This window comes from Triturus cristatus, chromosome 5_2, assembly GCF_964204655.1.
Source record: "Triturus cristatus chromosome 5_2, aTriCri1.1, whole genome shotgun sequence".
Lineage (NCBI taxonomy): Eukaryota > Metazoa > Chordata > Amphibia > Caudata > Salamandridae > Triturus > Triturus cristatus.
In genome coordinates, this window is record NC_140588.1 from 1,111,396,986 (window position 1) to 1,111,469,074 (window position 72,089).

Here is a 72,089-nt window from a genome sequence, read left to right on the forward strand (position 1 = left end):
AGATGAAAGAACGCCTGCCACGGACCCACCTTGAGTCACCAGCATGTAGGAATACATGTTACAGGGAATTCTATCACTGATGATGCAGCAAAAGCAAGTGTGGAAACTTCTGCTGTTGCTGCTATTGCTCTTTCCAGTATGAGGATCGATAGAGACACTATGATGTTTCTCAACACTGCTTATCATGACACCAGCAAAGTACTTCTAATAGTAAAGTCCACACAACATACCATTTTGTAGTATTCCCAGAGTGGGAGATATACTATACCAAATTCAGATTGCAGGCCAGGTTTAATCACAGCAACCACAATTTTGCTATTCCAGCAACACTAATGATGGGCAGGTCTTTGCACACAGATTAGGGACTTTGGGCTACATATTTCAAAATTGTATATTGCAAATACCTATTTGTGAATTTCTGAGAATTGCAATTAGGTAATCACACTTTACAATAGCGAGTTCTAGGGGTCAAAAATCACTCTACCTCATTAATTTTAATGAGGTAGATCGCAATGTGTGACCCCCTAGGAAACGCTAAAATCACGGAAATGGTGGCCTGCTGGGGTCAACACACCACCATGTACATGATTACTTTTAAATAAATAAATCTTTTTTTTAAAATACAGCCCGTTTTCCTTGAAAGGAAAATGGGAGGCGTTTCAAAAACAAAACTTAAGAGTTTTCTTTTCATTTTTTAAGAGTAGGCAGTGGTCCTTGGGATCACTGCCTGCTCCTAAAAAATGTTGTAGCAAACATTGGGGCCCCTTCCCATTTGTGAAAAGTTTACCACCTACCTGAAGTAAAATGCAAATGTTTTGTGACCACATTTCAGTCACAAAACATTCCTACAAACTGATGCAATACGATATTAGGAAGGGATGCCCTAAACACACCCCTTTCTCATTGCGAATCGCAAACCCATTTTGCAATTTGGTAACAGGTTAGCAAATCGCAAAATGTGTTTTGATACATGTAAAAGGCCTTTTTTGCATTCACAAATGGGCCGTTTCTGCAAATCGGCCTGTTTGAGAACGCAAAATAGCTTGATACATGTAGCCCTCAAATGCAACATCTGCTCGCAGATGAAGGGTTCCACCGTAACACACCCACCAGGAGACACCTTTCTTGATCGCAAACACACCATTAACTTGTGTTTATTTGGACCACTAAGGCCCCTTACAATCAGATGTGTCTTATGAATACATCTTGGTTGCAGTTGTTTCGTGCTTTCCATTCCTACGGTTCTGGCCACAGTGATCGGCTGATGCCCGAACTGTTATGAGGGATCTGCAAGTCTTTATCGGGACATAAACAGACACAGATGCTGTTGGCACATTCCATTTGGACTAGGGGCTGCCATTCGCCACTATGGCTTACAAACACACCATGGGAACACTAAGTGTAACCGTGATGTACTCTTCCCCGATCATTCTGAGGAAAAATGGAAGTGGAAAGGACAAACGTAAATTTAAAGCGGTCTTTAAGAGCAATGGTATTAGGCTCAGGTCACAGTTAGATCCCTTAACAATCTGCCTAGAAAATCCCTGGATGCTTGGACTCCCTATGAGACCCTGTTTGGGGCTAAGATATTGGTACCGGACCTCAACAATATCAGAACAGGGCAGCAGAAGGTCCTTTTGACTTTAATGAATGTTTGGCTGTTTTACAGGAACTGAACAGCTTCCGATATGCACAGAACAATGTCCAAGTAAAACGCATTGCCAGAGGAAAATTGAAAGAAGAAACAGTAACTCCTGGCTGGATCCCCACGTTTGGTGAACTGATCTGGGAGAAAATAGTGGACAAGTAACAATGTGGGCCAAATAACAGAGAACCTGTAACTGTCCTAGCAGTTGAAGGTAACAAAACAGCACTTTGACCACCCTTGCTGGTTGCAAAAACAAGAGATTGTGTGAATAGATCTTATTAAACTGTGTCATGCGGCCGGTTCAACACAGTAGGCCACATAGGATCCTGAGTAGTTACCTGTCTCCTCTCACTACTCGACAGGAGGTCCCATTGGAAGCTTTGACAGTGATGAGCCTTCTATATTCGGCTGGGAAAAGCTTGTAATGAAGTATGTCTTCTACCTGCTACAAAAAACACTATGCAAGCAATTTGTACAGAAACACAGGGCGGGTCAAAATCAATGGGAACACCCACCACAACACCCATTGCCTACCCCTTTCACCCTAAATACAGAGTGAAAGGGGCCTTATTTAAAAGGCAGCATTAAGCCACTTTAAGTGGCTTAATGCTGCCTTGTAAATAAGGCGATGCCCCTATCACCATCACAACATCACTGAATGTGACATTGTGGTGGCGATAGGGGCTTATAAATATACCCTAAAGTCCAAAGAAACCTTTACCTGGTGAACATTGTTTGACACATACTGGAAGCACAGCTGCTCTCAAATTGAAGGCGCACCATTTAATTACAGACATATGTTGATTCATTTCAAATTCATTCATCGACAGTATTATACTCCTTAGCACCTAGATATATTTTTTGCAGAGTGTGTGTTGCAATGTGGAAAATGTAGAACAACACATGTAGCTTTTGTTCATATGGCATGATCCTGTACTCCAAGCTATATCTCTTGGAACATGTATTTAACTCCCTGAAGGTTTGTGGAAATATTATCATTATTAATATTGTTATAATTATTTTATCAGTTCTCTTGAGCTTGTTGGCCTCCTTTCTAAAATAAATGTGTTGTTTTGATTTTATGGCACTTCGCGTGGCCAAAAGGCATGTGGTGATGCATTGGATACACACTGGGCCTCCTAAAAAGAATTGACCTTTTGCAATGAGCGGATGTGTTAATACATTGAAGTATTGTATCTCAAGGCCCACCCAAAGGATTGCTGGGAATCGTTCACAACGAGTGACAGTTCCTGAGTCATAAGCCAGTAATGGACATATATTACATTTTTAAACAAAGAAATATTGAAAATGAGTAGGAAAGAATTGCCATTTGTGATAACATTTTCATCTGTAACTTATTTTAATGATGGCCGATTTAAAAAATCCATATGCCATAATCTCCACTAGACCCTTCTGGTTAAAAGTATATATAGGGTTTGTAGGTTTCCTATGTACCCAGGACCAACAACTCAGTTGCACTGTACAATGGTTTTTCATTGTGTACCAAGTATCGGCCAATTCATATGGTAAAATATTAAGAGGGAAATATGGGTATCAGGAAACCTATGTATTTCTGAAATGGGCACAAGGTATGGAGTTAGCTGTATAGCTCTGAAGTTGTGGGTACCCACACTAACTTATGATTCAGAGAGTATTTTTCAAAATGCCTTCTTTCTTACACACTGGGTTACATTTGGAAGCAAATGTTCTAGCATTCTATGGTCCAAAGTGTTTCATGATAGAAGTGGTGGCTCCCTTGTTGGGGTAGACCTGGCGCCTGTTACTGGATATGGCCCAAAACACATCATGGATGCATCACATTTTTCAACTGAAAACTGACCCTTTCTTTGCAACATCATTAGCTGTAGATTTTGTGCCCTAGCTCAGCAGGCATCAAACTAATCTAGCAAACTTGCACATTTTTTTAAACTAGGTACTTGAGGGAATCCAGGGTGGGGTGACTTGTGTGGCTCTCACCAGGGTTTTCTTATCCCAAAATCCCTTGCAAAGCACAAACATTTTAAACATTTGTAATCATTGCCAAAACAACAGATTTTCCTAACATTCCTGTAATAGAAAGTTATGGAATCTGCAGGGAGTGAAACATATTTTCCCATGCAGCATTCCCCCAAGTCTCCAGATACAAATGGTACCACAACTGTGTGGGTATGCCTTGTACCAGTGACAGGAAATGGCCCAAAGTGCAACTTGGATACATCAAATTGTCCACTCAAAATGCGCCCCTTTTTTGCAAAGTGGGCCGCTGTGGACTCAAAGGTGGGCTAACTTGCATGGCTCTCACCAGGTGATTCTACCCAGAAGCCTTAGTAAACATCAATTTTGGGTAAAAATCACACATTTCTCCAATCCACCCCGAGGGGGACAGAAAGTCTGTCTGGCATTTGGAGGGCAGCCCCCTCCATTATTCTTTATATAGATATATATATATGCCCTGGAGTCTACTGGGGTTTCTTTTCCCATTCAGGGGGGCATATTGGGGATAATAACCGCATATGCCCTCCAGTGGGGCAGAAAGAATATCACTGTAGGTTTGGTGGTGTGTGCGTATGGCCATGCGCATTGTGGGCATCCCACACCCCATATTTATGTTAAAAATAGACCCCACTATCTAGTGGGCCCTCTGCTACCCCCAGGGGGGGAGATCAGGGGTAAATACCTGAATTTGCTACCCAAGAGGAGCATAAAGACTGTTCTTATATGGAGTGGGGGAGCACAAGTCCTTTCCAAAGGGACCACCCCCTAAAATCCATGGTGTCTAGTAGTTAGATCCCTAATGGGGATTGCTCTCCCATGGAAATTCCCAAGCAGGGATCCACTGGGCAAAGATAATATTGGAAAGGGGAGATTATCCACTTTCCAACAATGCCTCTCCCACTCCAATCAATGCTTGGATGGCAAAGATATGAACCTCGAGCACTGATGTAGTTGAAGTAAAGTACACCCACTGGCTATTTTTTTTTCACTTTAGTGTAATGACGTCAGTGCGATCTGCACGCTGATCTTCATTACAGTAACTTAAAACAAAAGAGCCAGGCTGCCTGGGAATCCTTTAATTACCTTCCCAGTGTTGGCCAATGGCCGACAGATGCACTGGAGAGGTAGTGCACCCACCCTAAAGGGGTTAAGAATGAATTTGTTTTTCTGGTGTCTGTTTTGCATGCTGTTATCAACCCCTTCGCCGCGGCACGAATTCCGCCGCGGTGCTGGGGGGGTTCGGGGTCAGCGCGGCACCGCCATGCTCGTGAAGGAACCACTCCGTGATGAGCCACGGGCGCGCTGTGCTCATGACGGAGTGGTTCCGTCACGACTCCGCCCACTTGTATTGTTTGCCTGCACAGGCGGGGAGTCAGTGCCGCATGGGATGAGCGGCCGCCAACGGCTGCAGCATGACGGAACCACTCCGTCATGAGCACACGGTACCCGTGGCTCATGACGGAGTGGTTCCGTCATGAGCAGGCAAAGGGTTAAATAAAAAATCTAAGTAAAATGCTAATAAAAACTGAAAATATTGAAGATGGAATACCTACTGATCCCACCCCCCGCAGTTCCATTTAAGTTCAATTAAGGTTAACATCGTCAACTCCCAACCTGTGATCTGCTCAAAGTAACTGTCAAATTATGTTATGTCATATAATGTTAAGTTATCTTACGTTACATTACATTATGTTATGTCATGCAGATTTGTTCTATCTCCAGGGTTGGCATTGTGCACTGTGGCACTGAGCAGGTGTGAGTCTAGCCGCACGTAAGGTCTAGTGGGACTACTACTAAAAATCCAGATCTTCAGCTTTTTGTGGAATTCAAAAGTGAGCATAAGGTTCTTATGTGTAGTGGCAGGTCATTCCAGACCTTGTTTTCCATATGGGATTTGTGCAAGTAGAAGTCTGAACAAATAGTGGTGTCTGGAAGGTTTGGAAATGCAGGTGTGCTGGGCCTTCAAAGTGTGGGTGAGGAGTTTGAATTGCGCTCATTTGTGAATGTTGAGCCATAGAAGCTACTTCAACTGTGGTGTGTTGTGCATGTGCATGTGATAGTGAGAGTGGTTTTCACTTTGACAAAAACCTGCTTCTCCAAGCACACAAAAACAACCTAGCAAGAGGAATGCATATTCACATTAAACTATTTGGAGGGATGAAAAATTTCCTACACCTCACAATTTCAAACAGGTGGTCAGTGGTGTCCCCTCCTCTGTGGTGGAGGAGCGTCACCCCATTACAATCAGCATCAGAACTAAATGAAAAATAAAATGATAACTGGTTGTTATTATCACTTTATATGTTCCTGCTGCAGCTTGGCAGGTGGGGTGGGTCTGCTCTGCTCTCGGGAGGAGTAGTGGCCCTCTTGGGCCAGCCAAACAGTCATGCGCACTTTACATGTTCTCCATGCAGGCTGCATTTACAGCCCATGCCCCCATTCCCTTGCTGAGTGCTGAACCTCAGCGCTCAGATCAATCACAATTCTGCATTGCAGTGTTGTGATTTTTCTGGGGAACCTCAGTGATTACCAATCATAATGCTGAATTTCAGCATTGTGATTGGTCAGGGAGCTTGGATGTGGTTCCTGTGGAAAAGAGAGTTCATGTGGAGCGGCAATGAGGTAAGATTACTTTTATTTTATTTCTTTACTTTACCCCATCCCCTCCTTGCCAGTCGCCCTACGCCCTGCCACTTCTGATCCATGACAGCTACCACTGCAGCCCTCCACAACCACAAACCTCAACTTTCACCAACCCACCAGGCTAATGCGCTCATCCACACTCCACCCCATTCAAATACCAGTCATCCAAAGGAGCAAATCAGGAGGGCGCTCATTCTCCTACATCGTTACCAGATCCTCTCCACATCTGACAACATCCCTACTTGAGTCCCGCTAAAAACATAAGACCTGGGTATTCAATTAGGAGCTTGATCAGCCAACTCATCTATTGTAGTGCCCAGATACCCCTTGGGTGATAAGTGTGCTATACAAATCTTGATAACATAACATAAACTTTATGTGGAGTCTGTTTAATCATAAGGCCTTCAGAGTGAATGTGATTGGTCAAAATATTGGGGCAATGGCACCATACATCAGTGCCACTGCTTGCCTTCCCACACCCCAGTTAAAATCCTGATCAGGTCCTAAGATCTGGAGAGTTCCTGATTCTTTTTCCCCCATGGCAATTGTGCTGCCTGCATCAGCGTTTTATATGCCAGGAATAGGCGTGGAGGTAGTGTACTCTTAAAGTAATCTTACATTTTAAAAAAATGCTCAGAACATGCTCCCCGATAAAAATCTCTGGAACACAGTAACCCATCCTCCTTTCGGGGTCACAATTCAAAGGAACAAGTTATCTTCTCTGAACTGAGCAAAACAGTGTGGGCAACTCCAGGATGTATAGGATGTTACTTCCCTGGAAGAGTCTCCTTAGTCCCTTTCCCCACCAGGTTCAATCTATTTTGTGGGCCAATGTAGCTGTTTTTTTCCAGAATATACCACAATGTTTTGGGTACCTAAGCCACCCCAAACAATTAGACACATAGCTATATCAATAAACAACCATCGTTCGGAAGAGCCCCAGATTAGTCCTAATAGCAGACTATTGCGGTACTCAAAGAATTAATGCCTAATCACTGCTGGGACAGCCACAAACAAGAACCTTTGAGGGATTACGATTTTGGCTATCACCACTCTGTGCAATGGAAAAAGGGACAGTATACTCCAGAAGGGGATCATCTGCCTTAATGAAGTGATTGTATCAATATTTATAGCTATTACGTTTGCCTCATTGAGAAGCCCTCAAGCACTGTTATATATTTTGGGGATAATTTTGCGTTATAGGTAAGATAAAACTCAGGTAAGTGACCATTCATTCCCAGGGTTTTCCCAATTGTTCAAAAGCCACTCGACCTCCCTTTCTGTGAAATAAACCTCCAGTGCTGGCACTTGTTCCCCATCAAAGCTATTGAACAGGATTTCCATTCAATAACTCTCAACACCTATAATATAAAGCCCCTTAGCATTCCGATAAAGCCCGCTTAATCTTCCTAGTGTGAGTACGAGTTCCTCTGGATCGGCACGAGGAGCATAGATGCCCTGTCACATTTGATGTGCTGGTTCATTATCTATTCCTTATAACGTACTCACTCAGGGGAACCAATCTGCCCTTATTGATCTAAATCTATTGTGACCCAAGAAAGCAGTTAAAAGAAAAATGAAGACTCTGACCTTGTTGAATTCCACTGAAAGTAAGGTAGGACTCCAGCCCAAATGAGTAACTGAAATCAAACAAAGTCTATGAACATTTTGCTCCTGAATGAAAGTAAAGTAGGACTCTTATCCAGCTCCACCAGGGAGCTGCCATCTTAGAAGGGTGTCTCTACTATACACAAGCTAGTCCTACCCAAAGCTTCATAAGCCCACTTGACTACCACACTTATCATACACTGTTTTAACTCGCTCCTTGGTCTCCCACTCACCATGTTGCTAAAGATCACCAGCCCTTTCAAAGTCCTACTCACTCTGGTGGGTCTCAAGACCTTTCAGATTATTTACTCTCCTAACCTTTCGAAAAATGCCTTGAAGAACTTCAATCATAACCTTCTCAAGAGGCACCCGGAAACACATATATCTGATACCAACATAAGCGCATCTAATGGCGTTGTCATTAATGATCTAATGTTTTTTTACGAACAGAAGAGCACAATGGAGGAAAGTTTCTACATCCATGCTTAGTGCCAAATCTATAAAGAAAATTCATTGTGGCTTTAAACTATCCATTATTCCCTCTCCAACCTTCAAAGGTGACCTCTCCATCTCCTCATACAACAATGGGATCAGTCTTATTCATCATTGGATCAAAACCTGTTACAATTTGACAATATCTTTGAGAGAATTAAAAACTGGATGTCTAACATTATAACACCCCTGACACAAGATCAATCGCTATCAACTTCAGAGAAACACCAAGGCGCTGCCACATTCACTACCTCTTATGTGATATCTTCCTCCCCCACCAGGTATCAGGCTGACCTCACACAATGCACTAGTGGGGCATCCTCTGGGTTTCTCTAAGCCCACACTCAGCCCCTAATTTATGCTCATTTCACAACTCACTGAACTGCCCTGAACCCTCAAAACAGGTGACTGGGAAACACCACTCTATAGTTTGCAATAACAGCAATCTGGTCAACCTTAGGGATGCTTCCCTCCCTCGCTCTAATATAATATCAAAGTCAGGCAAATCCCCCTCTCCTTCCTATATAAAAGCACCCACAGACAAAGCCCTCACTGGCAATTCTATCTATATCCCACATGTCTCTTCAGTGGCACAACCCAAGTCATCCAGGGAAGGTAGCAGTTTGACACCTCCATCTACCAATCTCTAAATGCTAATCCCAAATTCTAGGTCCAGGTTAAATCTATTACAGGACAACAACACCATTTCTTCCTCACTCTTCTATGTGGACCCCTCGATTACCTCTTCTTCTTTTCCTTCCAATGGATCTCTTCCTCAACCTATCACCATACCTACCTCACACTTGATAAACCCTCCACTCAGTGAGGATAGGCTGTAAGACATCAAGAACGATATAAAACTAATTAAAGAAACCATACAGATCTTATTTCACATATTTCTAAAAACAGAAAATCCAGGGGACCTCAATTTTACCTCGGGGACCAATCATCAGAACCTCTCCTCTATGCTAAATTACTTCAGAAGGAAAATCTTAGCAAGGGACAACCTAGGAAATTCTCAAGGGAAATCTTGGCCCTACGCTAACAATCGCTCCAGCCCCAATAGAGTCACCGATCACCTGACGGATACCGACATTCAGTCCCTTCTACAATCCTACAGTGCAGTCCATTCTATTTCTGCTCCCTTTACTTTCAATATACAAACTATTAATTCCAATCCTTTTGGAGAACCCAGTGTCAACCTCAGATCTAAGAACATGGATAACTTACTTCCGGTCCAAACCTCACACCTCAACAGCGTTGTCACCAATCGCACATTAAATTGATGCCATCTATTTGCAGACATGATCCTCTCACGTGATGTAGACCTCCAGACCCTAATGGAAACTTGGCTCTAGGAAACCTCTACACCAATCCTGGACATTCTAGTCTCCTAGAATACAACATAATTAGATTGGACAGACAAACTAAAACTGGAGGGGGAGTTGCTTGCATCTATCGATCTAGTCTCTGCATGAGACATATTGTCTCGGCTCCGATGTCCTCATTCGAACAACTGGAACTAGAAACCTGGAACAATGACAACATAATTTGTACACTCTACTCTGTCTACCACCCCCCTGGAAATATACTCGTGTTCACTGAACAACTGATGGAGTATATTTCTATAAACTCCGACCAATCTCACAATCATATCTTCCTTGAGAACTTCAACTTGCATTGGAACAATGAACATGATCTATTAGTAAACACCTTTAGGACCTTCCTACACAACTCAAATATTACTCAATTCAGCAACAAGCCCACGCATATCGAAGGTTCCACCCTAGACCTTATCATAGCTAAAGATAAGATCATTCAACTTGATGATATAGCACCTAGTGACTGGTCAGATCACCTCCTAATCTCATTTCTCATCATGGTAAAAATATTGATCAGAAAAGGTCAACCAAAAAAAAAAAAATGGTCCAGAGATCTAAGAATCATCAATGCAAATGATCATACCACTATGAGCAATATTCTCATTCAACCGCCCCACAGTGTGACAAACCTGGATGATCTCACTGACCGCTACACTCATTCCATGACGGATGTCTTTAATGCACTCACACCACTTCATCTCAAAAGAATCCCTAACAATCATTCTCAACCTTGGTTGAACAGCTCCCTTAACCAGGAATGACACAATCTTAGACTCGCTGAAAGATGTTCGAGAACCTCTTCTTCTCTTGCTAACCTCAAACAACTAAGGAAGTCTCGAAATGCATATAACAAACATATCTGCCTCTCTAAAGCTGATCACTTTAGATCACAACTTGACATGGACAAAAATAGACCAACATTTTTGGGGGAAATCATCAAACAACAATGGAACCAACTCTCTATTCAACTCTTGACACTTAACGGCTCAATCCCAAGCAGTGAGGAATTCTCAGTCCATTTCAATCAAAAAACAAGAGAGATTGAATGAGGTCTGCAACTCTCCTTACCAAACATACCGAATAAAGCTCTCCACTCCCTGTTCTCTGGTTCACCATGGTTGAGCTATGCTATGATCGCTCTAGTGGCCTTTACTCCAAAAAATGATGCTTTATGAAATACTTTCAGACTTCTGTATGATCTTGAGCTGCTTAACATGTTGACAACTTTAAAACCATCAAATCACCTCAACAATCCTCTGCCCCCAAACTCTTTAAAGAGCTTACCTCATACATTTTTCAGCTGTGGTCAAAGATCGTACATGAATCCCTCATGCAAGGCCGCATTCTAGATTGCCCCAAGATTGGCAAGTCATCCCCATACCTAAGAAATCTAAGGCAAATATATCTGATTCCAACAACTATAGACCTATTTCTACTATCACAACTCTATCCAAACTTCTCGAGAAATATGTTCATACCGAACTCTGTAATCACATTGATCATTTTCAACTCCTCGACCAATTCCAGTATGGCTTCAGATAAGGTCACAGTACAGCAACTGCCTTAACTCACATTGTAGATGATGCACTCAGACTTCAACACCTGAACGAACCATGCCTACTTATACTATTGGATCCTTCCTCAGCATTTGATATGGTCAAACACAATAAACTAATTTACCTACTTGAAACAAGGATGGGGTTATCAGGTACAGTATTAAATTGGTTTATCTCATTCCTTCAAGGTAGAACTCAAAGATTCAAAGTAAACAATGACCTTTCCAACAATACTCCCATCTCAATTGGAGTCCCACAAGGATCTGCTCTCTCTCCCACTCTCTTCAACTTTATATCTGGAGCCCCCCATTAAAATTCTGAAACAATCTAACATTCATTACCATACGTATGCTGATGATACCAAACTGTATCTGAAATTTTCTTCTCCTGAAGACATTGCTACTCTCAACCTTGCTCTCTTTAAAACTCAACAATGGGTATTGCTCAATCACCATCTGCTAAATTCTCTCAAAACAGAATTCCTCTTGCTCGCCCCACACAATCATACAGCGCCCATTGAGGACTGGCTCACACAGCTGTCAGCCCTTAACTTCACCCCTCATGTAATTAACTCTACTAGATCACTAGGCCTATTTCTGGACAAATGCCTAAATATGCAAGAGGGGTGCAGAAAGAAACAAGTGAGGTGCAGAAAGAGGCAACAGAGGTGCAGAAAGACACAAGCAAAGTGCAGAAACAAGTAAGAGAAGTGCATAAAGATACAAGAGAATTGCTGATAAAAGCAACAGAGGTGTGGATTGAAGCAAGAGAAGAGCAGAAAGAGGCAAGTGAGGTGCAGAAAGAGGCAAGAGATATGCAGAAAATCGCAAGAGAACAGCATAAAGGGGGCACAAGGGGACACATGAGGGATGTAAAAAAGGGAAGATTGGTGCATACAGAAGCAAGAGAGGTACAGAAAGAAGCAAGAAAAGTACAGAAAGAAGCAACAGAGGTGCAGAAAGAGGGATGACGAGTGTAGAGAGAGACAACAGGGGTGCAGATAGAGACTGCAGAGGTACAGACAGGAGCAAGAGAGGTGCAGGAAGAGCCAATATAAGTGCAGAAAGAAGTAGGAGGGGTGCAGAAAGAGGCAAGAGGTGTGCAGGAAGAGGAGAGAGTAGTACAGAAAGAAACAAAAGAGGGCCAGAAAGAGGCAAGTGGGGTGCAGAAAAAGGCAAGAGCAGTGCAGAAAGAACCAAGAGATGTGAGGAATGTGGCAAGAGAGGTGGAGCAAGAGAAAAGAGATGTGCAGAAAAAGGAAGAAGGGTGCAGAAAGAAGCAAGAGAACTGCATAATAATGCAAGTGAGGTGCAGAAGGAGGCAAGAGAGCGACAGAAAGAGGCAATAGAGTTTCAGAAACAGGTAAATGGGTTGCAGAAAGAGAAAACACGTGTGCAGACAGAGGTAAGAGAGGTGAAGGAAGAGGGGTGCAGAAAGAGGCAAGAGGGGTGCAGAAATTTTCAGCAGAGGTACAAAAAGAAGCAAGAGCAGTGTAGAAAGAACCAACAGAGGTGCACAAAGTGGTAAGAGGGGTACAGAAAGAGGCAAGAGGGGTACAGAAAGAGGCAAGAAAAGTGCAGAAAAAAGCAAAAGAGGTGCAGAAAGAGGCAAGAGAACTACAGAAAGAAACAACAGAGCTGTAGGAAGAAGCAAGGGAAGTTCAGAAAGAGGCATGAGGGATGCAGATATTTGCAACAGAGGTGCAAGAAGCACTCAGGCTACATAGTGGTTGGAGTGCAGTTACCACGTGTTCGTTTCAATCACCGGCAGCAGTGAGTGAAGCTGGAAGGACTTCAAACTCCTGCAGCTGAGCTCACAAATCTGGCTTCCTGATGGCTTTGGCTTTAGTTTCCTTACTGGGTGTCCAACTAAATGACACCTAGCTGGGATTAGGGGCCGCATCCAGCACCCAGCATCATCCAGCTCCATGCCAACTTTGGCTCTAACCAAACGCCATCAAGCCAGAGGCACATCCGGCCGCATCCAGCGATATCAAGCCTTGGCCTCGGCCCTCCCTCTCTAGTGCTCAAGCTGGCCTAATTATGTGAAAGACAAGTGTGTAGGTGCTTAGAGGACTGCATGCACAGTGGATAGGTAGTGAATGGATTAGTACATGGTGCTAAAGGGGTCACTAGAGGAGGGCAAGTGGAATAAGAGGGTATTTGCTGGAAGTGTATGTATACTGACTAGGGAATTGAAGGTGTGAAAGACCAGTGTGTAGGTGGTTAGAGGACTGCATGCATAGTGGATAGGCGTTTGAAGCAGTCCATGTGCTAAGGCCTGGCTCAGTGCATGAGTACTTGGGTACTGACTGAATGATTAGAGTACTGGAAGGAGAGTGCATGGGTGAATTTATAAGTGGTTGGCATTTGGCACAGTGGATGGATTAGTACATGGTGCTGAATGGGTCACTAGAGGAGTGCAAGTGGAATGAGAGGATATTTGCTGGAAGTGTATGTATACTGACTGGGGAATTGAAGGTGTGAAAGACAAATGTGTAGGTGGCTAGAGGACTACATGCATTGTGGATAGGCGTTTGAAGCAGTCCATGTGCTAAGGCCTGGCTCAGTGGATGAGTACTTGGGTACTGACTGAATGATTAGAGTAGTGCAAGGAGAGTGCCTGTCCCTGGGTGGATTTATAAGTGGATGGGTTTTGGTGCTGTGAATGGATTAGTAGATGGTGCTGAATGGGTCACTGGAGGAGCACAAAGGGAGTGACAGGGTGTTTGTTGGAGTGCATAGATACTGACTGGGGAATTGAAGGGGTGAAAGACAAGTGTGTAGGTGGTTAGAGGACTGCATGCATAGTTGATAGGATTTTGAAGCAGTCCATGTGCTAAGGCCTGGGTCACTGGATGAGTACTTGGGTACTGACTGAATGATTGGAATATTGCAAGGAGAGTGCCTGGGTGAATTTATAAGTGTTTGGGTTTTTCGCAGTGAATGGATTAGTAGATGGTGCTGAATGGGTCACTAGGGAAGTGCAAGGGGATTGACAGGGTGTTTGCTGGAAGTGCATGTATATTGACTGGGCAATTGAAGGTGTGAAAGACAAGTGTGTAGGTGCTTAGAGGACTGCATGCACAGTGGATAGGCAGTGAATGGATTAGTACATGGTGCTAAAGGGGTCACTAGAGGAGGGCAAGTGGAATAAGAGGGTATTTGCTGGAAGTGTATGTATACTGACTAGGGAATTGAAGGTGTGAAAGACCAGTGTGTAGGTGGTTAGAGGACTGCATGCATAGTGAATAGGCGTTTGAAGCAGTCCATGTGCTAAGGCCTGGCTCAGTGCATGAGTACTTGGGTACTGACTGAATGATTAGAGTACTGGAAGGAGAGTGCATGGGTGAATTTATAAGTGGTTGGCATTTTGCACAGTGGATGGATTAGTACATGGTGCTGAATGGGTCACTAGAGGAGTGCAAGTGGAATGAGAGGGTATTTGCTGGAAGTGTATGTATACTGACTGGGGAATTGAAGGTGTGAAAGACAAATGTGTAGGTGGTTAGAGGACTACATGCATTGTGGATAGGCGTTTGAAGCAGTCCATGTGCTAAGGCCTGGCTCAGTGCATGCGTACTTGGGTACTGACTGAATGATTAGAGTAGTGCAAGGAGAGTGCCTGTCCCTGGGTGGATTTATAAGTGGATGGGTTTTGGTGCTGTGAATGGATTAGTAGATGGTGCTGAATGGGTCACTAGAGGAGTACAAAGGGAGTGACAGGGTGTTTGTTGGAGTGCATAGATACTGACTGGAGAATTGAAGGGGTGAAAGACAAGTGTGTAGGTGGTTAGAGGACTGCATGCATAGTTGATAGGATTTTGAAGCAGTCCATGTGCTAAGGCCTGGGTCACTGGATGAGTACTTGGGTACTGACTGAATGATTGGAATATTGCAAGGAGAGTGCCTGGGTGAATTTATAAGGGTTTTGGTTTTTCGCAGTGAATGGATTAGTAGATGGTGCTGAATGGGTCACTAGAGAAGTGCAAGGGGATTGACAGGGTGTTTGCTGGAAGTGCATGTATATTGACTGGGCAATTGAAGGTGTGAAAGACAAGTGTGTAGGTGCTTAGAGGACTGCATGCACAGTGGATAGGCAGTGAATGGATTAGTACATGGTGCTAAAGGGGTCACTAGAGGAGGGCAAGTGGAATAAGAGGGTATTTGCTGGAAGTGTATGTATACTGACTAGGGAATTGAAGGTGTGAAAGACCAGTGTGTAGGTGGTTAGAGGACTGCATGCATAGTGGATAGGCGTTTGAAGCAGTCCATGTGCTAAGGCCTGGCTCAGTGCATGAGTACTTGGGTACTGACTGAATGATTAGAGTACTGGAAGGAGAGTGCATGGGTGAATTTATAAGTGGTTGGCATTTGGCACAGTGGATGGATTAGTACATGGTGCTGAATGGGTCACTAGAGGAGGGCAAGTGGAATGAGAGGGTATTTGCTGGAAGTGTATGTATACTGACTGGGGAATTGAAGGTGTGAAAGACAAATATGTAGGTGGTTAGAGGACTACATGCATTGTGGATAGGCGTTTGAAGCAGTCCATGTGCTAAGGCCTGTCTCAGTGCATGAGTACTTGGGTACTGACTGAATGATTAGAGTAGTGCAAGGAGAGTGCCTGTCCCTGGATGGATTTATAAGTGGATGGGTTTTGGTGCTGTGAATGGATTAGTAGATGGTGCTGAATGGGTCACTAGAGGAGTACAAAGGGAGTGACAGGGTGTTTGTTGGAGTGCACAGATACTGACTGGGGAATTGAAGGGGTGAAAGACAAGTGTGTAGGTGCTTAGAGGACTGCATGCACAGTGGATAGGCAGTGAATGGATTAGTACAGGGTGCTAAAGGGGTCCTAGAGGAGGGCAAGTGGAATAAGAGGGTATTTGCTGGAAGTGTATGTATACTGACTTTGGAATTGAAGGTGTGAAAGACAAATGTGTAGGTGGTTAGAGGACTGCATGCATAGTGATAGCTGTTTTAAGCAGTCCATATGCTAAGGCCTGGCTCAGAGCATGAGTACTTGGGTACTAACAGAATGGTGTGAAAGACAAATGTGTAGGTGGTTAGAGGACTGCATGCATAGTGGATTAAGGGTTTGAAGCAGTCAATGTGCTAAGGTCTTGGTCACTGGATGAGTACTTGGGTACTGACTGAATGATTAGAGTACTGCAAGTAGAGTGCCTGGGTGAATTCATAAGTGTTTGGGTTTTGGTGCAGTGAATGGATTAGTAGATGGTCCTGAATGGGTCACTAGAGGAGTGCAAGGGGATTGACAGGGTATGTGCTGGAAGTGTATGGATACTGACTGGGGAACTGAAGGTGTGAAAGACAAGTGTGTATGTGGTTAGAGGACTGCATGCATAGTGGACAGGCGTTTGAAGTAGTCCATGTGCTAAGGACTGGCTCACTGCATGAGTACTTGGGTACTGACTGAATGGGTGAACAACCTTTACAACGCAACTGTTACAACGCACTACACGTACAACAAAATGTTTACAACGCAACATCCACTACAACGCATTCCATTACATAGCATGACACTGCAACGCATGTTTAAAAACTACCTTTACAACGCATTCCATTACATCGCATACTACCTTTACAATGCATACCATTACAACGCAATCCAACACTTACCCTACTGTTGCACCCCCTGGAGTTAGAATCGTAATTTTTACCCCTATACTATGCGTTGTAATGGCATGCGCCAAGGAGGAGAACGTTGCTATATGCTCAATTTGTCGGCAAGGTGTTCGGCGTTTTTAAGCTTGGTACAAACTATGGTACCGGAGGACAAGCAAGTCATCTCAGAATACACCACACTATCATCTGGGAGAATCACCTACTTCAGTTAAAAGAAAGTAGAAAAACTCAACCCCTTGAAGTTGGTCAGGAAGAATCAGGGAGCGATATTATTGTGGTGGAAGGTGAAGAAGAGGGAGGCATTTCTAGCCCTGTCCCCAGTAGTGCAGTGGTACCGCCCACATCCTCCTCAGTAACATCAGAGTTGCACCGCAGTAAGAGCCATACTCAGAGTCAGGCTGAGACACCAAGGCGACCGAGTACCGCAATGAGACAAAACTGTGTCGTTGAGCCTAAGTGGGTTAATGAAAACAGCACCACAAAGGAAAGTAATCCAGCCTGCCATTGAGAGCATGTTTAGGTTGGATTGGCAGTTCCAACGCAACCACCCAACGGCACGGTTGTACAATGCGAAGCTGGCTAAAATGTTAGCGCTGCACTTTCTTCCTTTTTCATTTGTGGAAGGGGTGGGTGTCCTTGAATTTGTGTCAGCCATCTGCCCTAAATGGAAGGTTCCCAGCCGGTCCTTTTTCGCAATAATTTCTGTTCCGGCACTACATCATGATGTGCTGGAATTGGTTGGACATGCTTTGCAGCAGAGTGCTGTTCAAAATATCCACCTGACAACAGACATGTGGACCAGTTGCCCAGCCACAGATTACATGTGCATCACTGCACACTGGGTCTCTTTTGTGGGGGTTAGAGATAAGCTATCTGCACGAGGAAACATGCAACTGTAGCCATGTTCGCCATGGAGAAATCTCATATGGCTGAAAACATTTTACACGAGTTTCGCAGCAAGGTTTTGGAATGGCAAAGGCCAAGAGGGCTTAGTATTTGTTGTGTTGCCACAGACAATGGCAGTAATGTACTTAAGGCCATGGAACTTGGTTCCTATTTCAGGGTTCCGTGTGTGGCGAGGCGACACACCCAAGATTGATGGATGAGAGGACCAAGATACAAAGATACAAATCCAGTCCACATTTTTTACCAGGATAACACAGTAACAGTATCAACTTTTATCTTCGTTTAAATAATTTGAATAATTTTTTTGTATACAATCTTTACAACAGTGTGTTCTTGTTGTTGGTATTATCATCATTAGGTTTGCTCTCTGTTTACGATTCTTCCCTACCAATATATAAAATTTCTATTTGCTATCTGTAAAAGTATTAAGGCCGGAACAACAGAACAAGAAGTGTATGTAATCCGGGTCTCTCATCATCATGCATGCATTTCCTTTTTCTCCCTTAACATATGGATATGGTAGTCTTCAAAGATTGACGTTTGTTTGTCCATGCGTACTGTTTTTCAATGTCAAACCTTTCCCAAAAACCCCCTTCCCATCCATTCAACAAACCCTAACCCTCTTCCCCCGGGCTGTGTGACTTATTGTCGAGGTGTGACTAAATTAAATGTACACCAATACTTAATCACACACTTCCTGGGGTGGATGTGGCAAAAGCAACAGTACTTCAATTTCAAGGCAGAGTGATGATCTTCTTCTGCTTGCCCACCCATGAGTAGGATATTTTAGAGGTTATTTTATTTAACAAAGGAACATATACCTCAGCATTAATTGCCGGCATTGGTTGCATTTGTTTGTTGTCATTCCTCATACACAGCACTAACTGTTAGGCTGTAGGCTTAGTCAAGTGACTTGACACAACTATAGTTTGTAACTCTGTCTGGTAGGCTATCCTAACCACCATTATGTTTTGTTGTAAAATATTTTAGCATATTATTGTTGCTCGGTAAGTTTTGTACTGTACTTCATTCTACTACTCCTCTAACAGTCTCTCAAAGGCAATTGACTGTCTCCTTTTCTTTTTTTGCAAATGCTGCCCCACCACCCCAATCATGGCATGTTAGAAAACGGAAACCATATTCACCATGCAGCCACTGCTGTGCCTAAGTTAAACATAAACATCAAGCACATGTAAGAGAGACGTTTGGGGGAGGCAGAATTAATAATGGACATGTTTTCAATTATTTCAATTTCATACACCAGTGCAGATAAAGAATGCATAGACTAGAGGACAGACTGAAAGTACTAGAAGGACAAGTGAATCAGTGAGGTGTGTCACATCTATCTGTTTGTGTCTTACACAGTCAGCCAATTATTTAAATCAAACACAGGCTATGGGCGGCCCTGCACCAGCAAGGAAACAGTGTGATGTAAAACAGTTACCCCACCTACAAAACATTAACAACATTGCATGTAACATAGAAAAATATATTTAATTTACCCTACCAAAAATAAACTAAACCCACAAAAGCTGACCCACCCCCCTCCCTAACCCCAACCAATGTCCGTAGGAAAGTCCAGGAGAAAAAGTCCGTAAAGCAAAAACCCAACGCCCAAACCAGTTCCCACGCACCCCAACAAGAATTAAAAAAGGGGCAGAACTTGATGACAGGGACTAAGGTGTGGGGCGGGACTCAAGGAGGACACGCATCTGCTCCTCTAAATGGGCGACGTGGCGTCTGGGGGCGCAGCAGTTGCAGCCACAGTGGGGGGGCACCAGAGATGGCACTGCGGTGGCAGCAGGCAGCCACCAGACGGTGGCGCCATACCGCTGGAGGGAAGTGGCTGGGGCCCGGGGCACTGGAGGAGGCTTCAATTGCTGCTGCAGTCTCCTCCTCCTCCTCTGCCAAGACCACCAGATGCCGGTATTCACGCTGGATTGCCTCCAGCTTCTGGCGCCGTGCCTTGGTGGCCAACTCCTTTCGATTGAGTTTAGGAGTAGCTGTGTATCAAAAAGAAAAAAAACAAGACAATTGTAAAATATACTCTTAGAAAAACAGTAAGACAAGTTAATTATTTATACACCTAGTGGCATGGTAGAGTAGCACTATAAAGCGCAGTAGTACATAACATTTTAAATCTCGCCCGTCCTTCTTCCTTCCACCCGTCTTTCACTTTTTAGTTGAACAGTGCACCAGGTGCTCTTCTCCATAAAACTTTGAAAGCGGAGTTGAAAACAGATAGATGAGGCCATTGGTTACTCAATACTCCCGCTCCTATGCCAATTAAAGGGATTCTAGTCTTCTAGTTCACTCTTCAAACGTTCAGAACAACTCATACTTACTTAGGACATCGCTAAAAAGGGTGGGGGTCCCGTGGGGACAATTAATTAGGATGATGCACCCGGCACAGTGGCGGGCGCATCCTGTTTTTTTACATTCTGGTTGGCGGTGCCGAAAGCAAAGCTAAAAATACATGTTGTGCTGGGGCCCCGCACGGAGCCTGTCACGTTTTGCTTTGAAAAATAGGGGGGTACCATAGCATAGGTAGGTACCCTCCATGGGCGCCCCCAAGCATACTCTGCAATGTCTGCATGCCTTTCCATGGCGGACGGCAATGCCGCCACGCAAAGGCATTCCAAAATGCAGATTATATGGCTGGCGGTGTGTTCAGAGAGACTCCACCGCCATATTGAACCCTTTTCCGCCTGGTCGACATGTGGGGGGTCTGACTCTTTTCTACAGGGATGGCGGGAGGTTTGCCCCTGCGGTGTCGGTGGTGAATACCGCCGGCCCAGCTGGGGCAATACGCACGCCATCCTAATGGGGCCCTAAGTCTCAACAGTACAGTATACATACAGTACACCCTTGCAGTGAGTGTACTGTCAAGTTCAACAATAGTTAAGGATTATGAATCCAACTTACCACTGCCTGCCCCTGGTGCTGCAACTCCCCCTACCGCTCCATTGTCGGTATCTGCAGCAACTGCTGCATCCTCTCCCTCCGCATCGCCTTCGCTGGCCCCGGCAATGGTGGTCGGTAGTGCGCCTAGAAAACATTACACATTTATTAGGCGTCATATACACCTCCACCTATTGATCAGTAGCAAGGTTGAAAAATGAGTTAATACTAACATACATCACTAGTACAAATCAGGTAGTAGTAGAGTAGACACTAATAGTTATATATGGTCATTCTAGGCTTTGCTTATTTAGCCCGAGCCATGCAACCGTCCATTTTACCTTTGTGTCTTTTATTTTTGCACATGTGACGTTACCTTGCAGCTTTTTGTATAAGACACCTTTGAGCCCACATGACCTACCTCACACTGCTACTGTCTAGTCTACGCGCTGCGTACAAGCAGTCAACAAAAACATTAACAAGCCACTTTTTTAGGAAGTACTGGTGTACTGTTAGTCCATATTGCTTATCCATAAATGCTTCACTTTTTGGCACGGCTGAGAAATGCTTGCAAGTTGCAATATACTAACGCGCACCATTTCATTTTTCGCATTACAGACGGAAGATTCCCTTCTACGAACAAGAGCTTTGCACAGCTTCTGAATGATGCAACAACTACCAGTACTAGGTTCTTCTAAGGTGAGGTGTCCCTTCACTCACATCTTCATTTATAAATATATATAAACTAAATTCCCAGGGGATGGCGGTGCTGCCTTCCACCACTGTTCAGTTATCATGATTTAATTCTGAACTGTAAGTAAGTGTAACAATGTTTATTGTTTTAATGTTATTGATTTTCCGGTTGGTGCTGCGTTTTATAATAGAACAATGTACAGAGCTTCTCAATTCAAAATAAACATTTTGAACTTACATAGACTTGGTGGTATTTGGTGTGGACTAACTTACACGAGTGAGCAAATTAAAGTAAGGGTGTGCATGTGCATTGCTTCCACGACTGAGAGGTTGGGTGTGTTATGTTCTGGGTTGTCTACTTGTTGGGTATCTTGGGGGGAGGGTTCGGAGACCTAATAGTTATGACAAGACAGTACTATAGTCGAGCAGGGGATTGTGGTGGGTTCTGAATTTCTGATTGAGGTGTGTAAGGAAGGTCCAACCTACCATCACCAACATCCTATTTTCTTGTGCAAAGGTCTGTATGTGCAAGATCCCTACAACAGTAGTAGTATGTCCTATAGGCTATCATATCAAAATAGTAATACATCTGGTTGGGCATTTGTTGCTGTAAATTGTCAAAGCCCCAAGATTAACAAAGACTCAAGATCAATAAGACTAGAAGTAGTACAAGAGGATGACCCAAAGGACTAGATTCAATGGCTAGAGCTACTGGTGAATCTGAGTTTTATTACAACCTTTCACATAAAGAGTGGCACTGGCCAACTGGGCAAGCTTAGCTACTACAGTACAGACAGACTGATAGTAGTAGTAGTATTGAGAGTCATCATAGCAGAGGCAGGGATAACAAGATTTTTGAAACCGTACAGATCGAAGGATAATTGTTGGTAAAAAAATAGCATTTGGAAACTGAAACAATAGTTTGTGAAAAATATGGTGCAGTAAAAGTTATGGAATAAGAAATATTATTAAAAACCAGAAGACTTCATGGGGGCCAGCAGAGGAGCCCTCATTGGTGTCCTCCTGGTGGTGCGGTTTGGACTGTTGTCCCGCCGACTCCCCACTCCCTGTCTGTCTGCCCCTGGGTGCTGATGAACAGGAAAGATATAATAAAGAGACAAACATTGATGGATGGTGTCAAACAAATACAATATTTTTCAACAACGGTCAAAAAACACTTATGTAAACAACAATTGCAATAACAAGTAGTATCGGGGGATTCATGGATCGACTACTTAAGCTACTATTTATCAACAGTAATCCAGTCTTCCAATCTGATTCCAGAATACTAAGTTATAACTAAGCCTAAGTACGACGCACCACCCGACCTAGCCCACCTATTCCAGGCATGCCAATTGTACATTAAGTATGCATTTCCACTTCTTTTTTTCCTCAACAATGCATATGGTCAAATGGAGGACACATGACTACATTTTTTGTATACACCAAATTTTGGGTTGATTGATGCTGATGTTCTGCTAGTGCTAAGCCAATTACCACCACTCATTGAACAAACTAGAAAAGGTTCTAATAAAGACTGCCGTAGTCTAGCAGCACGTCATGTAACTGAGTGGGCATCACGCATACCACTAACAAATTATAAACTCATACAAAGTACCTAAACCTAAGTATCAATCCGCCCCTATCTATTAGTGACAGGACAAAGTAAGGAGTGGACTAGAGTCACTGTAGCATTACGTAACTTAATTTCTCTAAAATAAACTCGTACAGAATCACGCTAAGCGAGCGCAAACGCAAAGTTGCAAACAAGTAAGATTAGTATTAGCGCAGAAGAGCACAGAAGACTTTTAAAAGTAATTAACCTGGAATGTAAGCAGCAACATTCTAGCTGGTTGGAAGAAAAAAATGATATTCGCAATATATAACACAGAGCAGAAAAACAGACACAAAGTAGTAATAATTAAATAGTTTCTCACCAAGCCCCGAGACCTCCACTCCTAGCAGGTCCAGCAGGTCCTGCTCACGGTCCAGGATGTCGGACCACCGGTGCGTCAGCTGCGCCTGGGTGCGCTGGACCCCAGAGAAGCGCAACACTGCCCGGCGCACCTTCCACCACCGCTGCCGACGCTCCCGGAGGCCGTACCCGGACCCAGGCCTGCCACCTGCTGCCAGGGTTGAGGGTAGGTGGCGCTGCACAAAGAAAATGAGAGCAGCCAACTCCACCTCCCCAAATAAGGCCCATGCCTGCACCCCTTGTGGGCGCCGCCTTCCGCAAGGAAGGCGGTCGCGGCTCTGGCTGCGACAGCGACCAGCCCTACCCATAGACATGGTTCTGGGACGGGGCGGGAAAGAAAAGGTAATAAAACTAAAGAAGTAAAGGAAATAAATAGCAGGCAATAGAAAGAGAGAAAAAGTAGCTAAAAACCCCAAAAAAAGTAGACAAAAACTAAAACTATAGAAGCAGGAAAATAGTTAGAGAAATAATAAATAAGAAAGATAAAAAAAAAAGTGGCTTTAAACAAAGGATTGAAAAGATGTAGGGAGGATTCAAAATCAGGCCCCAGAACCATGCAATAGAGTGAAAAACAAGATGGCCGCGCCCATTGCGACCACGTGCACAAGTTTGCGCAATATTTTCTCCCCAAGCAAGCAAAAAGCAACGCGATCAAGTAAAAGCGGTCGCGAACAGGAAATATCTGCCGCGAACGGGCGCGAACATGCATTGCGCGACCCGGAACAGAAAGTAAGCATCACGAGAGGGCGGGACAAGTGAAAACAAGATGGCCGTGCCCTTGAGCAACCGCATGGGTAAGTTGGCGACCCGCGATCACGCTAAAAATACTGCGAACAGGCGGGAAAAAAACTTCCGCGTCTTCACGATATTTCTGGATATTTTTAGCATTTTCGCGATACTTTGCGGAAGTTAATTTCGCAAATTAAGCCCACCCCTAGATGACATCTCAAATGACATCACTGATGACATCATCCACGTGACTATCAGATACACTTCATCATACACTAGTATAACCTTTCATCACTCACTGTAAAATACTGTGTACCATATTTGAATCCATTGACACACCAATACAAGTTTCTAAAAACCCACTCAGTGATTCCTAGATCTACACACACATCTAATCACTTACCTATAGATTCACTCATACATGCTGTCAATGATCAGTAGAACACTATCAAATATACTTATACACCTATATCGACATTACACACCAGCACACATCCTATTCACTTATGCAGTCATCCTACTCACTTATGCAAACATTGGAGCATACTTACATTTAGTCAGCTACACACTTATACAAACACCACTTCCTTTATTCATATAGATAGTAACTCATACTTACTGTGTTATAAAATCACTATTACAAGTATACAGTTATCCATACAGTCACGCATACAATCACTGTGTCTTATGTATACTGATTCATAAACAACTGTCACATACACTGCCTTTTATTTTTCTGTTGGACATGTACCATTGAGAGATATATTTGCTCATCACCACACCCATAAAGATGTTTACTCACACAAACAACTGTTATAACATGCAGTGTTAACCTCATATACCTACTGAATAAACTATCCACACATCTTTGGGCAGTCAGATTACCCCCCCGAACCACACACACATTCACTCTCCCATACAAATACTCAGTTACCCTATCAATAACTAATATAGACCTTCACGTAGCTAGCAACCAACTGGTGCAGCAGTTTACACAACAACTGACAAAGTGATACAGATATTTCCACAGTTTAATCACCATCGAATATATTTAGTGAGACACTATAAATTAGTCAAGTAAACAGTCAATCACACTGCAACTAAATCCTCCATCCAGATATTTATATATTCACTCATTCTTCAATGCAGATTGCTATATATATAATACATATTTAAATAACGAACCAAACCACATTCACTGGATGATGTCATCAGTGATGTCATCAGAGATCTCATTTGAGATGTCATCAGTGATGTCATCAGTGATGTCACTGACCATTTCATGAATGATGTAATATGTGACATCATCAGCAGTGGATTATAGTTAACAGAACTAACTATAACGGAGGAATTTCAATGGTTTTGTACGAGTGAAATATCCAGCTAACTATAACAGCCCTGAAACCTATGTTTTTATCAGTGAATATATATATACATATGTATATATATATTACCTACTGGTGGTCGCCAGTAGGTAGTTATAGTTAGGACCTATTATTGGAAAATTGTAACATTCTATTTCCAATAAATTTGGCACCGGTTGACGAATCTTCGTGAAATTTTCAAAACTAATGGCCCATTCTGGTCAGCTCCTATCCTGAAAGTTTGGGGCCGATTCGTTAAGAGGGGCCGAGAAAAAAGGGGGGGTCCCAATATGCGTTTTCCCCATGGTATTTCCCATAGGAAATTTTAGACACGGCTACAACCCGAACTGCTGAATGGAATTACACCAAATTTTACAAAATGGTAGCCCTTGGTTCAGAAAGCGCCCCTTTTTTTAAATGGTGTAAATCCGTTCAGTAGTACCAGAGAAATAAAAAAAACAGCGGTCAAAAAATCAATTTCCCATTGGAAACTTTAGACACAGTTATAGTAAAAACTGCTGAACCGAATTACACCAAATTTGGCAAAAAGGTACTGCTTGGCTCAGAAAGCGACCCTTTTAAAAATGGTGTAAATCCGTTCAGTAGTTTTTGAGAAATTAAGAAATAAATATAGTGATATCTGGAGGCACAGAGGATCCGCGTACCCTCCCGATCAAGAGCTTCATGCTAATTGGCTGTCAACACTTCAAACCAGGAAGTGTTGGCAGCCATCTTGTGCCTCGGTAGAACTGAGGCACAAGAAAAGCGAAAAACAAACGTGCAAAACACAAAAAGGTGGCAGGGTAGAAGCACCCTGACCCCCTAGGCCGGCTCAGGGAGTCCCGCAATGACCCCCAGGGGCCAATTTTTTTTTTTAAACCTTGGGATGAACAGAGGATCCGCGGATCCGGCCGCGAAAATGAAAGAAAATGAAATGCGTGTTCCCGCGCTTAATTTTTAATTAGCCCCCGGGTTGGCCAAGTCCCGGGGGCAATGTTAAGAATATAATGGGAGGCCCAAAGGCGCCCCAGCCCTGGGTAACGCTTTCCCCCAGGGCTTTTCAAAAGTATTTGTGGGGGGCTCACGGCCCCCCCGCAGTCCTGGGGACCGCCACCCCCGGGGCTTTAATAGTAAATGGGTGGGGGGCTCAAAGCCCCCCCAAGCCCCGGGGACCGCCAACCTGGGGGTTTTCATAAAATATTGGCGGGGAGCACAAGACCCGTCCGCAGCCCCGGGGACCGCCACGCCCCAGGGATTTAAAAAAAACAAAAAACTACCTGTGTGAGGGGGCTCGAACCCCCCCACACGCCCTGGGAACTGCCGCCTCCCTGGGGCTCTAATTATTAAAATTGTGGGGTTTGTTATGGACCCCTGAGCTCCAGGGACCACCACCTCCCCGGGGCTTTGCACATGTTGGGAGGGGGCCATGCCGCCCCCGTCCTGGAGCCCTGTGTTGGCCCTGGGGACCGCCACACCCCAGGGCCAGCTCCTGCAGTGTCCCGGGATGCCTACCACGGGACACTGCTGTTTGCTATGGCAGGGCGGGAGCATCGAGGCTCCTGCCCTGCCATAGCAAACTGCTTTGATTTTTGGAAGAAAGAGCAGGAAAGCTGCTCTCTCTTCCAAAAACCAAAGCCGATTACTTTTCCACACGGGGAGCTGCATCTTAGCAGCTCCCCATGTGGAAAAGCAATGCCGGCTCCCGCAGGACACAGGGAGCCGGCGGAACCGTGGGGGGGATTGGGCACCCCCCCACAGTCCCCAATGGATAGGGCCAGCCCCGGGGATCAATCAATCAATCAAGTAATTTGTAAAGCGCACTACATACCCGTGAGGGTTTCAAGGCACTGGGGGGGGAGCTGCTGCTATTGGTCGAAGAGCCAGGTCTTGACTTGCCTCCCGAAGGTCAGCAGGTCTTCGGTTTGTCGCAGGTAGAGGGGGAGGGTGTTCCAGGTCCTGGCTGCACGATGGGAGAAGGATCTGCCTCCGGAAGTTGTTCTCCAGATGCGCGGGACCGTGGCCAGGGCGTGGTCAGCGGAGCGGAGTTTCCTGTTGGGTACGTAGAAGGAGAGTCGACTGTTGAGATGGGCTGGGCCAGTTTTGTGGAGTGCCTTGTGTGCGTGGATCAGGAGCTTGAAGGAGATTCTTTTGTCGATGGGGAGCCAGTGCAGGTTCCTCAGGTTGGGGGTGATGTGGTCGCAGCGTGGGATGTCAAGGATCAGGCGTGCAGAGGTGTTCTGGATTCTCTGCAGTCTGTTGATGAGCTTGGACGAGGCTCCGGCATAGAGGCCTTTCCGTAGTCGAGTCTGCTGCTGACTAGAGCCTGGGTGACTGTTTTCCTTGTGTTTGTCGGGATCCATCTGTAGATCTTGCGGAGCATGCGGAGGGTGTTGAAGCAGGTGGAGGAGACTGTGTTGACTTGTTTGGTCATGGAGAGTTTGGAGTCGAGGATGACTCCCAGGTTGCGTGCGTGGTCGGTGGGGGCAAGGGGGACCCCAGTGACGTGGGCCACCAAGAGTCGTTCCATTCGGAGGGGTTGGAACCGAGGATGAGGATCTCCATCTTGTCTGTGTTCAGTGTGAGGCGGATATCCTCTATCCAGTCTGCGATGGCCTTCATTCCCTAGTGGAGGTTGGATTTGGCGGTGAGGGGGTCCTTGGTGAGGGAGGGGATCAGCTGAGTGTCGTCCGGGTAGGAGATTCTGTTGAGGTCGTGCTGTCGGGCGATGCGTGATAGTGGTGCCATGTAGATGTTGAACAGCATCGGGCTGAGGGAAGATCCTTGAGGGATGCCGCAGATGATCTCGGAGGCATTGGATCGGAATGGGGGGAGGCGGACTCTCTGAGTTCTGCCGGAGAGGAAGGAGGTGGTCCAGTCCAGGGCTTTGTTGAAGATGTGGTGCGGGAGAGGGTCGGACGAGGATCCAGAGTGGATTATTCCTATGGTCTTGATTGTGTCCTCGATGCTCATGTTGGCCCAGGTTGTCAGGGTGTCGTGGGTGGTGGGGTGCGGTGAGTTTGGTGCGGCGAGGTCTGCAGGGGTCACCCGGGGTCTGAAACTGTCATGGATGTCGGTGATTTTCCAGTGAAAGAATGTGGCGAGGGAGTCACACAGGGCTTGCGATGGCGGCATGTCGTTGGCGTTGGAGCTGGGGTTGGAGAGTTCCTTAACGATGGTGAAGAGCTCCTTGCTGTTGTGTGCATTGTTGTCTGTGAAGGAGGTCCTTTTGGCGGTCCTGATGAGGTGGTGGTTGCGGATGGCGTCTTTGTGGGCGGCATGGCTGTCTGGCGTCTTGTCGCTGTCCTATATGTTTTCCAGTTTCCGGCAGGTGCGTTTTGAGTCGAGGAGTTCCGGGGTGAACCAGCTGACTCTTCTGCTGGTGTCTCTGCTGATGGGATTTTTCAGCGGGGCTACGGTGTTGGAGAAGTCGTTCATCCAGCATTCGAAGGTGAGTGCACCCTCATCGGGGTTGGTGGCGTTGGTCGGAGGGTTGAGTGTGAGGCTTGTCTGTAGTTGTTCTTGGGTGACTTTGCCCCAGCAGCGGCGGGGGGTCTGCAGTGTGCGGTGGTGTGTGATGGCTTTTCGGAAGGAGAAGTGGATGCAGTGGTGGTCTGTCCAGGTGAGTTTGGAGGCGTGGCTGAAGGTGACGTGGGGGCTTGAGGAGAAGATGACATCTAGCGTGCGGCTGGCGATGTGGGTCGGCGTCGTGGTGATCTGTTTCAGTCCGAGGTTGGCGAGGTTGTCGATCAGGGTGGAGTAGTTGTTGTCGTTGTTGTTCTCCAGGTGATAGTTCAGGTCTCTGAGGAGGATGTAGTCGGTGGAGGTCAGCATGTGCGTGCTGATGAGGTCGGCGATGGAGTTGCAGAATTGAGGCCGGGGTCCAGGCAGTCTGTAGATGAGGGTGGCTCTTAGGGTGGTCTTGAGGTCCGTGTGGATCTGGAAGTGCATGTGTTCGGCGGTGCTGAGGGTGTCGTTGGTGTTTTTTGAGACCCTGATGGTGTTTTTGTGGACAATGGCGATTCCTCCTCCAGCCCTGTTGGTGCGGTCTCTGCAGATGATCTTGTACCCATCTGGGATGGCTATGCCGATGTCTGGTGAGGAGGTTTTGTTCATCCAGGTCTCGGTCAGGAAGGCAACGTCCGGTGATGTGGTGTCGAGTAGGTCCCAGAGTTCGACGGCATGTTTGTGTGCGGAGTGGGTGTTGATCAGGATGCATCTAAGCTGGTTGGGTTCCATCGTGGCAGGCGTCTTGGCGCTTTCGGGGCAGGAGAAGCTGCAGTTCCGGCAGGTGAAGGGGCCGTGGGTGCGCCTCGGGGCGGCCTTGCAGCAGGTGTGGGTCTTTCCTGGGTTGAGAGCGACGAGGATATTGGCGTCGTAGTAGAGGCGGCAGTCCTCGTGGCTGCTGCGGGGGACAGGGGTTTAGGTGCTGGGCGCGGTCCAGGCGCGAACGGGCACAGACGGGCTTGCCTTAGGCGCGCCTTTGGCACGCCTAAGGCGCTGCAGCGCAGCGGCCGCCATATATGTGGAGGTGGGGAGGGAGGAGCAGCTGGGAGGCGGGAGGCGAGGGACGTTTGGAGCGAATGGGTGCGGAGGGGGCGGGGCCACAGGGGAGGCAGCAGCGGGGACGGGGGAAAGGAGACCAGCACGGGGCACGAACTCGAGGAGGGGGCACAGAATACGAAAAAAGCACAAAATCAGAGGGGCACAGAAATACGAGAAAAAGCACAAAATCAGAAGGGCACAGAAATACGAGAGAAGCACAAAATCAGAGGGGCACAGAAGTTAGTGGTACAGAATATAAGGGGGCACACTGGCAAGGGGTACGGAATCAGAGGGGGGCATGGAAGCAAGCGGCGAGCGGGGAGCAGGGGGCACAGAAGAGCAGAGGCAGACAGGCAACACAAGCAACAGGCACAGCGGAAACGAACCTTAGGCCACCACTGGCCACCAGGGATGAGGTGCAGGTGGAAGCCTGCGGGTGGGGGAGAGCCTTGAAATCACCGGCGGCAGCAGAAGACAGCGGGGGTGATGGCAGAGCTGCAGCAGGGGGGAGCGACCTACCAGGAAGGTCAAGGGTCGCTCTCCTCACTGCGCAGTGGCCGCCATATATGGGGAGGTGGGGAAGGAGGAGCAGCTGGGAGGCGAAGGACGGGTAGAGCGAATGGGCACGGAGGGGGCGGGGCCGCAGGGGAGGCAGCGCAGGGGACGGGGGAAAGGAGACCGGCGTGGGGCACAGACTAGAGGAGGGGGCACAGAATACAAAAAAAGCATAAAATCAGAGGGGCACAGAAATACGAGAAAGCACAAAATCAGAGGGTCACAGAATATGAGAAAGCACAAAATCAGAGGGGCACAGAATACGAAAAAAGCACAAAATCAGAGGGGCACAGAAATACAAGAAAAGAACAAAATCAGACGGGCACAGAAATACGAGAAAAGCACAAAATCAGAGGGGTACAGAAGTCAGTGGTACAGAAATATAAGGGGGCACACTGGCGAGGGGTACGGAATCAGAGGGGGGCATGGAAGCAAGCGGCGAGTGGGGACAGGGGGGCACAGAAGAAGGAGCAGGCAAACAGGCAACGCAAGCAACAGGCACAGCGGAAACGAACCTTAGGCCACCACTGGCCACCAGGGATGAGGTGCAGGTGGGAGCCTGCGGGTGGTGGAGGGCCTCGAAATCACCGGCGGCAGCAGAAGACAGCGGGGGTGACGGCGGAGATACATTGGTCATCATAAGCGGCCCAGGAGTGGGGCCACGTGGCCCCCTCCTCAATAATTAAAAATAATAAATAATAAAAACAAAGCTCAGCTCTGGGGGATGGGATGCCCAGGGCCATAAATGGCCTGAGGAGGGGGGCAAACCAGCCCCCCTCTAAATAAATTTAAAAATAAAAATCTGGCCATGCCCCGGGGGATGGGTTCCCCGGGGCGATTATGGCTTCGGGAGGGGGACCACGCGGCCCCCTTCAAATAAAAAAAAAAAAGAATAGGGGTCAGACCCTGGGGGATGGGGTCCCCAGGGCCGATACAATAGGAAAAGAAGGGGGGTCACACAGCTCCCCTTCTTAAAAAAAAAGAAAATGACCAGCATAGTGCTGGAGGCCCCGCCCCCTCCCTGCAGCACTCTACAAATGCACCCCCTGGCACTGGGGGTCCCTGGGGGCCAACTAGCCCACTAGGAACCTCCAGTATGCACCAGGAAGCTGCGTTGCAGAGAGGTGTTCAGAGGCCATGCCCCTTTTTACACCTCTCTGTAACGCAGCTCTGTGGAGCTTAATGGAGGTACCTGGTGGGTTAGTTGCACCCCAGGGACCCTCAGGATTCAAGGGGACTTAATCCTCCAACTTAAAACATGCCAAGGGGTGTGTTTGCACAGTGGTGAAGGGAGGGTCCAGGGCCTGAGGTGGCATGTGTGCAAACATGCCCTGTGGCGCGTTTTAAGTTGGAGAATTAATTCCTCTTCAATCCCGAGGTCACCTGGGGGCCAAATAGCCCACCAGGTAACATCAGTGATGTCACTGACCATGTCATGAGTGATGTAATATGTGACGTCATCAGCAGTGCATTGCGGGGGCCCGAGTTATAGTTAGCTGAACTAACTATAACGGGGGGATGTCACTGGTTTTGTACGAGTGAAATGTTCTGCTAACTATAACTTTCTCTAAAACCTATGGTTTTTTTCAGTGAATTTCCAAGGTTTTTTTAAATGCTATTTTCTAACTATAATGTACCTGAAACCTTTGTTTTTTTCAGTGAATTTCAAAGGTTTTTTAAATGCTAATTTCCAACTACAACGTTCCTGAAAACCTATGGTTTTTTTAAGTGAATTTCTAAGGTCTAATGCTAGTTTCTAACTATGCCTACAGAGGTTGGACATCTGAAGAAAGAATAAAAAACTCACAGAAAGAAGCAAATGAAATGCAGAAAGAGGCAACAGAAGTCCACAAAGATGAAGAAAAGTGCAGGAAGAAGCAAAACATGTACAGAAAGAACCAACAGAGGAGCAGAAAGAGGCCTTGTTGCAAAACCATCCTGTGCCCAGAATTTTTTCAGACGGGTACTGGTGGTAACTGACTCTGACTAACCAAGCCTAGATCCAGTGGTATGCTAAGAGACACTTAGAATACAGTGAAAACAACTACTTACACTAGGGAACACTATGCGTTGGGGTACCCCTGTGATTAGCATGACCTCCTCTGTAAGTCCCTAATACATAATAGATCATATTCAGCCCCGAGGACCCCATCCCCAGGGGCATGGCCCATGTTTAAAAAAAATATATATATATTTGGAGGGGGCTGCGTGGCCCTCCTCCTCTGACCAATTATGGCCCCGGGTATCCCATCCCACGGGGCCGGTCTTTGCTTTTTTTTTTTTTTATTAAGGGGGCCATGCTCCCAGGCCACTTATGGCCCAGGGACCCCATCCCCCAGGGCCTGGCCACTTCATTGGGGACCATGGGGGTAGCCCCAATGCCCCCACGGTCCCAGCCAGCTCCCCACCTCCAGTGGGAGCCGGCATTGCTTTTCCACACGAGGAGCTGCTAAGATGCAGCTCCCCGTGTGGAAAAGCAATTGTCTTTGGTTTTTGGAAGAGAGAGCAGGATTTCCTGCTCTCTTTTCCAAAAACCAAAGCAGTTTGCTATGAAAGTACAGGAGCCGAGAGGCTCCCGCCCAGCCATGGCAAACTGCAGTGTCCTGGAGGTGGAAACCCCGGGACACTGCAGGAGCCAGCCCTGGGGGGTGGCGGTTCCCAGGGCCATGATAGGGCTCCTGGAGGGGGGCCATGCAGCCTCTCTCCCTACATTAGCAAAGCCCTGGGGAGGTGGTGGTCCCCGGGGATGGGGGGTCCGTAACGGACCCCCAATTTGCATACTTAGTGCCCCAGGCAGGTGGCAGTCCCCATGGCGTGTGAGGGGGCTCGAGCCCCCCACACAGGTTAGTTTAAAAAAAAACATAAGCCCTGGGGGGTGGCGGTCCCCGGGGCCTGGGGGGGACTTTGAGCCCCCCACCCATTTATTTTAGAAGCCCCGGGAGTTGGCAGTCCCTGGGGTTGGGGGGGCTGTGAGCCCCCACAAATATTTTTGAAAAGCCCTGGGGGTTGCGGGTCCCCGGGGCTGGGGGGCCCCTTTGGGCCCACATTACAATATAAAGATTGCCCCCAGGACTTGGCCCACCCAGGGGCTAAATATTAACGAAGCGCGGGAGTCCGCACTTAGTTTTTTAAAAATTTCGGCTTAAATTTGCGCTGGGTGCGCGAAGCCCATCTATTGCATCATTAAATTGCTTTCATGTATGGACTTGCGCCTCCGGCATTTACCGATAAAGTAGGTGATAGTATCTTTTGCAAATTACTCCTTCTCTAGTACACTAATTTAAGTGTTGGTTAAGTGGATCTTCTCTTATCACACATTTTTTTGTCTTTCCCACACATTCTTAATCTATACTCTTAAGATTTGTCCTTCCATATTCTCTCTTTCCTCTTTTGCCAACGCTCCTTGATCAATATGGAATGTATTTATATACATCTAATTAAAATAAGATTAAAGTATGTTCTCATTGTCTCCATAAAGTGTTTCTTAAAGTCCGTACTCATTGCTATATAGAGCCCTTGTTTGCACTCCATGTAAGAAAATCTATCTGGAAGAGTCTGGATTAATACTGACCTCTCTTTGAATGATTAATGGTTCTGCGCCCTGACGAAGGAACCGTGGGTCTCTGATTTCACTCCGAAATGTGCGTCAGCGCTTTAGTTTTCCTTTCGTTTTTATCTGTATATATTTATGAAATATATCATAATATGTGTTTACATATTAAACAATGTTGTGTAGTATGAATGCAAGTGATGTTTGTCTGATAGGATGAATGTTTGGATTGTCAGAATGTATAACCGAGACATTCTCTCTTTGGTTGTCTTTTTTTCCTATTTTGGACTCGCTTTACACAATGTTTTGACTTTGTATTCTATTTTGTAAAAGTATAAGTATATTGAAATTTATTCAAACATTTATATAAAAAAATGAAATAAAAAAAAAAATTGATAAATAAAGTAATGAATTAATAATTCATCTCTGTGGGACAATGTTGTTGTCTTTGATTGGGGAGGTATTTCCCAAATTATAATTGAATACTAAGAAGAGGTTCTTCATTGTTATTCTGCCAACACTTCAAACCAGGAAGTGTTGGCAGCCATCTTGAGCTCGGACCGATGGAGAAAGAAAAGGTGAGAGAAAGATAAAAAAAAACAATAAAAGGGAGCTGGGTAAAAACACCCTGACCCCCCCAGGCCTGCTCAGGGGGTCCCACAGGGACCCCCAAGCCCAAAAAAACATATATTTTTGTACATTTTCAGACAGGGTAGCGCCGGGTGCGCGAATGCATCCAAAAATTAGAAAAATGTACAATTTACAACGCACCTGGGGGTGCATTTTCACAGTGGTGTAGGGAGGGGGCCTGGCCTGATGTGACAAGTGTGCAAACGCGCCCTGTGGTACATTTTAAGTTGGGGGATTAAGTCTCCTTGAATCCAGAGGGTTCCTGGGGGCCAACTAACCCACCAGGTAAGACGAGTAAGCAACACAGAGTTGCGTTGCATAGTGGTGTAACAAGGGGCATGGACTCAGACCACCTCTCTGCAAAGCAACTCTGTGACACTTACTGGAGGTACCTGGTGGGCTAGTTGGCCCCCAGGTGTGAGAAGTTGGCCTGGTATATGCTGTCCACTAGTTATAGCGGGCACCTTGCATCAGTCCAAACAACCCCTTATTGATGATAGGTTAAAGACAACCTTTATTGAAAGCTATCCTAGTGGTAGCTATGGAGAGCAGCTTTCAGGCTAAATCTTGAAGGAATGTAAAGCAGCTTGTTTTACCAGTCCATAATCTCTTGAATGGCTAAATGAAAGACAACCACACCAGGTATGTATATATAAATATATGTTTTTATTTCTAAACACACCCTACTAGACACTTTATGAGGCTAGAGGTCAAAACACATAAGTTACACTTCAAATAGTACAGTAAAATAGCATAAATACACGTTAGGCCCTAGGGGCGAGCCAAACCATATATTAAAATAGTGGTATAAGAACCACAACTTAACTAGACACAAGGCCTAGAGCCTGTAGCATTGCTGGGACCCCAAGGAACTACCCTAGGTAGTGACACAGGGAACCCACGGGGGCCGTGTGCAGTGTGAGAACATAGGCGCGAACTCCCGTTAGCTTCTATGGGAAAAGTCACGGTTAGATTTTTAAAGATTAGGGACACGTAGAAATGAGTCAGGACCAAACCCTTTGGGACTTAGGAAGTTCTAGGGTCAACACCCACAGGAGCACCAGAGTACTCGTGTTACCTCACCCAGGGAAGCTGGGTGTACAGGTGTCAAATGGTGTCGGGTCGTGTTGTCTTTTTCAATGGGAGCTGGCGAAGAGGTGCTGCTGCTGGGAAGATGCAAAGTGTCCGAAGAGATCCAAGCCTGGATCAAAGTTGAAAAGAAACTGAAAAGAGAGGGGACAGAGACTGGGTCACTAGCCAGTGACCCGGAGCACGATAGGCGAATGCCCACCGAAGTCGGGTGATTTCAGGTGAAGAAGGTGAAGCTTGACTCTTCAGCCATGAGGACCAGGAGGTGTCGAGGATGACCAGGAGCTGGATTTGAGCTGTTCCAAGAAGGATTTCGAGTGCTGCAGTGTTGGTGCCCAGATTGGACACAACAAGCCTTGGCAACAGCAACCCACGCAGAAAGGAGAAAGATGCTTCGGTGCAGACCAGCAAGGTCTGTGTGACTCACCAAATGGTGGGGAGTCAGGGCACATCTGGAGGAACCAGAGAATCCCAAGGAAAATCAAAGTTGCTTTCTCAGGGACCCACCAGTCGATGGACCAGGGATTGGGAAGGAGCCTTAAGGGTTAATGCAAGAAGCGGGCTCACGGAATACTCGTGGAGTGTAGGCCCACAATCTTTGGTGCAGATGCTGCTCGGGATGGGGCATACAAGTATCCCAAAGCACGACTTCAAGAGATGGCGGGAAGTCAATGCACTTGCAAATGTGCACAGTGACCAGGAGTTCCAGTTCCACGTTACTCACGAGGGCTGTGGGTCTCAGCTTAGCTGGGGACTTGGGTTGGCCTCGGAGATGTCTGGAAATCCTGTTCCTGGGCTCAAATACTTCAGAGTCTGGCAGGAGGTTCAGAGATGCAGAGCATCAAAATGCTTCTTTGATGCCTGCCAAGCAAGGGAGTCACTCTTTGAACCCAAGGGAGATTTCTTCAGTCATCTAGTCTTGAGTAGAGCGTCAAAGTTCCAGGATTCAGCTTCAGAGTTTCATCCAGGGATATCTAAAATCCTGTTGCAAGGGGTTCCTTACTTATACCTAAGGAAGAGGTTGAACTAGCTCTATGAACCCACCTATGGGAGGGTTTGGAAAGAGGGGTGGCTACACCCATTTACTTTGTCCAGTTTTGTGCCAGAACAGGGGCTGGAAGCCCCTGAACCAGTTTGAGCTGGGCTATGCACAGGGACACCAAATGTGCCCCCAGTGCAGGACTTCAAAGCGCTCTGAGAGTACTCCCACCCAGCCTCACTACACATCATCTTCTCTGGGAGGTGGTTACACCTCCCTGTGACAGGAAATCTATTGTCCAGGCCTCCTCTGCTGGAGGTTTGGTCAGCAGCAGGAGGCCAGACCTGTGTCTGTGGCTGCAGCATCCATTTGGTGATGCCAGGGCTCTGTTAAGTTGGTACCAGTTATACCGGCGCTGTCATGTCTCTCCCTCTAGAAGGGTGGGATCATATTCTCACATCAGGAATTGATGGGGGTATGGTTCCAAGGCGTTTGATACCAAACACAACATGTTTCCGTGCAGCCAGTCCAAAGTTAGCATTAACCGTTTTAAATATAATACACTTAAGTGTATATGGTCAGGCTGTACCACTGACAACCCCGGGGAAGAGATTCCAAGGGCTGCAGAGGTGCTCAGCTCATGCCTGGGCACCCTCTCACATATAACCAATCACCCTGCCTTCAGGATTGATAAGGCCTGCCATAGGGGAGACTGATAGGTTTCTATGTGCAGGGATAGGTGAGGTATAGTGAACCTATACCTCAGTAAGAGGTGCATGCACCACCTTACCCAGGCTGCAGTAGCAGACCTGTGGTGTCATTTTGGAGGGCTTTCCAGGGGTGGCATAATACATGCTTCAGCGCCTGGTAGGCCTCTGGGGTACCTATGTCCTGGGTAAATAGTATACCAAAAACTAGGGACTCACATGGGTACCCCAGAATTCAATCTCTAGTATACCTAAAGTACATGGAATCAATTTAGAGAGGAAGCAGCTAGGCTGGGGTTCCTGAATAGCAGGGCCACAGCCAGACTAAAGTCGAAAAAGAGTGAAACACCAGCAAACAGTGGGGGTAACCATGTGAAGCAGATCCTACTCTCCTACACTTAACACAGGAGTTGCATTGTAAACTTTTACAAGTATGACTCTCCATTGGGACAAAATAGAGAAATGGATTTTACTATGTCTGAACTTAGAATTTAAAGATACATCTTTTAGTAAAGATGATGTGTGTGTTTAAAATGTCACTTTTAGAAAGTGCAAAAACAACAATTGATGGACAGAATGCAGAACAATGTCATACATTCACCCCAGTACAGAGATCTGGGCCTAAATCCATAGGGGCAGATTTATGTTGCACTTGCGGCACTTTCGTGACGCATCTCCCAGATGCGTCACGTTGTAAAGCCCTGCGCCACATGTAGGCGTTCCAGGGCAGGTGGGGGCGTTCCGTCGCAGGAACGCCTCCTAAAAGTGGCTGAGTGAAATCTACAAGATTTCACTCAGTCACTTTTAGGCCCATGCTGCGTCAAAACCCTGCGCCTGCTTGAAGCAGGCGTAAGGATTGACGCAGCATTGTACAGATAGGGCCTCCCAGATCATTGCTGGAGCTGCGTCGCGCTTGCGACGCAACTCCAGCAATGCGCCACTTTTCAGGACAGATGCGTCACGCATCTGTGCCGTTTTTGCCCCATGGTGTGCCGCATTATAAATGCGGCGCATCCATGGTGGCGCAGCTGTGGCGCATAATAACTGGCGCATCCCTGCTGATATGCAGGGATGCGCCAGTCGTCATAAATCTGCCCCATAGTTTTTTTGCTCACCATGCCATTCCAGTTTGAACCCAGCCATATGCAAATCAGTCCAGCCCGAATTGCCAAGCCAGGTCCTCCCTGGACTGGAAACAAGCATCCTAGGACCGGTTTCGGGGTTTCACCCCTCTTCAGCCAGGATAGCTTGATTCCAGTGGCATGGAGAGCACGGGACTCACGTCTGAGCATACCCGTATCACTCGGGGTGACAAATGCAAAAACAACAATTGATGGACAGAATGCAGACCAATGTCATACATTCACCCCAGTACAGAGATCTGGGCCTAAATCCATCGTTTTTTTGCTCACCATGCCATTTCAGTTTGAACCCAGCCATATGCAAATCAGTCTTGACCCTGTGCCTCATGGGAACAGTCCAGCCCGAATTGCCAAGCCAGGTCCTCCCTGGACTGGAAACAAGCATCCTAGGACCGGTTTCGGGGTTTCACCCTTCTTCAGCCAGGATAGCTTGATTCCAGTGGCATGGAGAGCACGGGACTCACGTCTGAGCATACCCGTATCACTCGGGGTGACAAATGCAAAAACAACAATTGATGGACAGAATGCAGAACAATGTCATACATTCACCCCAGTACAGAGATCTGGGCCTAAATCCATCGTTTTTTTGCTCAACATGCCATTCCAGTTTGGAGCCAGCCATATGCAAATCAGTCTTGACCCTGTGCCTCATGGGAACAGTCCAGCCCGAATTGCCAAGCCAGGTCCTCCCTGGACTGGAAACAAGCATCCTAGGACCGGTTTCGGGGTTTCACCCCTCTTCAGCCAGGATAGCTTGATTCCAGTGGCATGGAGAGCACGGGACTCACGTCTGAGCATACTCGTATCACTCGGGGTGACAAATGCAAAAACAATTGATGGACAGAATGCAGAACAATGTCATACATTCACCCCAGTACAGAGATCTGGGCCTAAATCCATTGTTTTTTTGCTCACCATGCCATTCCAGTTTGAACCCAGCCATATGCAAATCAGTCTTGACCCTGTGCCTCATGGGAACAGTCCAGCCCGAATTGCCAAGCCAGGTCCTCCCTGGACTGGAAACAAGCATCCTAGGACCGGTTTCGGGGTTTCACCCCTCTTCAGCCAGGATAGCTTGATTCCAGTGGCATGGAGAGCACGGGACTCACGTCTGAGCATACCCATATCACTCGGGGTGACAAATGCAAAAACAACAATTGATGGACAGAATGCAGAACAATGTCATACATTCACCCCAGTACAGAGATCTGGGCCTAAATCCATCGTTTTTTTGCTCACCATGCCATTCCAGTTTGAACCCAGCCATATGCAAATCAGTCTTGACCCTGTGCCTCATGGGAACAGTCCAGCCCGAATTGCCAAGCCAGGTCCTCCCTGGACTGGAAACAAGCATCCTAGGACCGGTTTTGAGGTTTCACCCCTCTTCAGCCAGGATAGCTTGATTCCAGTGGCATGGAGGGCACGGGACTCACGTCTGAGCATACCCGTATCACTCGGGGGTGACAAATGGAAAAACAAAAATTGATGGACAGAATGGGTATGCCCAGACGTGGGTCCCGTGCTCACTACGCCACTGGAGTCAAGCTATCCTGGCTGATGACAGCTGATAGCCAGAAACCGGTCCTAGGATGCTTGATTTCGGTCCAGGGAAGACATGGCTTGGCAGTTCGGGCTGGACTGTTCCCATGAGGCACAGGGTCAAGACTGATTTGCATATGGCCATGTCTGATCTGGGGTGGCGTAGTGGGCAAAAGAACGATGGATTTAACCCAGATCTCTTGACTGGGGGAGAATGTCTGCATTGTCAGCATTCTGTCCATCATTTGTTTGTTGTAACGCTTTTCGCCCTAAGTGGGATGGGTATGCCAGACGTGGGTCCCGTGCTCACTACGCCACTGGAATCAAGCTATCCTGGCTGATGACGGCTGATAGCCAGAAACCAATCCTAGGATGCTTGATTCTGGTCCAGGGAAGACATGGCTTGGCAGTTCATGCTGGACTGTTCCCATGAGGCACAGGGTCAAGACTGATTTGCATATGGCCATGTCTGAACTGGGGTGGCGTAGTGGGCAAAAGAACGATGGATTTAACCCAGATCTCTTGACTGGGGGAGAATGTCTGCATTGTCAGCATTCCGTCCATCATTTGTTTGTTGTAACGCTTTTCGCCCTAAGTGGGATGGGTATGCCCAGACGTGGGTCCCGTGCTCACTACGCCACTGGAGTCAAGCTATCCTGGCTGATGACGGCTGATAGCCAGAAACCGGTCCTAGGATGCTTGATTCCGGTCCAGGGAAGACATGGCCTGGCAGTTCGGGCTGGACTGTTCCCATGAGGCACAGGGTCAAGACTGATTTGCATATGGCCATGTCTGAACTGGGGTGGTGTAGTGGGCAAAAGAACGATGGATTTAACGCAGATCTCTTGACTGGGGGAGAATGTCTGCATTGTCAGCATTCCGTCCATCCTTTGTTTGTTGTAACGCTTTTCGCCCTAAGTGGGATGGGTATGCCCAGACGTGGGTTGCGTGCTCACTACGCCACTGGAGTCAAGCTATCCTGGCTGATGACGGCTGATAGCCAGAAACCGGTCCTAGGATGCTTGATTCCGGTCCGGGGAAGACATGGCTTGGCAGTTCGGGCTGGACTGTTCCCATGAGGCACAGGGTCAAGACTGATTTGCATATGGCCATGTCTGAACTGGGGTGGCGTAGTGGGCAAAAGAACGATGGATTTAACCCAGATCTCTTGACTGGGGGAGAATGTCTGCATTGTCAGCATTCCGTCCATCATTTGTTTGTTGTAACACTTTTAGAAAGTGGGCATTTTCTTGCTAAATCATCCTGTGTGCCTCTGCCATTTGTGTATTCCCTTTCTGGGTTTAGAGTGACAGGCCCAGGGGATGTGCATTGGACAGACACAAGTGGGGTTGAGGTTTGTCCTTCCTTTTCATGGTTGACATACAGCAAGGTCGAATAGGCCTGGCTGCATTTAGAGTAGTGGGAGGAGTTGTTGCTTGCACCTGAATAGAGTGTGGCTGCCTCTCAAAAAACTGTCTTTACCTTCTGTGGTGTACCTGGCCTGAGCCAGGCTAAACTGGTTTATGTGTGCCAGAGGTACTTTGTCTATACCAACTTTAAAGGAAAATGTGATATAAATATATTGGGGCCCTGACCCAAGGACTTCAGAATACTGCTGGACTCAAGAACCAACCAAGAACTGGGAGAGCTGTGAGGAGAGACTACAACTTTGCTCGGTGCTTTGCTGGGCTGGCCTGCAGTTGCTGCTTCTGTCGTTAGCTGGGAAAGGACTGGACTGTTCTTTTTGCATTCTATTTATCTCCAAGAGCTTGATGTAGAGTTTGACTCCTGTCGGAAGTCTCAGGGAAATCAAAGAATTCAACTTCTTCTGGTTACTAGCTTCTGGAACTGAATGTTTCAGTTGCCACAGAGGAAAAAATTAACCCGTAACAGTCAATGATGCCACTGCCGGCTCAGTGACCTGAAGGCACAGCAGAGGGCACTGCTACAATTCCCACCGCAACCCTGGTCCTACCATTGTCTGCGCCCATTGCTGTCATGGAGCCTCTGCGTGCATCATGACGTGTGGGCACCGCTGCCTTAGTATCCCAGAGGACGCCATCATTGAAGGTGCTGCCTGCACTGTGACCTGAGGACACCACTTGTGGAGAACAGGGAGCACCATCCTTCCTTGGACCGCAGCCCTGGTCCCACCGATGATGATGCTCCAAGATGACAGTGACGCTGCTGTTTGCACCACAGTTTAGGGGCATCGCTTGTAAATTAAACAATGCACTTGCACATCCAACACCACATCCTTGGCCCACCTACACAATGGCCATCGACTCCAGTTCATCAACAGACACCACTGCCTGCACCGCAACCTGTTGTTTTTTATTTCCTAGGAATCACCACGACCTGCATGTTTTGGATGACGTAAACTGGGGGCTTGGTGTCCCGACTGCTTCCGGACACCCCCACAGGATATGTCCGCCATTAGACCAGCTAGCTCTATAGTGCCACCACCACCCACCTGTATCTCACATGGGAGTAGGTAGTTTCTGGCAACCACTGAACATGACAACCCTGATTTCTTCGGGATCATGGAAAACAGTAAGGTATGTTTTGCTCAGATACTCATGCTTGCTTTCCTTCCGAAAATAATCAGGATGGTGATTAGGACATTTCAGTATGTATTGGTCCAGAGAGCAGGAGACAGAAGCATATGAAAGATATTGTTTGTACCAATATAGTAAATAGTAGAAACATTGCTACCATAGTGCTAAAAAGATGAGCATAAGCAGTTCAGATATAAACAGTAGCACCAGCATATTCCTAGAATGCGCACCCTAAGTAACTTTCCTAAAAGTACCTATCCTAGATCTGTATGTGTAGCATGTATATGCATGTAGCTATGTATATCTGTAGCCAAGAATACCCTAGGGAAGAACCAGCCCCCTAACCCGATGATGGAGAATGAAGCAACCTGTCTCTGTGTGGAAGATAACACCCCGCAAGGGATGTCAGACCACTGCTTGTCAAAGATTCTACGCTAATTTGCAGGAGGAATACGGCTCTTATATGCTAGAGTGGTCATGCACAGCTGGCTGTTGGCCAAGGATGAAAAACCCTTATACAGAAAAATTATGCAGTGCCTGAGGAGATGTTTATGTACATCAGGTACAGAGATTATGATAGAATACAGAGAGCCTGGTGTCGATGATACAGAAGCAAGCTACTAGGTAAAAGGTCACTTGTTTAGAATCGTTATTGTCATGTGGATTGGCCAATGTATGTGAAATGGGGTATACATGACAGGACTATCCTAAAGAACATGAAACTGTGGGCCCCGCACACCACATTGCCCCAACTTGCACCGCAGCCTTGGGTCTACCTATAAGAGTGCTTCAGCAACAACAATGCTGCTGCCTTAACTGTGACCTGTCTGCACCGCACAAGTACTGTCGCGCTTCACACTGAAGCCCTGATCTCACAGATGTCACTAGATGACTGCCACCATGCCACTACCTGCACCACTACTTGATGGCAATTCACATTGCGGCACTTCACGCTGCAGCCCGACAACTGCAACACTGCTGCTCCTGACTTAAAACGTAAGGATATTGACTTTTAACATGTGTGACTTCGAGGCCCAGAGACTCCTGCACCAACTTCCGTTGCGGCCACCTGCCGACACTACTTCTCTGAAGTTCACCGCAAGGTTCAACGTCCTGTATCTCCAAAGGTACTGTGTTACGGGTCTTCCCGACCCCATAGCTGGTCCTCGATGCTTGGGTCAGCCAGAACTGTTATATTTATTTGCTCATGATGCTGTGATAGCCCCAGACTTAGCTATCAACTTCAAGGAACTGTATATACAGTCTATTTTTGCTTTATTGGTATTTAGATCACTGTATGGTGGACCTTTATCATTTTTGGTCTTGTTCTACACATATAAATATTGGATATTTTTTCTAAAACTGGTGAGGTGTCCTTTTTTAGCATTTTCGCTGTACTACTATTTGTTATTTGCAAATGCTTTACAACTTGCCTCTGAGATAAGCATGACCACTTGTGTCACACTACCAAGGGGGTGAGCACGGGTTATTTTAGATGTGTGATCCCCTTTTCCTGACTAGAGTGGTGGATAGTGCTTGGCTTAGATACATACCCTAGCTAACCAGGAAACCCATTTCTAACAGACAACAATCTCTTATACTTATTTGAAGGTTGTAAGAGTTCACATTTCTGCAAGAAATGCACAGCAAGGCTTTCTTTTGTCTTCACATGACAGCTCATATCCAAGAAACAGCACATTGAGGTGGCCAATTTTTGATTTTTTTAAATTGAATGTGTAGCTCATCTCCTCAAACCCCCCATAACTATGTGGTTGTAAAGTGGTCTGAAAGGTCATCATCTGTCAGACATGTGTCTGCTCATCAACAGTTTGTAATTGCTCTGACACTCTGGTTAAAAACAGCCCAGGCTCGCCATATACCCTTGGGGTAATCAACAGAATTGCCTCTGAGAGCCTACCACGCTGAATACAGTCATCAAAAATCTGCTTTCGTTTTCTATTTTCTGCGAGAAAAATCCAAGTGAGATATCAAGTGTTGTTTTGTATTTAATCAACACTATGTTGTTCCCGAGTGTAGCACTGTGTGCATTTTGTACTACAATGTGCTGCTGATCCAGCTTGAAGCACAGAGGCCTTGCCTGGGCCTGAGTTCTAGGGACTTAGCGTAGCCTCTGTGCCTGAGCTGGTGGGGCTATATCAGCCCATGATCATTTGCTGGTCTCTTGGTGATCACCTTGCAGGCCCCCAGGAACAAGTAGGAGAATTAATAGCCTGGCGATACCCCTGCTGCATACAGACAGGAGTGCTACAATGGGAGTGGCCCCTCAAGGTGAGGAGGAAAGGAGTCTGACCAGGCCTGCAGAGACTGTTTCCCTCGTGTTGGGGCCATGGGTCCCTGAGGCAGCCTCAGCCCGCGCCACATCACTGTGTCAGCCGGTAGTCTGTAGCCCCTCCCACGGCTGGGAGTTCAGTTCAATCAGAGGCTGGGATATGCCCAGGATATGGTGGCCGTCATGGGAGTCTGGGCTCTGCTGGGCGGCCCAGAGACAGACAGATGATGAGGTGTGAGCCGCATTCAATCAGGCCTACATCTCGGTCCTCAGTGGGCGTAATGCCTGGTTTGCGACCCCACCCAGTTTGAGCTTTTACGTATCTTCGCTACCAAATCAGAGCAGCTTCAGATGACCCCTTTGGCTGCACCCTGGCTGGTCCCCGAAGACCCATGAACCAACGAGGACTGTGCTATTGAGGAGGTGGAGGCTGGTATGGACCGGGATAGTCCTTGCTCTATTATCTCCTGACCTGGATATCACATCTGCATCCCTGAACCCACCTGGGCCTGTACCTTCTCCCGTCTGCACCTCAGCCTGCTCCGTGGGGGGCCACACTGTCATGATCTGTGTCCATGCCTCCACCGGACATCTGGAAGCGACACCAGCCTTGTTGGCCTTGACTTTGTACTCCGTTGGGGTAAACTTAAACTTGTTTGGGGTCCCTGGGACCTGAATTGGTTCTTGCTCAGGCCGGCCAGGGCCACTGGCATTCAGGGACCCTCCCTCATCCCTGGTTCACTATATCACATGAGTGTCTTATCTGGAGACAGCTGTGGTGAGCCCCTATGAGGTATGTGGCTGGGGACGTGCAGCAGTCGTTGAACCTAGTGAGACCAGCAGGGTGCATGGACTGTCTTAATTTGCTCACAGGGGTGCCACCCAGGTTGATAGAGTTACAGCACACCCCTTGCATCGCATACACCATACTCCTCCCTCATGGAAACAAGGGGAAGAAAGACCACTCAGTCAAGGCATGCTTCTAAGGACCTCCAGTTCACATACTGAGAGATCCTTGCCAGCCTTTGTCCTGATGACTTTCACAGACTTTCACAGACACTGGCAAAGATGAGGACGCACTCACTTGCTCCTTCATAGAAATGCTCTTCATTTCCCTTCAGGATGACCTCAAACTATGAACAAGAAGCTTGCTTCAGAAATCAGGAAGGTGTCATGTCATTGACACACTGGGAGAAAGGGTGGACCCATTGGAGGCACACTGGAGGCACACAGCACAAGTAGAGATGAGGTGATCAAACAACTCCAGCAGGAAGTAATTTGCCTCCAGGATCAACACCTAAACCTTCCGGCACATGCCGAAGATTTGGAGAACCACATCCGGCATAATACCATTTGCCACAGAGGGATTTTGAACATCGCTTGCTTTGTGAGCCACCTCTCTCGAGCGATCCTAGAGGCCCCATCTTCTCTGGAGGGAAATCTTGACGGCACTCACAGCGTCGGACCTAAGAGGCCTGCACCAGTTACCCCTGCTGACATCCTCACTTGTGGCCACGATTTCCAACTGAAGGAGCGCATCCTTAAAAAGCTAGGGACAGTATCCCTGTACAATTTCAGGAACACCAACTTACATTGTATCAAGATCTTGCCTCGTCCTCTCTTCAAAAACGGCAATACTTTGACTGATCACATCTCACCTCCAGTCCATCGTAGGTCCCTACTCCTAGGGGCACCCCTTCTACTTGATATCTCTCCTAGAGGGGAAGAACTATCAGCACCATTTACTAAAGGAGGTCTGCCAGCTGTTGGATGTCTCACCCGAGTCTCTGGAGCTGTCCCCCCAGCCGGAGGAGTGGCCGCTGACTGGGGAACCCACACATAGAAGACTGCAGGATGCTTCCCTGTTGGACTCCATCCGGACCCAGCGACAATGGCCAGAGAGCGACCGGCAGTGTCAGCCTTCCTCAGAGAAGATTCCTCCAACTTGGCATAATCCGACTCCTGCAACATCTCTTGATCACTGTTGCTGAACAGAGCTTGGTCTCTGCTAGACCTCTCCCTCTATCTTTCTGAATGGGGTGGGCCCAGACAGGGCAGAGGGGATGTCACTGACCTCTTTCACCTCCCTCTCATGGGGCTTCTTCCCCTGGATATTGATGATGTTTATTTTGTAAAGTTAACTGTTTGTCAGGTTTGTTTGAGAATGTTGGGTTTCCCTCCACTTCTGGGTTCCTCTGGGACAGACCACCCAGCCAACAAATGTGGACAAGTTCCCTATCCCCAGTTACTACATTCTCCTTCCTCCAAGACAGAGAGCTCCAATAGACTCACCAGGCAGTCCCCTAGATGGCTCTGAATTTTAAGTTTGTTACAATAAATGTGAAGGGTCTTAACAGCCCTGTTGAAAAGTGCACCATCCTCTCTTACATGGAGCACTTAAGGGCCCATATTTGTATTATCCAATAAACCCACCTCCTTGCTAGTGACACCCACAGGCTCTGCTCCAGGGCTTCCCCCACCAGCTCTTTTCTTCCCAATCCACTAAATATGCGGAGGTGGCCATCGTTGTCTCCTCTGCATTTTCCTGGAAGATTGCTCCCGAACAGGCAGAAATCAAGAGCAGGTTGTTTGCTTACACATTTGTGCTGGGCTCCCTCAGTGTATGCTGATGGGGTTGACTTTAACCTAGTCTTCAGTAATGCAATGGACTGCTTGGCCCAATGTCAGGGACAGTCTGGGGCCCACTCGGGGGAGGGGATGCAATGGCTGGAAGAGATGGCCCTATAAGACAGCTGAAAGACTCTACACCCCACAGCTCAGGACTACACCTTTAACTCCAACTCTCATAGGATGTATGTGAGGACAGATCACTTTCTTTATGGGCACCCCAGGTATCATATCCCAAACCCAAACTGTTGACATGCTGCCTATATATGCTGTTGGACAATGCAGCAGTGGCTCTCGTTCTCTCCTTTCCTTCTACATTCCCTCCACCAAAGACTTGGTGCCCCAGGGACACACTTCAGCACCACCTTTGTGGAGGTCAATCAGATCACCACAGCACTAAAAGTGTTCCTCAACATGAATGATAACCCCAAGACTTCAGTGACTACTCTCTGGAACACCTTTAATGCAGTGACAAGGGAGGAGTTGATCACGATTGCCTCGGCAGAGTCAAGTGGGACCATCTCACATGACAGGTCCAAGAACGTATCCATCAATATACTGGCACTACACGGATCTGGTGACAGCTCAAGGTGGTGCTCACTCAACTGTCTAGTATAGATATGAATAGGGCAGAATACACACCACTCAGGGTAACACATACCTGCTAGTTCAGGAGTAATGGATTTGGGAGGACCCTGGCCAATAGGCTACGGGCCCAACGGCAGTTGTCTGGGATCCCATCAGTGGTCAATTCGACTGGGGTGGAACAGAACAAGTACCTGCACATCGCCAAAACATTTTGCCAACGCAATGCAGGCCTCTATGAAGTGCAGTCCAGATGCCCCAAATTGCTACCTCTGGAAAGCGGTGACCATCAGACTAACACATGACCAGACCCTGATTCAGGATTTCCCGATCTGAATCAATGAAGTGATGTGTTCTGTCTCCTGGCAGAAACTGCCTTAATCTCCTGGCCCAGATGGATTCTTAAAAAACATTCTGCTGTATTCTGGCTCTCATAGTCCCAGAGTCTACAATGCCGTTGGGTTCTCTTCCACACTCCAAATGACTATTTTGGGAGCTTCAATTGTCGTGATACCCAAGGACATCAAGGATAAATGCCAGTGTGCTTCTTACAGGCCAATTTATTCATTAAAGATTGACCTAAAGCTGTTTCCTGGGATATTGCTCTCGCGATCGACCACTCTTATCCCCAGCTTGATAGATTCGGACAAGGCAGAGTTTGTACCCAATCTTCAATGCGGAGACAATACAAAAAGGCTCCTCCATCTTATTGATAAGGCACAGTGCTTTGATACTGAATGCATGCAGTCATCTATCGATGCAGAAAAAGCATTTGATGGGGCCCATTGTCCTACCTGAGAAAAACGTTCAGCACTTTGGATTTCCTACTCGGTTTACTCAATGGGTCTTGAGCAGTTACACTTGGCCTTCAGTGTCGGCACGTGTGAATGGCTTTACCTCCACCCCTTTGCAATCCAGAGAGACACGAGGCAGGGGTGCCCACCCTCTCCCCTCCTTTTCGTTCCGTACATGCAGCCGATGGCTCAGAGGACATGTAAGAAGTCTCTTATATCTGGGGTTCGCTTTGGGGGGACAAACAAATGATCAGTCTCTATGTAGATGGCATCATGGCAACATTGGAAGATCCCTTGGTTCCTCTCCCAGCCTTTATGAGTGAACTTGACCTGTTTGCCTAGGCAACGGGATTCAAGGTAAACATCCATAAATCTGAAGATCTAAATTTATCACTTATGGTCCCACACTTTCTGAGCTACAATGCTCCTACCCTGTTGAATGGGCCTCAACCACAGTCTCCTACCTTGGGCTGCAGCTCACCACGAACACACAAAACACTCTGTCACTTAATTATGCTGTATCAATATAACAAGACCTGATCATCAAGGCACATCCATTATAGGGGAATTATATAAGTGGGGGTAAAGGTTCCATATTTTCATCCTCCATATACACCCCTCATTTGCATTCCGAGGTAGTGACCTCCCACTTTAATGTCTTCAATTTTAAATGAACACACATTTTTTCTATATTTACTACTGACAGTCACCGAACCACAGTATCCCCGGCCAACATACAAGGGTACTGCTGTGAAAATCCCAAGAATCACCTCAATCTTTATAAAGAATCTGAAAAAATGGTGAAGAGGCAAAATGGCACCTCACGTGCACACCACCAGTAGATCTTGCTGATTGGTACTCACCAGCAATGCTCACTTGTTTCATCATTGGTAGCCATCTTGCCGTAAGAAAAAGATAGGTGTCCAAAAACAAGCAAAAAGGTGCTAAGAAAGAGTGAAGTGAGTATATCACAGACCACAAAAGCGACCATGTGAGAATAAAATTGAAATAAGTAAGACATGAACGAATGCCAACCTTATTGTTCACTTGGGTACTTATTCAAATTAAAACCGGTTGCCGTTGATGCATACCGCTTAATACTGAGCCGACATGTTTCATTGGCACTACAAGTTTATGGCAATTTCATCAGGACAGTGACGTCGTCTAGCACCAGTATTGGACACTGAATTTTTCTTTCACATGGACTGTCAGAAGTAAAAAAACAGAAAAAGGAAGATACATAACCAATTACTCTCAAGGGTTCTCCTTAACCACAATGTGTCTAGAACTCTGTAATCATAACACATGTGTTATATTACCATAAACGAGCCAACGTCCTTCATACCAGCTCTCCTGTTATGTCACTCATTAGGCAGGGCTCCATCCATGAGTCTTCTCAATGACTGCACTCAATCGTAGTGTCAATCTACAAAGCAATAACATTTTTAAAAACAGAACATACATTTATCCGACTTTTGGCACAAAACCACTAGTACTATGGCCGTTTCTATGCTTCTACATTTAAGTTTGTAAAATCACGGAGCGCACTGCTAACAGTTATCGGTGCCTTCCCTAATGGATCTATACATCTCTCAGCTCCGTTTTTTCACACACTGTCCGTAACTTGAATCTGTGAAATCACGAGGTACGCCACTGGAAGTTGCCGGCCCATTTCCTCATCAATCCTCACGCGCATATTCTTAGTTGCCATATACTCGATTATACCTCTACTAATGTCACTCATATATCAGACATCTTACTTGGGAATCGCAAAGAGATACCGATCTCGCCCCCATTTTTTGTCAAGTAATTATGGCCATCTCTCTATCGGTGTAATCGTTCTTAACGCCAATACCGTCTGGAAGTGCGTTGTCTCAGCCGTGACTGACCAGAAGGACGCGCTTCACATTTAAATGTGCTGAACGGAACTGACATCACGTGACCAGTCATCCGTCTCGGGGGCCATGTTGGAGTGTAGTAACCCTCTCAAAAACCTACTCAAAAACCTACTTTATTCACGCACATTAAAAAGAAAAAATAATGCGTTTTCACTAGTCACAAGGTACTTTTAAATTCTTCACTCTCGGACACCAAAAAAGCAGGCTCACCATAACCAGACAGTTGCATAGTGGATTTTAATACTTGACTTTATTCCATTCTATAAAGTCATTCAATCCAATTTGATCACTTTTCTTCTGAAAAATCCAACGTGCTTCCTTCGAGGATAAAACCCTCTCTATATTCTGCGGGTCACCCCCTACTTTCTCCAATACAACCCGGGTAAATGAATGTTTCTGCTCATGACAATGCTTTACTAATTTGGTGGTTATCTTCCCAGCTCTAATAGTGCTGAGATGTTCCTGCACCCTAATTTTCTGGTTGTGAGCCCTATGTAGTGTAGACCACATTGACATGTCAATCTATATACCACATTCATGGTATTGCAGTTGGTAAATCGCGTCAGATGCCACACCTTGCCTGAGTTCAAGGTTACATTTAGAGTTTTCTTAGTAATGTTACACACGGAGCGCGTTCCACAAGGGTAGTGCCCGGGAGGGATAGCTGTTTCTTTCTGTTGTTGTTGCGACCTCTCTCGGGCATGTACCAGTTTATCCTTTAGGTTAGTTGATCTTTTAAATGCATATCTAGGTGGAGGCATTTTAAAGTCTGTAGTAGAACGTAACCCCCAGTGCCTCCGTATAGATTGGTGAATACGGGTTGCCAATGGGTCAAAAGTCATCACCACAGGTACACATTCATCCCTGGTGCTTTCAGTTTTCTCCAGTAATACACTGCGAGGGGTAGTTAAAGCTCTTTTCTTAGCTTGATTATTTATTTTGCGAGGATACTTCCTCTGTTTAGGTTTATCACTCAACCCCTCTGCTTGTTCCAGATATGACGCTGTGGTCGAGCAGTTCCTACGGTACCGCAGGAACTGCCCTACTGGCAGATTGTATCTTAGTGCCCTGGGGTGGTATGATTGATAAAGTTAGAGTGAATTCTTGTCAGTAGGTTTTTGATGAACTCCAGTACTCAGTGTATTATCATCCACATGGATGTCCAAATCTAAATAGACAGCCTCCTTACTGCTATATGTCTATGTAAAGCATAAACTGGCATCTTGATGGTTAAGCCAGTTGAGGAATTACAATAGGGTTTCCTCACCACCTGACCCTTATGCTGCCCTGCTACAGCAGATACAAGCAGATCTGCACCACTGGAGACCACATACCATCTCGTGCCTGGGCTATGTGGCTGAGGTAGAAATTACTATATTATTTAAGAGACTATACCTCTTTCAAGTTCTCCTGGTGGAAGCCCCCTTCTCTAGGCTCTAAGCAACAAGAGGTTGACCACATTGTATGGGCGGACAAGAGGCCTTGCTTGCACATAAATCTCTGTACTAGGGTGTACAGCTGCGGATGTTTGTAGAGTGGTCACATCCTGAAATTTAAAAGCATTGGCTTTTCATGGACAGGGTGGTAGCGGGACAATCTCTTTGAAAGATTGCCTTCCTTCTCAAATCGTCATGCCCAAAAAGCCTATACCTATCACCAGTCATGCATCCCTCATTCAATGCAAGAGACAACGTTTCTAGGAGAAGATATCTCACCTCATTACCTTTGCCACTGACACTCATAGCTTGCAATCCAGATTTTACTCCACGCCTCTGTACTTGGGGATTTAGCCTTATGAAATCAGAAAGGTTGAGGGTCTATCTGAAACTTCTTCTATGAAGCTGGGCCTTCGGTTATAAAAGTGAATCCCTGAATCCAAGCACTACTGGTATCATCAGATTAGACGGTGGGTGATGCACCCCACAGTACAGCCTGAGGTGCTACACCATCTCATCCCTTTTGAGCAGTGGTTGCTTTCCAAGACCTCAGATGAACGTCTCATTTCCAAAATATACAACTTCCTTCACCCATCATTGTCTGCTGTAAAATCCCCAGGCCAGAGGAGACAAGAGTCCAAATTGGGCCTTTCCCTTACACAGCTGGAACTGGAGGATATTTACTCCTGTAGATGCCATATAGCTTGCAATGTGGCAAGCATAGAGACAGCCGCTAAAATCACTACGTATTGGTATCTTACTTCCCCCAGAGTCTATAAGGAGAAACCCGCTTGTAGCCCTCCATGTTGGTGTGAGTGTAGTTCCATTGGCAACCTGATGCACTTGTTGTGGAATTGCCCCAAGATAGCTCCCTACTGGACCCAAGTACTGGATTATATTGATGCCCACCTTGACGCACAGTTGCCCTGCTTCCCAGCATACAATATTTTAGGATTACCTAATGCTCTCACATTCGCTCTTAAGTCCCGTAAGGGGTGACAGATATTATTGGCACTGGGAGCAGCCCTCCAGAATGAAATTAAATGAAATGAAATGAAAAGAATTTTTATAGAGCGCGAACAGCTGCCCTGAGACGTCCAGGCGCTAGTGCATAGAGTGAACCATCTGCTGAGGTAGATCATTGAGGAGGTGGGTATTTTAGTTAAAAAGGAAGGTTTTTAATTGTTTGCGAAAGGTTGGTAGGTTGGGTTTGGACCTTATGTGAAGAGGGAGGGAGTTCCACAGTTTGGCTGAATTGTAGGAGAACGATCGGCCTCCTGCTTTAGATCTTCGAACAACAGCTAGGAAGGCTTTGGAGGATCGAAGCTCTTTTTTGGGGTGTTAAGGAGTGACCAAAGAATGGTTGATCACAGGGCCGGCTTTCCAGAAAGCTTGGTGGGTGATGCACATGGCCTTGAACTTAATTCTTTCTCTCACAGGAAGCCAGTGCAGAGTTTTCAAGCCAGGCCCTATGGAGTTTCTGCGGGGGATTCCAAGGATTGTGCGAGCTGCACAGTTTTGGATCCGCTGAAGTTTGCTTAAGCAGTATTCAGGTGCACCTAAATACAGAGCGTTACTGTAGTCAATACGGGACTGAATTAGGCCCTGGATGACTACCTGTTTTGCCTCGAAAGGGAGAAGTGGGAGGATTTTTTTCATCATACTGATTAGCCCAAAGCGTGATGCTGACAGTTTGGTGACTTGTGTGTTAAATGTCAGGGATTTGTCTAACCAGATTCCGAGGCTTTTTATGTAATCTCTAGGTACTGGGGGGGGTGCCTAAGCTGGGAGACCACAGGAGTTCTATGCTGGAGGGGGTCGGGGGGCCGAGGAGCATAACCTCGGTTTTATCTCCATTAAGCTTTAAGCATGACTTCGTCATCCAGCTCTTTACCTGTTCCAGGCAGGGAGTCAGGCTGGTTTGTACTTGCTGACTGTTTTTGTGCGCAAGGGAGACCACTAGCTGGGTGTCGTCTGCATAGGTGATGATCTTAATACCATGCGGACAGACAATCTCTGCCAGTGGTCTCATGTATGCATTGAAGAGCGTGGGGCTTAGTGAAGAGCCATGCGGCACTCCACACCCCAGAGGCTTGCTTGAGGAGACTGAGGCGCCTTTGAAGACTCGGAAAGTACGGTCTTTTAGGAAGGACTTAAGCCAGGCTAGGGCTTCTCCTGATATTCCCAGGCTCAGGAGACGGTGAAGGAGGATTTTGTGGTTCACTGTGTCAAAGGCGGCGCTCAGGTCAAGGAGGATCATTGCCACTGATCCCCCCTGATCTAGGATCCGCCTACCTTCCTCTGTGACTGCCACCAAAGCCATTTCCGTACCATGCTTGGGACGGAAGCCCGTTTGGGTGATATCAAGCAGGTGGTTACTCTCGAAAAATCTGGTTAGGGAGGTGTTAATATGTTTTTCGAGGAGTTTGCTTGCCCAAGGGAGCAGTGAGATAGGGCAATAGTCGTTGAGGTTGCCAGGATCGAGATTAGGTTTTTTCAAGAGTGCTCGGACCCTGGCATGTTTCCATGTTAATGGAACTGTGCTGGTTGCTATCGAGGAGTTCAGCAACTTCAGTAGTGTGGGGGCAATCACTTGGCTAACCGAGATCAGTGTATTCGGTGGGGCAGGGTCGCACGGAGAGCCAGATTTTATTTGGCGCATTAGAGACTTGAGTGTTACTGGGTCTAGCTGTGGAAGTTGGGCTAGGGTGTTGTGAGACGCCTCCTCTGCTTCAGCTGCTGGGAAAGGTCCTTGGGGGGTAGGTCTGAGTCAGTGTCCGGGAAAGATGTGTAGATCTTGTTGACTTTAAGGAAAAAGAAATCGGCCAGATCGTCACATTGGGTGGGGGGCTCCTTGGGGTTGGTGGTCGGCGGGGGGGGGGGAAGCGTAGTTAGGCTTTTTACCGTTTGGTACATTTCTTTAGGTTTGCATTTGGCCGACATTATTTTGTCTTCGTAGTATATCGATTGTGTCAGTTTTATTGCTGATTTATAGGCTCTAATGGCCTCTCTGTAATTGGCTTTGTCCGTGGCAGCATAGCTCAGGCGCCACTTTCTTTCCAGCCTCTAACAAGTGCGTTTTTTTTCCTCTAAGTTCTTCAGAGTACCAGGGCACTGTTTTATGGTGCCTTTTTGAGCTAGTGGTGCGGAGGGGTAATATGGAGTCTAAAGAGTTTGTGATCCAATTGTGGTAGTCATGGTTGTCTTTAGAGGGGTCGCCATTTAGTACAGGCCTAGTTTTGGTAAGGGCGTTGGTCCAGTCATCTAGGCAGAGTTTGGACCAGTTCCTCGTTCTGCGGGGAATGTGGGAGTGCAGGGCGTATTTGCACGTGGTCCAAGTGAGTGGGATCAAGAAGTGGTCAGTCCACGGCAAACGGCTGAGGGTACCGATTGTGAGCTGTGTACAGTTACTAAATACAGGGTCCAATAAGTGGCCTTTTGTGTGCGTGGGGGAGGAGACAAGCTGCTCTAGTTCGACTGCCGCTATACTGGCTGTCAACTCTGTGGCTACATGGTCCTGTGTGCTGTCGAAGTGTATGTTAAGGTCACCCAACACTTTGAAATTTGCCAGTGAGGTAATTAGTTCGGCCACGGCAGTAGGTAGCGCTGTCTGGAACTGTTTGAGTGCTCCGGGAGGACGGTATATGAGAATGCCGGTGAAACTTTTGTTGGGGGAGAATTCAATGACAAAGTGCATGCTCTCACAGTCTGCAAAGGGTTCCAAGGGGCAGCGGCAGGTGTAGATGTCTTTGTAGATGATGGCAAGCCCACCGCCTTTCCCCTGTACGCGGTCCAGGTGGGCTATCTGGTATCCTGGTATAAGGGCTTGGACCAGGTCGGGCTCTGAGTCTTGGGTGAGCTATGTTTCAGTCAAAAAGACTATGTCCGGCATGAGCTCACCCAACAGCATTGACATTTCCAAGCTGTGTTTAGGTAGGGATCTGCAGTTTAACAACAGCATATGGTAGTCCCACAGTTCGTCCTTGTGAGGAGAGCTGACGAGCTCTGTCTCACAGTGAGGACACAGGTGGGGGATTTTCAGGGGATGAAACGCTCGGCAGCATTTCATTTTAGCAATATGCCTCATTTGGTAGATGGAATCAATGCTGTAGTGCCTCTTTGTTCCCAGAGGAGGGGGGTGAGGGGTAGGGGGGGTGGCCCCTAGCCCCGGCCGGCCGCGGATGGGCCCAGACGGGCTTGCCTTTGGCGTGCCTGCGGCATGCTGACAGCGCGCCCGCTGTGCGCGTCCGCTGCGCGTCCGGGGAAGGCACATTGTTTTTAAGGGGTTGGGAGGGGCGTGGCCTCGCGGCAGTGGGCGTGGCCTGTGGGCGTCACGTGTAATGGCGGCAATTTGTTCTCTGACCCGCGGCGGCGCTTTCATCGGCTGCGCAGGGAGAACGGAGCAAGATTTAGGAGAGGGAGTGCCCAGGGAGAGGTGAAACACACAGGTAAAAGAACAATCAATTTCAATCAATTCATTTTTTTTTTTTTAAATGAGCGTACCTCCCGGCTTCCGCCTCAGGAGATTGGTTCAGCTAATGCGGGCTTCTAGTTCCAGCGCGACTTATATAGCGGGGCAAAGGGGCGTGGCCTCGCGGCAGTGGGCGTGGCCTGTGGGCTTCCCGTGTAATGGCGGCAATTTGTTCTCTGACCCGCGGCAGCGCTTACATCGGCTGCGCGGGGAGAACGGAGCAAAATTTAGGAGAGGGAGTGCCCAGGGAGAGGTGAAACACACAGGTAAAAGAACAATCAATTTCAATCAATTCATTATTTTTTTTTTTTTTTTTTTTTTTAAATGAGCGTACCTCCCGGCTTCCGCCTCAGGAGATTGGTTCAGCAAATGCGGGCTTCTAGTTCCAGCGCGACTTATATAGTGGGGCAAAGGGGCGTGGCCTCACGGCAGTGGGCGTGGCCTGTGGGCTTCCCGTGTAATGGCGCCAATTTGTTCTCTGACCCGCGGCAGTGCTTACATCGGCTGCGCGGGGAGAACGGAGCAAGATTTAGGAGAGGGAGTGCCCAGGGAGAGGTGAAACACACAGGTAAAAGAACAATCAATCTCATTCAATTCAGTTGTTTTTTTTAAAATGAGCGTACCTCCCGGCTTCCGTCTCAGGAGATTGGTTCAGCTAATGCGGGCTTCTTGTTCCAGCGCGACTTATATAGCGGGGCAAAGGGGCGTGGCCTCGCGGCAGTGGGCGTGGCCTGTGGGCTTCCCGTTTAATGGCGGCAATTTGTTCTCTGACCCGCGGCAGCACTTACATCGGCTGCGCGGGGAGAACGGAGCAAAATTTAGGAGAGGGAGTGCCCAGGGAGAGGTGAAACACACAGGTAAAAGAACAATCAATTTCAATCAATTCATTTTTTTTTTTTTTTTTTTTTTTTAAATGAGCGTACCTCCCGGCTTCCGCCTCAGGAGATTGGTTCAGCAAATGCGGGCTTCTAGTTCCAGCGCGACTTATATAGTGGGGCAAAGGGGCGTGGCCTCACGGCAGTGGGCGTGGCCTGTGGGCTTCCCGTGTAATGGCGGCAATTTGTTCTCTGACCCGCGGCAGTGCTTACATCGGCTGCGCGGGGAGAACGGAGCAAGATTTAGGAGAGGGAGTGCCCAGGGAGAGGTGAAACACACAGGTAAAAGAACAATCAATCTCATTCAATTCAGTTGTTTTTTTTAAAATGAGTGTACCTCCCGGCTTCCGTCTCAGGAGATTGGTTCAGCTAATGCGGGCTTCTTGTTCCAGCGCGACTTATATAGCGGGGCAAAGGGGCGTGGCCTCGCGGCAGTGGGCGTGGCCTGTGGGCTTCCCGTTTAATGGCGGCAATTTGTTCTCTGACCCGCGGCAGTGCTTACATCGGCTGCGCGGGGAGAACGGAGCAAGATTTAGGAGAGGGAGTGCCCAGGGAGAGGTGAAACACACAGGTAAAAGAACAATCAATCTCATTCAATTCAGTTGTTTTTTTTAAAATGAGCGTACCTCCCGGCTTCCGTCTCAGGAGATTGGTTCAGCTAATGCGGGCTTCTTGTTCCAGCGCGACTTATATAGCGGGGCAAAGGGGCGTGGCCTCGCGGCAGTGGGCGTGGCCTGTGGGCTTCCCGTTTAATGGCGGCAATTTGTTCTCTGACCCGCGGCAGCACTTACATCGGCTGCGCGGGGAGAACGGAGCAAAATTTAGGCGAGGGAGTGCCAAGGGAGAGGTGAAACACACAGGTAAAAGAACAATCAATTTCAATCAATTCCGTATTTTTTTTTTTTTAAATGAGCGTACCTCCCGGCTTCCGCCTCAGGAGATTGGTTCAGCTATTATCCTTGTGCATTGGGGAGCTGGGCGTGTCCCCACTCAGCAGCATCACCTGTGGTATATCCTTGGTATGGAATGCATCTCTTTCTCCTTGTCAAACCACGGGGCTTCATTCTCAGACTTCTGGCATCTATTGGTGTTATTGCTTACCACGGAATTCCACTAACTCTCATGCCCTATGTACCTACAGCTACTGTGACTCACAGAGCCTCCACTTGCAGCATAGCTAGTGTTTGGGTATATGGGTGGGTGAGAAGGTTCCTGTGGGACATGGAGGGGATGAGAGGTTGAGTTCAAGGGGGTTTCTTGATTTTGCCTTGACAAGAGTTACACTTCAGGATTGTCTCCTGCCTTGTCTTGAATTGTTTTCTTTCCCTTGATAAGCCAAGAAAGACATTTAAACATAAAAACTATGAACTAGAATAATCAGGTTTCATTATGGGAAATAAGGAAATATTTGTGGAAGAAGGGAAACATTCTATTACATCCTGATATTTAAGTTTTGTGAGAATTTGACTAACTTGATTTTTAGCTTCATTCTTAATGAGGTATTGTCTCTGAAGTTGTGGGGTTTTGCTCAATGATATTTCATGATAAGGCGAATCATCGTCCCACCCCACATAGTTTTTTTATGCCATAGTTGCTAGCACTAGCGCCAAACTCATTGGCTTATGAATGTTTAAATGATTATGGAATGAGGTTGGAAAAAGCAGTCAACATTACAGTTTCACATTTGGGCACTCCATTAAGAAATCAGTTGGCCAATCCTTTTCAGCCAAAACAATATTGTACCCATGAGTTAAGTCCTCCCAAAAGAAAACATATATGTTTCTAGGAAGTTTCCCCTACAATTAGATTTGTATTGCGTATAAACAATGTGGGAGTCTTACCCCAGAATCTTGTGTTTCAGCCGTGATAGACTCACTCGGCTCTACTCCTGCCGGACAAACAATCAGGTTTTGCAAAGTATTGTGGTCTCTGCTGATCTGTCCAGCATGATCATAAGCAGTGCCCTAAATATTTGTGGGATGCTTGACTTTGAGTCCCCCTGCTGCCTTCTTTTTGAATGAGGTATCGGTATATCAGATTTAGCTTCCTGTTCAATGATGTAGCCAGATGATTGTTGTGAGTCCGTCTTCCGGTTCACATCCTCCTCTGATCTGCATCTTGTCTGTTCACCTTTCTCTGTGTGTTTTTTGTATGATTCCTGAAAGGACAGAGACGTACGTGTGTCAGTATTCTGATATCTGTCAGGAAGCCTAATAATATTAGGGAAGAGGTGTGGTGCTGCGGCCAGAGCGGCTGACTCCGGAACACCGGGTTCATGGTTTGATCCCCAGCGTCAGGTTAGCTCAGCACTTTGTGACTCTGGGCAAAAGCTCACTAAATCTTCCTGATGGCCCCCAGCACCGAAACTCCTTTCCTGAGGTAGCTGCGAGCTTTGCAAATGCTGGTTTTATTATTAATTATCACAGTTAAACAGATTATGGCACTTCTCAGCGGCTTCCTGTTGAGGAGACCCACCCGTAAGAATGAGTTTCAGCTTCATTTTACTTATTTACAAATTTCTTCTTCATGGAATACTCGGGTGCGTGGTGAGAGTTATCCTTTTGGAATTCCTCTTTAATTGTGGTTCACCAGGACTGGCCCCAAAATGATCTCTAACCAGAGTATCCTAGGTTTATTTGATAATGTTATGTAATTTGCGATCCAGCTGAGCAAGAGCTGTGAATATCCTGTGTATTTCCTGTCGTCCCGTAAGGGGAAACACTGCTTCAAGCTGACTTATTTTGTGTGGCCTTCAGAACAGAATATCTTCCCATGCGAGTGCATTTAATGTTTGAGAGCTAATGCCTGGTATAGCTAATTGAGGGTATATAGCTAAAGACATACGCACAGTATTAAGTGTTAGTGTTCGCATGACACATGGTGTCAGATTTCTGTATATTGTTACTAAATCTTGTTGTTTAGTGTCCACATCTGTGTTGCTGATAAATTATCAGCATTAGGATGTGGTGTGTATCCGATTAGTACTGTCCTTGTTGTTCCCTCCTTGCTAAGGGGGGCCCAGCCTAACCATTTCTGAAGTGTGTGGAGTTGTCTGGAACTTCATCCTGTGTGTAGGTGTGAACCAGCTGTGTTATGTTGTTTGCTGCCAGGAAGGTAATCCATGAATTAAACACCTTTGTCCTAAATGCTGTGTGTGCCTCCAGCAAGAAGGTAACCTCTGCACCAGACAGTGCAAGACCATGTGGTAATAGTATCTGAGTAACCACATGTCTGCAGTTTTCAGTAATGTTGAGTGCCTGAGCATCTCTACCTTCAGACATAAATACATTGCAGAGAGGGTACCACAATGGGAATTAGGTCCTTTGAAAAGTTCAAGCTTGAACCAACCTACAGCCAATACATTGAAGTTACCTACTCAGCGGACATCTCCGGTTAAGAGGTAAATAGTGGTCTCTGAGGTTGCATGAGAGAACTACTGAGGCGATCCATTAAATAGGTACCAAAACCATTGTTGGCTGTGCCATGTTGCACAGTCTCCACTTTTCAGTAGGAACTGCATTTGTTTGGACAACATAAACATTGGGATTGGTTTCAGACTGATTCTATGCACCTCCTCAGGATATGGTAGCTTTTCTAACTGGGTCAAAGTGAGCCAAATGAAAGAAAAACAATAATAAATTAACAATCAAATCTTCTCACAGAGGACATTGTTCCCAATACACAGGCCCTGCACCCACTCATTGTTGAGGACACATCCCCAGTTCAAAATAATACGGGTACCAGATTAAAGAGGTCCTCGGTTCATCCATATTATCAGCAGCCTAGTAGATGGTAGAATATATGGGTTACCCAGAATTAATGTGCTGCACAGTCTTGAATTGGAGAAGCTGCTTAAAAGAAGATATACAACTGTCACTGAAACAAATTTCGAAACAAATTTTGAGAGGTTGAAATCCAGGTGTGCCTAGTCTACCTGTTGACTTTTACACTGCATATGCCATACACTTGGCACCCCGATTGTTATCCATTTACAAGGTTTACAAAGTGTTTAAACCAGGCTGTCACACTGTCACTTCTGGCATGCATGAGAAAGGCCTTCTTGGTAGTCCTTATGAAAGCAGAGAGTAGTCCTGTGTATACAGGTTCTTATCACACCGTACCCTTCATTATTCTTGACTATAAAGTGTTAGGGAAGAATTTGGCTAAGCTTTTGATGCATGTTGAACAATCATTGCTGTAGACCAATCAGAAAGCTTCATTCTGAGAAGTAACACATTCCTTAATCTAGGGAGGCTTTTAAAAAGTTACAGAGTGGGCTAGGCAAGTGTCAACTGAGCACTGGGTGGCATCTATGGACAATGTGAAGGTCTTTGATACCCTAGGTTCCTTACCTGCTAGAAGTCCTATGTAGGATGGGTGGCAGTCCTGAGTTCTGAGATCAGATAAAGATATTGCATATAGAACTGCTGGCAGAAGTGTGCATGGGTAAGATAAATTCTGAGAGCTTCCCAAAAGGGAGGGGTACTAGACCGGTTTGCCCCCATCATTATTTGTTTTTGCACTTTATAGAGGGTCATTGGTTTGCTTGTTGTCTATTAAAGGCCCTGAATCGGAAATAAAAAGGTGGCATATCAATCTCTATACGAGTATGATGCATTAGTTCATCTCTGCAACAGTGACATCGATTTGGAGTTGTTAGTACATTTTCTAAATGAGTTTGGAAGGATCTTTAGACAGAAAATAAATTGGGATCAGTTGTGCCTGTTTCCTCTGATTAAACTTTTAGACATACAATTCAAATCAGTGGTGATTTGATACTATTGAATATCTGTGAGTGAATATATATCATTGCCTGAATATGTTAGGTTAACTGTGGACCATAAAGTCCGTCCTTGGATAGAGGAATAGATCCATGGTTGGGGGGATGCTTTTGATAATGGGATACTGGCCGCTTTTCAGGACTTGTGAGACACAAATAATATAGTTTGCAGCAGATGTCTACTCTGTAATGCACTCACATGCCAGTTGTCCTGGATTTGAGATGCTGTTCATAAAAAAAACAATATCGCTTCAGCTTTGGGATTACCAAGGACATATGGGTGTGGATGTAAATCAAACACAGATTTGTATGCTGCAATATTGTTGTTGACATATCTAAAAGAAAGTTCTGAAAATATGGTGGGAAACCAAACTAAATATTGACCTTTTGGAAGATAATTGGTTCAACTGCCACGATAGTGTCATGGCAGTGTCCGAAAACAATTGACAGTAATACATCTAATTCAATTATCTCAATCACATAACTTGAGATACTGACATATGTGACTGAGTTAACTGTAAGTCTTACTGGGTCTATTTACTAGGCCTGGACAAAGCACTACGCTACGCTCGCGTAGTTTGCGAAGTTCGCGCTACTTCGCACTACGCGAACTGCACGTAGCACAGTGCGAACACGCGTAGTGTAGTGTTGCGTAGTGCTGCGGTCATTTTTTGCTTGCTCGCGGTCCTCAACGTCAAGTTGGCGACCGCGAGCAAGAAAAATGACATCCCGGCGAGACTTTTTCCTTGTTCGCGATCAGCAACTGCAAGTTGGCGATCGCGAGCATGGAAAATAAACCTCCCGGCGAGATTACCAACGCGAGGAGGTCAGGTTTCTCATTGTGAGTGGTCGCGTATGCTCGCGACCGCTCGCGATGAGAAACTACCAGTTCGCGTTGAGAAAGCTGAATCTCGAGTAAAAATCTACTCGAGCAGCAGAAAACTACAGCTCGCACTGTGCAAGATGCCATTTTCAATGATTGCACAGTGCCGGTTGCTTGTCCGCACTGTGCAATCATTGAAAACAACATCTTGCACAGTGCGAACATGTTACTACGCAGTTCGCGAAGTGCTACGCGTAGCTCGCGTAGTGCGAACTTCACTTTGCGTAGCTTCGCGAAGTGCTACTTCGCGAACTACGCCCAGGCCTACTATAACATGCACAGGAGGGTACCAATTGCTATGGAGAGAATACGGACAATAAGGCAACAGATAGTATTGAAGGAGGAATAGAAGAAATGAGAAAAAACACATTTGAATAGATAGGTCGCAGGATGGGTATTATATTTTTGAGGGAAAAATCCTCCATTTTAAAGAGTTGCCCTCACACACTCACAAAGGTGTCATACTTCATCATTGGGTGTTTTTGCCCCTTGTGGGGTTGGCACTGCTGTACCCGACAAGAGCAAGAGGGCTCTTTAGCCGAGATCCTTTAAAGTAAAACGCTGCAGTGGAGAGTGCAGGTGTGTGTGATTAGTACAAAAGTGGGTTAAAAATACTGTGACGCTCCCTCAAATCTTGTATTTATTCCTGGGTTTGTCCGGTATGGTTAAAAGCAGGAATCAAAAAGTGACCTTCCACCAATGAGGAAGTATAGTCTGCTTCAAAAACTTGAATAGTGATAAAGGTCATGGGGTTGACATGTTTCATGCCCTGGTGGTCCAGACAGGATCCTTGGCATTTCTTTAGCACCAAAGAGAATTTCAAGAATAGTTAATTTGCAAAAATAAAAGAGCACTGGGGAAGAAAAATACCCTGAATAGCAAGTCTCAGTTAGTTTAGTTGTATCATGGACGAGAAATATATAGTTTAACAAACACCTAAAATTAATTATCCAACCCGAAGAAGATGAAGGCGAGGGCCTCAGCGGGGGTAGCAGGTATTATTGAGAGTGACAGTGACCCTTTGCAGTATGAAGCAATCACACCTACCCACGTACTCTACCACCTATTGGATAATTAATTGTAGGTGTTTTTTTAACTAGCTGTTTTTAGACCATGCCAAGAAGGAACAGTTACCCTCCAGTGTGTTTAATATGCGTTCTTTGGAGCATGGGTACTAGACCTTTCTTTTTTTGCTCCCAGTCCCTCTCTTTGTGAATTGTCTATCTCCATGCAAACATAAGATCAAAAATGCACGTGATTTTGTGGACTTAGAGCTAGTATTGGTGAAGAACCAAATAGTCTTGTCTAGGAAGGCCCCACTGACATCACAATTTTGGGACTGTTTGCTATATCTATCGAAAAAGACATAAACAGAAATTGATGTGTTAAATAGTGTTCATATAGAAGATAAGAGTTAGTTTCATTCTGAAGCATGGAAAATATATTTGGAGAAGTTGGAGGAATCTGATACATGTCCATCTTGAAAATGATGCGGGAAGGTCACAAGTATATTCATGTGTGCCCATGGTATTAACTGGAAACTTCATCTTATGGTTGGTCACCTGAAGGGGCCTGAGATAGCATATGCTGCTAGGTCTGTAGGTACATTGAAAAACATAAAAACATTCAATAAAAGTCTACTGGGAACAAAAATATGGACATTAACATGCACCACCATGTTCATTGCTGGTTTTCCTGCTCTACTCGGCAGTTGTATGCTGCCTGGAAGAACTCTGAATGCAGTCCTGTATCCCCTTTAACAGGGAAATCCCCTGTACTTCTTCTATCTGTCTCTAGCTTTGTGGACAATCTCTAATGACAATGAACCATAGAGTAAGCAGACCATTAAAACCGTGATGGTTGTGCATTTTACTCGGAGGTAGCTTTGTGCTTGTACAAAATACTACAATATACATACATGAACAACCAATCCTCCTGCTTTCCCTTGTCTGCACTCACCACCTCTACGTGTAGTGCAGTTTTTGGTCCTTCATTTACTACTGTCACAGATGACATTATTCATCTAGTCCTTACACCTGTTTTGTTTTACCTGCTCAAACCTGGGAGCATTCCTAGTGGGAAAATTGGACTGTGGTTAAGTTCTTAATATATCTTTTGAAGTCATGTTTGTGTCTAGAGGTTTAGACAGTTTCACACAGCATCAGGCATCAATAAAATACAGAAAACTTTCTGTGTAACATAAAGTTAACTTTCTCTACCTTACATCCAAATGCTGAGACTCATCATCAAATCAGTCTCCCTGTCACATCCTGCTCTGTTTGCTCATATTATTGTCTGTGTTGAGCCTCTTGTGATGCTCCAACAGGATATTGACTCTGACTGCTAAACCCATGACACAGAATATTAATTAAAAATATACACATATTCACCATACCAAGCAGGAAGTGATAGTTGGCATCAGAAGACGCAGAATGCAGTTCTGAAGAGTTGTGAATAAACCCCAACATTAATCACCTCTTGTGCACAGCCCTGTAAGGCAGAACACCAGACAGCAAAATGGCCACCCCTAACTCAGGGAATATAGGTGTTGTGCAAAACATTTGTCACACTTTACAACCAGCAGAATTTCCTGGAGGAATTTCGTGAAATAACCTGTGCACTGTTCTCAACATTCTCGTTCAAACTGAATCACAGTGTAGCCTTTTACATGAATACTCAAGATACAGGTCGCAAAACTCGACTTACTTCAATTTGATGGCATCATAGGGATGGTGGCATGCTGGTGTCAGTAGATCATCTTGTCTGTAATCGCATTTATTACATTGAAAAAATGCAGCCCACCTTTACTTTATTTTTAGAGTTTGTTTGAGAGCGTCTCTGCTGCACTGTCTACTCCCAAACAAACTATGTTTTAAAATCACAAACAGGATAGGGTCCCATTGTCCATACAAGACCTTGCCAGTGTGATGAAATTCAAACAAAATATAGAGTTGGAAATCTTGACTTACACAAATATCGAGGTGGAAACCTTGTGACACATAAATATTGACAGCAAGAATATCATGGATAAGAATATCAAATTTAAGGTAAGAAATATTGTTTTACAAAATGTTGAAGTCATTAATATTGTTTGTAAAAACAGAGTAATTTAAAATATAGATGTTTTAATTACTGTTATGTATTTTAGTTTATATTTTAAATGTTTGTGATTTATGTTTTTGCATAAATATTGTTTATGTGTTTTAATATATGCCTTACATTTGTTGTAGTTATCAATTTTATTTTAAGCTAATGTTGTGGTTTTTAGTTCCGTAGCGGGTTGTGGGTTTATAGGGGAATGTGGTGGGAAGTAATTTAATTATAATAAATTAATGATGATTTTGTATTTATCAATATTTATTTATTTGAGATATTATAGTGTTAAGTGGTTCTGCAGACTACCCTCCCGACCATAGAAGCAATTTCGTACAGGGCCCTTATCACCCATTTGTCAACCTGTGATGTTGCAATGCCATTATAACTATCAATATTGGGCATGTTAGCCAAGAGGGCAAGGGTAAAATTGGTGGATGAGACATTGGTCCATTTCTAGAACTCACCCGAGTACGAGAGGTAGAAATGGTGGAAAGCAGCTCAGTGGACCATGGAACGGTACTGCCAAATATTCAGACCATATAGGAGGAAGGGAAGGGTCCACAACAATGGTAGTTAGGTTAGAGAAAATGGGATCATGCTTGTGACCACCTTTGTGAGTGGTAGAGAAAACTAACTGAGATAGCCGGAGGGCCTCCAGGTCTGCAGTTAAAGCAGCTCCCGCAAGGCACCCAGTGTCTTCACAATGAATGCCCTGATGTCTTTCCCTGTGGCACATGTGTTTACTGGCCTCTCTGTCTGTTGAACTGGATGCTCTACTACAGCTGGATATCTTATAATTGGTTAGCATGTCTTCCTGTATATTACCAAAATTTATGCAGTTATCAGAACCCAAGGTACTTATCTAGATGTAGGGGGATTTCTCAGGGGAAACTGTTGTGCAGTTCCTACAAATCTATATAGGATGTGTGCGTTTTAGACAACATAAACTAAGGGATTGGTGCCTAGACTGATTACAGACACCCCCAAAGGATATGTTAGCATATACACCAGCTAGCTCACAGTGCTATCATAATCCCACTAACTTTATCAAGGAGCAAATAGTTTTGGGCAACTCTTGAAAATGACAACCTTTGATCCTTCAGGGATTGTGGAAACAGTGCAGTACTTTTGGCTCAGTCACTCGTGCTCACTTAGTCTCAGAGAAGAACACAGAATAGATAATGGGGGTGTTTTCAATAAGTATTTATTCAATCAGCATAATTCTAGTATAAAACATGTTTGCTACGACAATCATTAGACAGAAACAAATATGTAGGAGTACAAGCGCTGACAGAGTAGATAAAAGGTAGAATCCTACCATGCTGCTAAAACAGTAAATATACGCAGGCATATCGATACATGGCAGTAATCATGAGTAAACCCTAGCTAAATGTACCTATGTGTACCTAGCATGTATATGGGTGTAAAGCCAAGAAGCCCATAGGAAAGAGCCAACCCCATTTCCTGATGGGAGAGAATGAAGGACCCAGTATTGATCTCGAGTTGGACAACCAGCAAGGAATGTCGGACCACTGCATGCTGGAGTTTTTGCGTCAGAGACTTTAGCGTGGATGTTTCTCTTCTGGTTGCCCAGTGAATAGGTGGTTCTTTTATACCCAAAATGTACCAGGGGTTCTACCTGGATGTGTACTGGTACTGTGGGCCTGTCATCCAAGGATGACGATAGCAGTGACTTTTATACAGAATTGTTATACAGTGGACGGTAATCCCTCTGTGCTTGTCCAAGGTAGGGAATTAAGATATGATAAGAGAATCCTCATGCATAATAAATGAGGCTAGAAAACCACACAACATTCATTCACCACATGGCTAGGTAAAAGTTATTCGCCAGAACCGTTATTTAGAGCAAGGTAAGACAAACGTAGGTAAAAGGCTGTGCAGCTACCTAGGGGTGCATCAGGGCTCATAAAAAAACTCTCAATTATTTCACACATTTTCCAAATGTGTTAAATGTGCAAATACCTAAATGAACTACACATCAAACGTGACTATCCTTTGCATTGACAAGATTTCATGTTTGAGCAACATGCTCCCTTATACAAATGTATTCAAATAGGGTTTTTCAATACATGTTCATTGAGTGATGCAGGCAGCATTGTAAGAAATTGGAGAATTAGTTACTAAATAGGCCTGACTGTACCCCCTGTAGCTATGAGACAGAGGAAACAGGGTTAATTTAGGGGCAATGGGTAAATTATTTATGCAGTACCAAAATATTAATAAAGTAAAAATACAACACAAGAAAAGATCCAAACAGATTTAGAAAAATAGAGGACATTTTGATAATTATAATCACACCACAGTGACAAAACTCCAATAAAGAAAAATCAAGTTCTCTGTTTTTAAATAGTAAATCTAAAATTAGTGCCACAAGGCATTAATTGTATTTTTCTGAATCTGCTTACCTACACACATGTTAAGCCTGAGTCAGATATAGAAAGAATTGTTGAGATTGTCAAATATTTTAACTTTGTATATAGATTTTGAAATGGAAGTAGGTGGGAAACCATTGACTTGGATTTTCGATGTGTAATCCTGCTCCAAGCTGTCCAGGTGATGAGTGGTTCTGCTTTGAAGATGTGAGAAGCATTTTGTGTCCCTGTGGCTGGAACCAATAAGTCAGGTGACTTGGACATCTTGCGTACTGAGACACACAGACAGGCTGGTTTCAGCAGGACAGCTCAAGTAGAGTGAACCTGGTACAGAGACATCAGCTTTTGGATTGCAGAGCAGCGTTCCTTGGGTAACAAATCAGCTCAGCAGGGCAGACGTCAGCATTGGGGAGCTCTACCGCCTAGAAGAGTCCATAGATATAGAATTGATCTGAGGACTTTGGGGTCTGGGGTCCAATATTTGTACCTGCTGCCCACTATAAAGTAAGAGATACTTCTATAGTCTTCTACTCCTCAGAAGTGCTTTGAATGTTTTGCCTTCCTGCCCTTGCTCCACTCTTTCTGGGGTCACAATACAGTGTAGTTAAAACCCCTTTGTGAGTGTGGTCATGCAGAGCACTTGTGATGTGCAAGTATGGTAGGTAACAGATCCTGCCCCTCATTAACTCAATGGGGCCCATCCTGCCAACACATATCTTTGCTTTGTCTCACTGTCTGGGAGCAATAAACAAAGACCAACTGCCAGCTACACCTAGTCATGTAATCCTGAAACAGGTGGCACGTACTAAATGGCTGGGACAGGAAAATGTTATAAAAGTGGAATTTTCATAATTGTAATTAAATTCATACTTTTCTGATAAAGAGGGATTTTAACTACAATTCTATAGGCCCTAAACTTGACCTCTCTACCTTCTCACCTAATGTTATCCTGCGGGAGAGGTAAGCCTTGCAGTAGTGAAACATGTATTTTGATTATTTACAGTGGCAGACCTGAGACCTTTTTGTAGGGCTACTTAAGTGTGTGGTACAATCAGTGCTGCAGGCCCACCCGTAGCATTTAATTTCCAGGCCTGGGAGCATGTAGTACCATTTTTTCATGGACATACATGTAAATGAAATGTGCCAATTGCGTGTAATCCAACTCTACCATGTTTTAGAGGGGATAGCACAGGCACTTCAGCACTGTTTACCAGTTTACCAGTGAAAACATGGAGGAGAAGGCAAAGGTTTGGGAGAAGACCTCTCTAAGGCTCATATGCCTAACAACAATACATACATTCATTCTAAAATATCAATCAAATGCTTGTGTGCATAGAATTACAAAGAATAATCATATAACTCTACACTATATAAGGCACCACTGTGTCCAAAAACAACCAAGATAGGAATGCAACAGAAAACCCAATAAGCAGTGTTCACTCTATACTTATGTCCGACACATTCTTGAAGAAAATCCACCGGCCACAAGAAGGAGGATAGAATGCATCTTGCCTTTTGGGCAATGAGGCCTATGCAGTGGTGAAATTAACATTCAAAATGAAGATTTTGTCCTGTAAAATGAGTTATTTTGACAGGTCAGATGTGCAGTTTAAAGCTGCTCAGCCAGGCTTTAAATTGCAGGCCTGTTGTCAGTACGTGGAACAATGGGTATTGCAGTCCACTAGTAACATTTGACTTACAGACCCAAGGTACACTTTGTTCAACATACTAGGGACTTATCAGTTAGACAAACATACTAAACAGGAGTATGAACATTTCATAATATTAAAAGGGGAGCAAAAACACTTTACACCTTTTTAACAGGATTGTTCGGAGCTCTACAGCCAGCAAAACTGTTCCAGCTAAAAGCTGTGTGTAGAACACAGGCACAGGCTCTTCCAAGACATTATTCCTAGAATATTGTTGCCTTTTTTAAGTCAAGAACACCATTGGCCTTTCCTGTTAATTTGAAGGTATGTCTAGATTATAGCAGGTCAATAGCAGGCTATGTGGACATCAACATGCGGGATGGCCAAGATGGCAGCTGAATTAACTCTCTATCAAGTTCTTGTCTGACCACCTGATAAGGTAGACCCCCTTGGAGGAGGGTGGGCACACACTGCCTCACATCCCAGCACTCAGTTTGCCCCGATGCATCATAATAAATGCAGTGCATGATAACATTTAATTTGTTGTCAGGCTTTAGTATTTCACCCTTGTTGGTGCGGTCAGTGCTGTGTATATCTAGACACGTGTTTCAGGATAGTTGTCCTTCTTCAGTAGAGAGCAACACATTCTTTTTTTGGGGATGCTGTGTGCCCACCCTCCTCCTGTTTGAAAATACTTCCAAACCAGAACAAAATCTCCTCCCATCTGATGGAAACCTTACCCACTGCACAATAATGTGTGGATTTTGGAAATGTTAGAATGTGTAGATGGTCCTAGCATTATTCTGTTTTTGGAGGAGTGTCTGTCAAAAAAACTCTTTTGCATGGAGACCCTTCAACACTCTTCTTGGGGGTAAGTGTACACAGGGCACCCTACCACAACAAACAGCCCCTAAACTGGTGTTGGCCATGTTGTTTAATTATCGAGAGAGAGAGCATACAGCAGGTTTCCAAACAAATAACCTGTGAGTAGTGGTGAACAGTAAAGTCAATGGGCCTCATTTATGAAAAGTGACGCATCACTGCGTGAAAACAGTGATGCGCCACTTTTCACTGCGCCCTCCCTGCGACTCCAGTGATGCGTCATATTTACAGTATGACCCACCATGTCACAAGGAGTCACAGATACGTCAGTATTTCTGACGTATCTGTAGGCGCAAAAGTGACGCATCGCTGGAGTGTGTCACAAAAGTGACGCAACTCCAGCAATGTGTCCTTTCACATGGGGCAAGCCCCATGTGAAAGGGCCTGCGTCAGTCTGACGCCTGCTGTGAGGCAGGCGCAAGAAATTGACGCATTTGCACACTAGAAGTGGCACAGTGAAATCTCGTAGATTTCACTGCGTCACTTCTACAACCCTTTTTTGCGTCAAAACGCCCCCCTTACATACATTATACCTGGCGCAGGTATGATGTGGCGTAGGGGTTTACAAAGTGACGCATCTACCTAAATGCGTCACTTT